Raw genomic sequence first — 53,666 nt, 5'->3', positions numbered from 1 at the left:
CGCGTAAACATGGCAGAGGTGGAGCCACAGTCCAAACGGGAGCATCTGATCAGACCCAAAGCTACACTAGTACTAGTAGTACTAGTCACTACCGTAGTCAGGCCGGTGCTTCTACACCCCATTCCTGTTCAGTATATCAGTACACTCCCGAACAACACAATCATGGAATGACATACCGGTGAAGACTTTGAGAACTAACAAGGCCGCAACAGCTAGCTATCCGGAGATTGAGGAATACATGTAAGCATATGTTACAATGATTCATGTTGTACATGTACATGTAAGTGGCTGCATTGGAGTTTGCAGGCCAAAAGAAAAGAAGAAAAAACTACAAAGCCACAAAGTCACATGGTTGCACACGGCAGGCTGGACACCAGTTTTGGACAGTTCTCAAACACGACTTCAGAGACAAAACTAAAAGACTGATCGGGCCAAGCCTGACTTGGTCTGAAGCCGTGAAGGCTCTGACTCTGAGCCAAGTGAGAGCATGGGTATCGTTCAGTAGAACTGAATCATCTGCAAGAAATAATGCCAATGCCAGTGCTACATCACTCATCAGTAGATCCACGCAGCTGGTAGTGGTAGATGTCTACAATGCAGCAAGTGAGCAAGCTGGATCTGGGTCGAGTTGCTACAATCATGACTGTAGACCAGGGACTCCCTGCTGTAGACCATTGGTAGACTGTAGTCTTGTAAGTAACTTAGTTGTAGATCTACACTAGACTACAGTACATCCAGACCATACTACCCATGTACTGTGATGTAGGATAAAACACGGTCAGTTTCACCAAGACTAAGGCGAGACTGGCAAGCCACGACTCTGACAGTGACACCATAATTTTGCCACTGTACTTTGGCTTGCGCGGACGGAGCTGCGCCGGAGGTCCATGGCATATTATGCCATGGACCTCCGGCGCAGCTCCGTCCGCGCAAGCCAAAGTACAGTGGCAAAGGGGTGCTGGCTAGTACTACAGTAGTAGCACGAGGTCCCTATGAAAAGCGCGAAATCGACGGGTCAAAGGTTGTAACTGGTAGCAACCGGGGGGTAACTCTGGGTACAGCAGTACACTGTACAAAGCGCAGCCACAGAACTGCTCCGTCGTCCTCGGATCGGACCGTCGGGTGTGAAGATGCTGGGCAAAATGCTCGTTTGAGGACGCCACATTTTCTCGGCATAGGCAGTAGGCATGTCCCCTGCTTTGGTTTGGGAGCAATGTCGATAGTTCCGACAATTCGCTATCACGGACGTTGGCGGTCGCTGGTTGTCACTCACATCTGTAGTGTGTGTAGGTGCGCACGAAGGTTGCTATCTCAGAGGTAACTGGTTCGTGTGCTGCTGTATCCGAAGTCAGCATAATTAATTATAATTTTATCAGTATCTCGATCAGAGCACTCAGTCGATACGTCTTTGTATTCGAAGCGATAGTAGGCTTGCTACTTTTCTTCAATTCGCCGGATTGTATCTTGGCAAATGGCCTCAACGGTTGCGCGCACAGGCACACGGCATCAGCGCGGTGAAGTGACGGCAGGCATGCGACCATCTCGCAGTAGTACTAGCTTGACTGGTAAGCGACGAATACGCGTCATCCCCGAGCCGGACTTCCAGAACCCGTATCGCCATGAGTTACACTGGACAGAGAACAAACGAGTAAAGGTAAGCAGATCAGGCAGCATATCAGTTTTATTTTGTATGATTCAGTTAGCCGCGGACTCATGCACTACAAGTAAATAGTTTGGAGTACATGTACAATGTTTCATGCTTTCTCATCAGGCAAAGTACAAGCAATCAGAACCAAGAAAACCGTTGAAATTTATCATCACAAACAGTGAAAACCATTACAAGTTACAACTAAGTGATACATAGTTACATACTATAGAGGCATTTTCTTCGTTCCATTCCAATTTTCAGTGTATTTGCCATTATTTCGTGCGTTGCCCAATCGCTTTGACCACTTCGTGGTGGGTCTGATCTACTCACCTCCCACCGCTTAGGAGCTGCATCTGCGCCTTGATCCAAGAGGGTGGTGGCATTCCTACGAATGCGGAAAACTGGGCCTCTGGCCGAGTCTCACGCCAACCATGATTTTTTTGCCCAATCGCCAAAACATTTCACATAATTCCGTCAGAATCGTGCTAACTTCTAGTATGCACGAAGAACTGGTCGACACCATAAAAAGTCGGGCACATGGGATATGAAAGAGATGTACTTACAGTTTGAATTTGGACCGTCTACTGCAGCCGGCTGTGTTTATGAATGAGCAATATGGTGGTAAAGACATGCTTATGGTTTGTATCTACCCCCCCCCCCTCCCTCCTCTCTCTCTCTCTCTCTCTCTCTCTCTCTCTCTCTCTCTCTCTATCTCTCTCTCCTGCACTCGTTCATCCTTCTGTCTTTCCTTCCTTCTGCCCATCTGTCTGGGCTGTGAACGTTCTCTGTAATCCAGTTGATACTTGGTGCCATCTTCCTCTTCCCATTACGCCTTATGACACTACTGTTCCTAACGTTCTGGGTGTACGTGGTGTGTGTACCGGCTACATGGGGGCTCGGCTCCTCTCCCACCAGTCATCTCAAGCCATTGCAGCAGTGAGTACTGTGTCATACATGTCTACATGATGACTGTTCAGATACATGGGCATATCACACATGCATGACTCCAGTCGATGTTGACAGTACAATGTACATAGTACATTGTGGATTGTACCGGGTATAAGTCGGTCCCCCATACTTGTGGCCTCAATTATGTCCTAGTTCAGTGGTAGTTAAACCACGGTTGTAAGTCAACTATCACATACCTGCCAAGTACAGACAGTGCTTTTCCGGGATCGTCAATGCAAAATCACGGGATTTGCCTCATTTTTTGGGGATACCGGTAACCTCCCCCATTCCCTCAACTAGTGAACATGACTACTAAAAGTTGACCTTTAATGACCTTGAAACCAAACTAAAAAAAGTGATAGCATACCTGCCAAGTATCCCGCATTTTTAGATGACCTCCCGAAATCCCAAAATTCTTCTCAAATATCCCGAAAAGTTGAAAAAATGAGATGAACTGCAGTCTTGACGATTTCCTGGCATACTGCATGCAGTCAGGCATGGATCTCGGCCACAACACTGAAAAGGAATGGTTACGCACAGTTTGTCCTGGTGCAGTGGTGACGATATGTAAGTTCTCATCTCTGAAAGGCTTTATGGTACATATATAATATACATGTTTACATCACAAGTTATTTAATCAATGACGTCACCATAGAAAGTTGAAAATGAATGAATCATGAAAAAAGTTGACATACCGGTATACTAGTAACAGTTAGCTACATTGGTACTGAGCAGTGGTGAATAGCAGCATGGTTGAGTGTTAGGCTTAGCTTCATTGACATGTCTAGTATATATGCACTCCTTACTCTTTGCCTTTGTGGATGCAGGATTCTGGTGAGGAATGTCCTTCGCGGTATCATCGGGAGGCTGATTGCCCCCGTCCTGGGGTTCTACCACCCGAAGATAACCGGGACACGGGCATCGCACAGAGATGCCCCGTTCACTGTCATTGCTCCGCACACGTCGCTATTCGACGTGATCATGTCTGGCGTATACACTCCTGGATCGTACGTGTCACTGCTGCATATGCGTGGCCTGCCGCTCGTGGGCAGTAAGTTCATTGGATGAGTTCAGGCGTTTTGGTCTTCCCAGTCTGATGTGACTGTATCGTGTGATGATGATCAGTAGACCAACCGTAACATAATTACTTTTCGCTCTGCAATCTCCATTGCTATAAAAGCATCAATTGTGTCATAGCTAAATGTGCTTGTAGATGCCTATTGCAGTCTCGGCTACTGACATTCAAAAGGTCACGCACCTCAGTTCTCTGTTTCATTTTACAGCTCTGATGTCTGTTGCTGAGATGGTCTGGGTGGAGCGAGATGCAGAACGAGGGGTGGATGCTAGCAGCACGTCTTCTCGCCAGGCAATTGAGGAGAGGCTAAACTCGCCGAAGCGATGGCAGTCCATTGTCGTGTTTCCGGAAGGTAAGGCACCTCCTGGCGTTCTTGCGCTGTTGCTGATAGATACAATGTACATTTACTTCTGCATTGTGACCCTTTACTAGGCACCCGACATGCGTGTTCTTGATAACTATTAACGTTTTCCTACACCATGCAACACACTTGTACTATTATTCAGGTAGCCTCGGAGACACAGACAGAGAGTAAGAGGGGGGGGGGGGGGGGGGAGACAGAGAGAAACAGAGACCGATATAAAGATACAAAGAGAGACAGACAAAGATGGAGACAAGAGACAGAGACAGACAGAGGGAGACGGGGGCTCAGTGGAGAGGAGAGAGACAGAAACAGAGACAGAGGGAGTCAGAGAGTCAGAGAGAGAGAGAGAGAGAGAGAGAGAGAGAGAGAGAGAGAGACGGGGGGGGGGGGGGAGACAGAGAGAAACAGAGACCGATATAAAGATACAAAGAGAGACAGACAAAGATGGAGACAAGAGACAGAGACAGACAGAGGGAGACGGGGGCTCAGTGGAGAGGAGAGAGACAGAAACAGAGACAGAGGGAGTCAGAGAGTCAGAGAGAGAGAGAGAGAGAGAGAGAGAGAGAGAGAGAGAGAGAGAGAGAGAGAGAGAGAGAGAGAGAGAGAGAGAGAGAGAGAGAGAGAGAGAGAGAGAGAGCCGGTTGCACTCGTTCCTACGTAAAAACGTACAGCACGTTTCAATGAATCTGTGTTCAGTGACCTCCGCATAGCGCACATGAACTTGAGTGAAGTAAACTGGTCTTTGAGAACAGGTGACCGTATAACCAGGTAAACATGCGGCATCATGGCGTGGGTCTGGTTGGTCCGGTTAGGTTCTACACCAGTGCTTTAATAATACCGCTCTGCACTGTACTTGTTGCCTGACTGCCCAGACATGGGGGTGCTTTCCTTTATCATCTTAACATGTATGTGCTGCAGGCACTGTTCATGCACCGGGAGTGCTCATCAACTTCAGGCCAGGTTAGTATTATGTCCATCATAATCCTGTTCTACTTTGCAATAGCCTTAGGAATGATGTTCTGCTTGCATATCAGTTCTGAACACATTCGAAACTTAAGTGTACGTGCCTACGTCATTCATGCTTTGTGTGTGTGTGTGGGGGGGGGGGGGGGGGGTACTCGAGGGCTTATGTCAGAAAGGGAACGATGTAAAAAGCCGGACTAGTCTGCACACAGACACGGCTTGTTGGAGACCGGCGGCCTGGGATAAAGTCCTGCGCCATTGTTGTCTCCTTCGACTACATGCCAGGGTGGACATTCCTGTTACTTGAACTACTACTTCAAAATCGAAGTATCATCATTACCCTATTTGATCTCTATTCCATTCTCGGATGGTGAGCCAATTAAATTATGGTGACTCGCTGACTGTATAAGATCTAGTTACGTTGGTGGACAGTTAGTCAGAACTCGTAACATTTTGTCCTTCTCCTTTTTCTCTATTCCATTCTACACCGCAGGTCTTTTCCTTCATGGTGTACCAGTACAGCCAGTCGTCTTCCGCTTTAAATCCAGTGCAGTGAGTTGAGTTCCGTGGCCCGCTACAAGTGCATCACTGCGTGTCAAACTAAACGGGTGCCTTGATGCTTTTCAGTGCTCGTTCCTATTACGTGCATATGGGAAAGATAGCTGAGTTACAGAGTGAGGGTTGCGCTGGGCAGTGGTGATTGTGATGGGCAAGTACATGTACATTGGATTCCGCCGTTCCCATTTCTTGATAAAGAGGAAGCTTCTAGCTTCTGAAGCGGTTCTTTTCGACATTATCCACATGATTGTGCCGGTGAAAGTTATGCAAGTTTGGGAGCAGTTTTAAAGAAAGGACAGTAGTTATATTGACAATAAAGTTCACCATAAAGTTGACTATGCCCAAACAACTGCGGAACATGACTGAAAAAACCATGTACTGTATCATGTTTCTACTTGTGTGCTCGTGTTACCATTGCAACAGGAATGGACAACTTGGACAGACCCTGATCACAGCCTGTAAGCTGATGAGACAACACACACACACTGGGGATCTTTTCGTATTCGGCTAAAAACAAGTACAATTCGAACTCCCCTCGGAGCACACATAGTAGAGGCACACACTCATATAAACAAGGTCTCCTACAGAGATTTTACGATGATCCTTGAAACCAATTCATATAGTGTGGTGCATGATGCAGTAAGAACTATGCTGTCTGCGTTGTGTAAAGGTCCTAATAAATGTTGTATGACCTTGACAGTGCCGGTCCTGGTTGACCCATGCCATGCCACTGCCCTGCTGCCTGCATTGCTTCATGACCGTGAATCTGCTCTGAACCCTCAGGGTGCAGTTACATGCTGCGGTATCAAAACAGAACTTACCCGTGTTCTGGCTTCATACTTGATAGTGTCTGAGGATTTGCCAATTGATGTACGGTATTTCCTCGATTAATAGACCCGGTCTATTGTTTTTTGAAGAGGGTTGGACCCCGGTCTCTTATTTGGGCATGGTCCATTATTTGAGCGCGGTCCATTATTTGAGCACGGTCCACTATATTTTCATCGGCCCATCGCTGGAAATGGTGGATTTTTAACACGTCATAATATAGAACTTCTATATTATGACGTGTTAAAAATCCACCATTTCCAGCGATGTGCCGATGAAAATATAGTGGACCATGCTCAAATAATGAAAGAAAGCACTAGCCACTACAAAAATTGTAGTTGCGCAACCGAAAATCGCGTCCTTTTTTGATCCACCACGTGCTTTCTTAGTGCGCATGCGCAAAGCGATGAACTCAAATAAGAGACCGGGTCTCTTATTCGGGCATGGTCTACTATTTTTCCGTGAGGCCTCTAGGAGGGTCTACTATTTGAGCATGGTCTATTATTCGAGCATGGTCCATTAATCGAGGAAATACGGTACTTGCATAACCAATGAAGCTTGCCTATCCAGGGGCGTCGCACACGGTACGGCCACTACGGTATTGACCGTACCACTATTTGCCCCAAGTACCCCGTGAATCAAACAAAATGCACTGATTTGGGCTCTAAATTTCCAACATTTTCGGCTCAGCCCCCCCCCCACGAGTAAATTGTACTTCAGGTGGCTGACCGTACCACACTAAAATACCTTCCGACGCTTCTGCTATCAGTTATATTGCATGCCCAAATCTAGTTGCCGGTATGTAGGCATGGATAGTGGTGGCGAGTGAAAATTTAGCCCCATGCACAGCACAATACCGTGGCTGAATACCCCTCCCCCCCCCCCCCCCCCCGCACCATGAACACCAGACTGTACAGTGAATGTGGCTGATCGTGAGCCGGTAGTATCTCACTCGCCATCGCAGTATCTGGAATCAGCCAACGTAGTAACTCGGGTAACACCAACTAGTCTTGTGCCACCAGTTCAGTTTGCAAGTGCAACCATTGCCAGATAGCTTCCGCTTTGCTTGCAAAAGGCTACACTGCGATAGTACAAACAGTTGAAAAGTTGAGATCAAATTTGAGTCTTGCAGGACAGCAATTAAAACCATTTGCCAAAAAACCTCCACCGTGAAAAAAGCAAACTTTCCCCACTCGAAGGTTTCCAGGTTCACAGCATTTGTACTGGGGTATTCAGTGTTATTTACATCATATTCGGTATGCTTCCAATATTGTGCGCAGTAAAACTACCCTAATCCGGGCACTCTGGAACCGAGCCGCACCGTCCGTAACTAGGAATTGACCGTAACTCGAACATACCGGCGTACTTACTGCATGCAAACAACATTATTTTATACCAATCGATAGGTTTTGGGTACGCTTTTTTGTAGAAAAGACAATTTTTGTGACTCTAGATGGGTCAGAAAAGTGCCCGGTAGACGAACGTGCCCGTATTATTGTTGTCCGGATCAAGGGAGTTTTACTGTACATCCCAAATTACATGATCCAATCCATTTCCCGATAGGTACGAGAGCACAAAACGTCACCTCCATGCTCTACTGTTTTGCGCTCTATTTTGATGCAGGTGGATGTCGGTGTTCCACACGTTGTGCCAGTTTGAGAATGAATTTGAAGTTGAGGTACGTCTATTGGCAATATGTGATCGGCAACATGTGCTTGTTCTCTTAGTCAAGCACCGAGGCCTTTGTATCACTAGCGAGTCGTTGACATCAGAAGCTTTGAAAACTCATTGGGTTTGCTGGCCATATGTACCTGTCCTGTTCACAATGACTGGAGGAGTGCAGCCGTCGATGGTATATGGCAGGCCGACCACTAAGGGTATTGGTTTTAAGACTCCACTTGCATAATATCTACATAGTCTATAAACACTATTAAATAGCATGCTATCCGCAGATTGGCTATAATTATAGTCTCTATACAATAATAGCGAGAGTTCCCAGATTGCCTATAGTGCTCAACACCACACGGATGGAGCATTACCACAAAGGCAGAAGAGAACAGAGACAGCCGGCTAGGTCATTGTTGTAACGATGCAATTCATGCACATAGCAAAGTTAAGGAAATCCTCAGACAACTGATAACCTGTACATCATCTGGGTCCAAATTTATACCCAGGCAGGTAGCAGGCCCTGCCCGCCACCACTGTAACTTGACTGTCACCCCTCTTTCTCTCCCTCCTTTTCTCACCTCCCATATAATAACCGACACCATCCGCACCATGTCTCACTAACTAACGTATCACTTGAAATGTCACACTACAGTGCCGCAAAACTATAGACGCGTAGGGTTTTTGAAATATTTCAAATTTGGCTGGAACTTTTTGAGAATAGTTTTCGGAATATTGCTCAGGATCGCTCCACAATTACTCTCATATAGTTTCTAAAGGATTGGATAACAGACGCCCAATTTGGAAATTTTTATGCACAAAGTGATCACAGATTTTATGTGGTATAGATGCTGGCATAACGGTTTTTGCCTAGGTACGCGTCTATAGTTTTGAAATGGACTGTAATGTCGCGCTTTTGCCACCTTTGCGCGCTTTGCCACCTGCTTTTGCGCGCTTTACTCACTTTGCGCGCCCTGTTTTAGCTACCTGCCTGGGTATAAATTTTGACCCAGATGATGTACAGGCTATCAGTTGTCTGAGGATTGCCTTAGCTTTGCTATGTGCATGAAATACAGCGTTACAACAATGACCTAGCCGGCTGTCTCTGTTCTCTTCTGCCTTTGTAGTCTCTATACTATAGTGTATAGCGTGTGTTGACCCCCATTGTATAGACTACCACCAATAATCACGGTGGAAGCTTTACTGGAGATGCAAAACGACTTCAAGTTGTACCTGCACCTGTGTGTGTGTGTGTGTGTGTGTGTGTGTGTGTGTGTGTGTGTATGTGTATGTGTGTATGTGTGTGTGTGTGTGTATGTGTGTGTGTGTCTGTGTGTGTCTGTGTGTGTCTGTGTGCACATGTGTACGTTTGTGTGTGTGTGTGTGTGTGTGTGTGTGTGTGTGTGTGTGTGTGTGTGTGTGTGTGTGTGTGTGTGTGCATTTTCTGACATGCTACAGTACTTGCCAGTATACACACCGAATATGGAGGTAAGGACAGTGTGTGGTAGAGTACAGGGACATGATTACTTTCTGAACTCTATATACCGTATTATCTCTAATATAAAGCACAGTCCTTTATTTTTTCAATGTACCTCCGACCCATGCTATAAATGGAGACGTTCCTTTATTGGAGACTGTTCCATTATTATTTCAACCTCATTTCAGAGGCATGTTGCCATGCCAAATTCATGTGGGACACACACATTTCAGGGGGTTTTCGCCGGTACAGATAATGAATTTACACAGTGTGCTTATAATGGAGACTGAGCACTTTATTTTTTGAATGCCATCCCAAGGTGTTCTATTATTGGAGACGTGCTATTATTGGAGACGTGCTATTATTAGAGATAATACGGTACTGTGGGGCAGGTGACATACCTATTGGAGTGGTTATGTCATCATCAGATGTGAAGAGATCCTCCCTAAAAACCTCATGCGTACTGATCAAAACATTTTAATGTGGTGGATAGGCATCTGAACTGGATATGCAATGCATGCTTCCAATTGCAATTGGTTTCCAGCCGGTTGGAGAGGGTGATGTTAAACATGACCGTTTTCAGGAGGTGCAAGTGCAACATTGCATATTGGTATTATGACCACTGACCAGTATGGATTGCATGCTGGGTGACGGCCTACTTGAGTACGGCTAGGAAAACCAGTGCATAATGTACTGTTCGATCATAGGACCAGTGCCGGTGGCTCATCAAATACATGATGACAAGTAGGGGCTGTCTGCACTCTTCACAATGATCTGCTACAACAGCTGGCCATGCCCTCTTTATTGGCGCGAACAAGTTCAGAGCACTTTGCACGCGTGAGAGTGAAAGGCTCACCTGCACGTTGAAGCTGCTCGTTGGTACTACAGAAATCAGCAGCGAGCTGCTGGTCATTCTACCGCTGTTCTGGCACTGCTGCGATATGTAAGGTACTCAGCACATAGACTACTTGACCAGCATGCATGGTGATCACCAATTGTGACCTGTGCATCATGAAAGTGGACTGGTCTAAAAGTGTTGCCAACTTCTGTTCAACGCATTCTCCATGCTGGGGCGAAATCGATGACAGGTTTGGAGAACGTACTGCACAGAGTTCAGTGACCGAGTGTAATGTGCATGCTTGAGCCTTGCATACACCAACCTGTCTCCAGAAATCTATACTATAGTCCATTCATAAAAAAAGATGACATTCTTGCTTTTTGCCATAAATGGATCCATCTTTGAGAGAAGAATTTTTGCAACCCCCTGTGGGATGCTCTTCCGATTATGTTTCTGAAGTCTCAGTGATTTCTCCATCGGAAAGCAAGCCATATCAAGAATAGAACTACGGCCAGATTTGGTCCCCAAAGCACTGAACTGGGAAAAAACATGTAAAATCTAGGCCCTTTGACTCAACTTGCAACATTTTGCGCCGGGTTCGGACCCCAGTTCAGGTACCATTTTTGGCTCTTTTTCAAAATTCTTATTTATGCGGCACTGCACCATGTACGAATAAAACCACCAACATCACCAAATACGGGACAGGGCGGATCCAGGGGGGGGGGGGGGGGGGGGGGGGGGGTTCGAACGAACCCCCCTGATTTTTTCCCACCATAGTTCGGGTGTGATCACTAACCCATGCTCGTGCATGCGACGTGCGCGCCCCATGCTATGGCCTAGTCGGCCCAGGCCAGAGCGGTCCGCTAGCTATGCACCTAAGCCCTTGGTAGATCTACAATGACGTTGTACATTGTTGTCTTGAACATAGCCAGCAATCGCATGTCATCACGTACATTCAAAATCAACATAATTTTGCGAATCGACCTTTTTTTCAGGATCACTTTTCAACGAAGACGAAGCAAAGTCGGCCGAACGAAGCCTAGAGGAAGAAAATCATCCTCTCCACTTCACCATCACGATACTGACATAGATACGAGATGAAACAACTAAAAAATCCACAAGAAAACTGTACGGCCATCATCGCGCTGACTTTGGTCTGACTTTGGTCTGAGAATTTCTATCACGATCAAAAATGTACGAGGAGCACTCAAAAATAAGCCACAGACGTACCTTTATCGCTCTCTACTCCTCAAGTTTTCAAGGCACAAAAGTCGACTCTCCACTTTCAAACCAGGAACTAGACATACCAGTGGTCCTTTTCAGCTGCTCCACGAGCGCAGGAAATGTTCACCAAGGGGCGCAGAGCAGCATCCATTCCAGAAAAAGAGCTAAAATACGAGTGAGACTGCATACCTGAGTACATGAGTACATGTATGAGTACATGCAGAAAATAGTCAATTTCAGCGTTTCTGCTCCAAACAGCAACTAGCTGCGACTAGAAACAAAGATTACACCAAAGGATCAAACAACAACCATTTTCTGCATTTTTTTGCAGATGGCTTCCTTGTGCTTGGCCCAGCACGCCAAAAATCACACCTCGAAGGAGTACAAAAATTACAACTCTCAGATGTCCTCGATTGCTGGCCATGATGTAGAAAAGTAAAGTAGATCTGCACAGAATGTACAGCTACGCGTTCGCTTCGGAGAAAGAGGTGCATGCATTTGTTGAGCTGCTGCGGAAACTTCGGAAGTAAGTATTAGTTTCAAATACTAGTTTCTGAATTGTGGCCGTGCAGTGCTGTATTGTCGTCGCGGCTCGTGCTTTTTGAGCTGTCTTAGAGTTCGTCGAAGCGTCTAAAAGAGGCAGGCTCAAGACCAGCTGCCATTGAATTTTGGTGACACTCCAAAGAAAAGTGTAGCCACTAGTGTCGAAGGTAAAACAAAGAGCGAAACTTTGAAAATCACCTTCAAGTTCAACGTCCCATCATCCAATAACCAAAATTTCTCCGAACTGGGGACAATTATGACTGAGACACGAAAGATGCAGGACGCCTGCCTTATGGAACCTACTGTACAATGGAGTCAACATCGGGCGGCTCGGAGTACAATACTACGGACAATTATTACAGACGAGCTGCTGGAGAAAGTACCAATCAGCTACCGTAAAAGTCTGTAAACGAGAGAGCTTGGAAGCTCAGGGCCCTACGCTATGCTTTGTTGCCTAGCTCATCGTGCATGTTGTTAGAACTGATGGAAATGCTTTTTCCTTTGATTAGCTACATCATTGTATTGCAAAAACGTTTCAATGAGATACTGAAGTACAAGTAACGTCTTTTGCATAGCTATGGGACCGGCGCTGACTTTGCCGATCACGAGCGTTCTGGAGTGGACGGGATGTCTGTCCTGACGTTTCCTGGGACCGGCGCTGACTCTGCCGATCACGGGCGTTCTTCTTCTTCTTCTTCTTCTTCTTCTTATTATTATTATACTGACGGCAACTAACATCCATTCTGATTGCATTTACTCGTCTCCCTACTTCGTTTTTTTCTTCAGAAAATCTCCCCATACAGCAGGGAGTTTACATAATATGACTCCCTGCTATAGATCTAAATGACTGTATATACGTTATAATTATGATGCTATCGGCCTACATGCGATTCCCGGGCTGGTCGACAGGCGGCCCAGCCAGCCTGCTAGTGGGATCTCGGCCTCGCACACAAACCCACAGAAAATGTTACTGCACGGAATGCATTCCCCCGATACACTTCGCATATATACTCATTCTCTTGATGGTACCGTACTCTTGATGGTACGGGACAGGTACGGGATAGCGCTAGGCATATCGATGGCACAAACAAACAAAAATATTGTGGCCAGCTGTCTTTGCTGGTACGGTACAGTACGGGACAGATACGGGATAACGCGAGGCGTGACACAAACAAACAAACAAACAAATAAACAAACAAACAAACAAACAAACAAACAAACACCAAATTAAAACTGTGTGGACCCTGGCTAGCGCCAGACGTTACTGAAGTAACGTCTTCTGCATAGCTACGGGAATAAGTACGTATTTACTTTCGAATTTATAAAAGTCCGTAAATAAGTACGTATTTACTTTCGAATTTAGTGACCACACCCGTACTAACTTTCGGGCACGAACAACTTTCGGACCTGACTTGTGTGTAGTGGAGAAGTCATTTTCATGTCGATGTACATGCTACGTGCTGCATGTGCGCACCGTGCCGGTACTTATTTCGGGCAGTATGTTTATCGGGCTTGACTTGACTTCAGCAGACAGAGCCAAAAGAATGAAGGGGGTATTTCTTTCGGGCAGGTACTTATTTGCGGACTTTTACGGTTTTCTGCGGCAAAGAAATTGAAATTTTCTTCCTTGTGCTGCGTGTCTTCAATAATGTTTAAGCCGCAGAATGTTGAAAATAGGGGTTCAGTCGTCCCTCTCTAATCCGGCACTTGTTTATCCAGCACCCTTGCAAACCAGCACACTTTCTGGCAAAACGGATTTTTTCAGTTCATTTTCTACGCTTTAATCTGGCACTTGAATTCCGCCTCCAGCAGCGATTTTCTGCAACAAATCACTCAAACTGTGCATAATTCGATTTTCTAATCCGGCAGTTGTACATCACATACTGTCAAGGAGCATTGTAACATACACAACACATGTCAAGGGCGTCGGAACCGCACCGGCCGGGGCGGCTATGCCGCCCCACTTTTTCGGCGTTTTATTTTATTTTTATTTTTTTAAGCACACTGCAACAAAGCGCGATGATCTCAGCGCAAACGTGGCAAATCCTTGTCCCCGATCGTGGTTTGTTGCAGAATCAAAAGTCCATGTACACTGAAATGGCACCAAATGCCTGGGAATGCTTGCAATTGGCTTCAATTTTTGAATTTTTTTCCCGGGGAGGGTAATGTTTGTCCCCAATCGTAGCATCTTCTTGGTTTTTTGCAGAATCAAAAAGTCTTTCATTGTAGTTACCGTACACTGAAATGGCACCAAATGCCCGGAAATGCTTGCAATTGGCTTTAATTTTTGAAATTTTTTCCCGCGGGAGGACCCCCCGGACCCCCCTTCCACGGCCGCCCCACTTCAAAAGTCGTTCCGACGCGCCTGCATGTAACATACACTTGGGAATATCCTATGCTAGTGCATAGGATATTCCCAAGTGTATGTTATAGACATGCATTCCACAAAGTACTTGGATTGACACAGAAAATTGGTACGTTTTGACGTACGACACAAACATGTATGTTTTAATAGGTGGGCCGGGTTGGAGGGCAGGATTTGATAATCCAGCACCCTTGTTTATCCAGCAGAAAATTCCGTTGCAAAAGGTGACGGATTAGAGAGGGACGACTGTACTGAAGTTACATTTTTAATTAGTGCTGTACCGATAACGCGAACGCGTGAACTTGTTAAACATTGTGTATGTCATCATTTCGTCATTGTGAGTAGGGTGGGAAAAAATTGAACCCCCCTTGGACAAATCCTGGATCCGCCCCTGCGGGAGCCTAGCAGAGCCAGAGCTAGCCTTTTCATGAATGTACGTACTGTATATAGAAGTATTACATTAATTAAGCAGTCCACAACTCCACATGAATGAAATAGTGACCTCATCATATTACTCTATAGTTTAAAACTTGAAGTCATCGGGATACGAATGTGGTTACTCCAAATATGGGAACAGTGTGATAGAAATTGGTCCCCTGATATTAGGAACCGTGAAAAGAAAGCACAGGAATATTTTAGAAATACTATCTGCAACATCCATGGACCTGCGTCCCCGTCGACTTCTCTTCTCACCGCATTCATCAGGGCTCCTCCGGCTCCTATGGCTCTTCAGGCTCCTCTTCCTCCTCCTCCTCCTCCTCCTCCGGCTCCTCAGGCTCTTCCCACTCTTCGGGCCCCTCCCATTCACCCTCCGTCACCTGCGGCCAGGTCCCCTTTGTCGGGATTTGCTGTGGAAACAGTCCACCTCCTCCTCCGACTTCCGGTTCCTCGGTTTCTTCCGGTTCCTCGGTTTCGGCGGGCTCGGTTGGTTCTGGCGCCTCCGTCTCCTCCACTTCGACGGGCTCCGTTGGCTCAACAAGGTTAATGCGTTCGACTGGCTGGGCAGCCTGTGGTCCCAGACCAGTTGACTGAGCCGTATCAGCAGCACGGCACTGTGACACACTTCTGAGCACGCGTCCGAGCATGTTGACTAGTCCAAAGCCGCAGCGACACCGTCTCCCCCACTTTCCAGCAGCGCTCCTCCTGCACGCACAGCACAGCAGTACAGCAAACAGAATGTTGTGTTTGGTTGTACCAGTCTCTGTGGTGCCAGTCTGCAGTGCTGTTAAGCATACTGCCTTTTAAATAGCATTCACACATATCATAATGGATCATTAAGGATTATCCACGGCCAATCTGAACACATTCTACACGGCGGTACATATGTTGACTCTATGACTTAACCCCCTGCCCGAAATCCATACAATGACTTCAAAACTGACAGAATGCACATGCCACGCGACGCATGTGTACACGTAAACACACAACCACTTTGCCAGGTACACATACACACACGCACACGCGCGCCCATGTCATCTTACACATTCTGGCATCTGCAGTTGCTGTTAGACTGCTCGGATGTCGATGTGGGTGTGCGGCAGCTGAAGTAGTATGCCAACCTCTTGTTCTCAGTGCATTCCGAATCTTGTTCTGCCGGACAGCAGAAATGGCCGAGGCGATTGGCCATGCAGACTTCGTCTTCAAGACACGTGAATTGGGTACCACATTCTCCTGCAGTGTCGCGGAGATGAGGAAAGGAAAAAACAGGGGGCGTTCAAAATCGAATTTATCGTGTGGTTGCCATGAAGTTACTGAAAATGTCTTCCGCTTCCCAAAGCACTTACCCAAGCTCAACGCCACTTGTGTCACAGTGTGTGTGTGTGTGTGTGCGTGCATGCGTGCGTGCACGCGTGTGTGTGTGTGTGTGTATGCGTGTTTGTGTGTGCGTGTGTGTTAACACATTCAACAGACAGGGAGAGAGAGATAGAGCACACATTCTTCTTCTTTCACAGTTGTTTTTCAATCGCCCTTCTCACAAAAGCTACTGTACTCAGCATGCAGGCCGCGTCAGCCTTTCAAATTCACACCATATCTGCTCATCGTCGACAGGTGTGTGAAGTCCAAGTACATCAAAGTTGATACACCGTATTGTTACCAGTCGGTTATAAAATATAATACTTCAAGTAATTATATTCTGGCCGAGAGGGAAGCTGCGATCCACTAACTCCGAGGCCAGTCACTGCTCATCTTTGTCACCCTGAACGATGTGGGTGGCACTCATGGAAAGTTCCCACTACAGTCTGTATCGGCTATAGCGTACCCTTTTGATTTCCGTGATTTTATCACTATAACCGATGCATCACTATATGCGATACGATCGATTTTTTCGATCGACACATGAAAGGCAAGGAAATACTTCCAGCATGGCGTTTTGACAAATGAGCATGCTGCATAGTTAACAGTGCCCGCATTTCCATAAAAAAATTCTGTTATGTACTTGTACATGTATCACTATCAAAATAAGCAACGTGAAGAAAGTAACAAAATAGGGCCTTTGATATTATTGCAACATGTATTTTAAAGTTATCACTATAGCCGATAATAATGCAGTGTGTTGTGCATGTTTTGATTCTTTATTGCCATCATAATATCCGATATATCATTACATCCGATAATATTGGTTATAGTGATATTTGTACTGGATAAAATACGTTTTGCTTTTGATATTTCGTACCAATATCACTGTAGCCGATATATTCTTATATCCGGTCACTCTATAGCCGATACAGACTGTACTTGTACATAGAAAGAAAAGAAAAAATCGCGGTTCGCGCGAGACTCGGCTGGAGACCGAATTTCCCGCACCCACTGGGACGCCACCACCCTCTTGGATCAAGGCGCAGGTTCAGCTCCTTAGCGATGGGAGGTGAGGAGATCGGACCCACCACCAAAGTGGTCAAAGACCGAAAATACCATTCAATGCATCCATACGTAGCACACTGTGAAATAGAGGTACTGCAGTGCATCCATGCTTGCGGAGGCTTTCACCACCAGAAGCAATATACTCCGACTGGGATAGCAGGCTATTTCTAATTCTCTTGAAGTGAAGTCCTCGATATCTCCGCGAAGCTAAAGAGCCTTTTCCCGGTGGTTTTTGTGTGACAATGCCAAGAGTTGTCAGGTGTACATTGTACAGGCATATTGTCGAGATATCACCACTGCAGGTCTACAGGTCTACAGGTCTACAGGCGCCTGTTAGTAGACAAACCCGTGGGTTTCAACATTTTGTCTTACAAAAATGAGTTCAATATCTACAGTAAAACCTGGTTTAAGCGACCACCCCACGGTGCAAGCAAAAGCGGTCGTTAAAGCCAGGTGGTCTTTCGAACCAGGTCCCGCAGTGCGTGTGTAGAACTGCCGGTGCATGGAAAAACGGTCGTTAAGAGCAGGTGGTCGCTAAACCCAGAGGTCGCTTACACCAGCTAGGTTTTACTGTACTTTTAAATTAAAAAAGAGGTTTACATAAGTTTACTTTTTAAGTACAAGTTACTAGTATCCGTTTTGTGCAACACTAACGGTTATAAGCAGAGTACTGGTGAGTCAAAATGTGCAACAACTCTACTTTTTGAAACTCGGGTATTGAGCCAATAATAAATGTAGGAAAGAGAAAGGACATTATGGAAACTCTGTCAGTTTTGTGCCTAGTTGTTGCACTTTCTGACTGTATAATTATAGTATCTAGTTACAGTGGTGGAGAGTTACTCTAAACTCGTTTCCATATGTCCTTTTTCTTTTCTACAACTCTACTTTTATCTAGGTTTATGTACTGTCCAGACTAGCACATTTTCTGTTGTTTTACATTATTCATATTGTATCCGCTTCAGAAATGATGTTTCCTCATTATAAGACAATCTGTTTCCTGGACCCCTGTACAAGAAAACCCGTTATTAGACAATTTGTCCATTGGACCCCGATACAAGACCAAGTGAAACATCGATCTAGCTATCCATGGCCATTTGCTTTGCCTTGTAATACAGGAATCAAACCTATGGGACTGCCGAAGGTGACATTATAACAAATTTTGTCTACAAACAAACTTTCTCTAATCCGGACCTGCATGTACGACTGCTAAATGCATTTCTTCGGGGGATTTTGGATTGCTGTCTACTAATATTGTTTGTCTTGTTGAATTATTTAGTCTTGTAACCAATGTTGTGCTAAGGAGGGTAGTAGACAGGCGCGTGCTCGGCAATAGGCAAGGGGGGCACGTGCACCCCCCCCCCAAAATTTTCAATCTGGGTAATTGCAATTGTAATGTATGCAAATATGCTCTAAAATTCAAGAAAGGTTGCAAACAAATTGCAGAAAATTGCCGGGGGGGGGGCTCCCCTCGGCTCCCGTGTAGTTGGGGGCCGAGCACGCCCCTGGTAGACCTGTACCACGGTTTGCAAGTGCCTCAGTACCTCGATTGACACCAGCACGCTCCGGGCACTCTGGCTCTTCGATTTGACGCCGACCACGCACCATAAACCTTCTGCAGCAGACTGCCATTCCGTTCTGCTCCGTGCAAACCTCTTCTGGACCGCATCTCACCGTGTCGCAGACATCTGAAGAGCACATAAACGCGTGCCCATGCACACACACAAACACACACACACACACACACACACACACACACACACATACACACATCCATATGTCCTGTCTGTGTCGACCCGCTGTGTTCTGTAAAGATGTTGTGGTCCCAGTGGTGCCACTACAACAACCAACAACAGCAAACGCGACTCTAGAAAATTTTAGCAGAACCGTAAATACGACGGGGCAGCAGAGCTGTCACATTCAGAAGAAAGCCTGCGGATGGAACAGCAAGCTTGAATTAGTTCACCCAAACACAAACTTAACGCCAGCAAGTATGGTATATAGAAAACCATGAACAGTAGTAAATTGTACCGGTATTGTACATACCAGATATCATGGGACAGACGGGGCAAGTGCGACACCTGCCTGAAACAAATACGGCTGGTCTGGAACAGGACTGGATGACTGTCGGGCCACACTCCAGGGTAGGGCATGCTGTGGGAAACAACCGTGTTAGAACATAAACACACACACATACGCGCACACACACACATACACACACAGATACCGACGTATTCATGTACACGCCATACACCTTGACCTTTGACGCCCATCGCCGGAGGCGATGATAGCAATGCTACGGCAGAAGCCATAGCAACTTGTGCTGGGATTGCACCATTCAACAGCTTGCAAGGCTGAAGAATTGACCGTCACTATTCAGCCTGGTCTACACCATACAGCTATTTTGAAGTGACTTTCTCTGGCCAGTGAATCCCTATTTTTGGTCTTTTCAATTTTTTTCCCGCACACACATCACACCACATACTCCGGCATGCACTGGCTGTTGGTAACCACCCAGGAGAATGAAAGGAAAGTCAGGAAGAGTCTGAGAAGAGAAGAAAGACGTGTGTGACCATAATCGTCGGGAATCGAACCCGCAATCTATCGATTGGAAATCGCTGCACATACCACTGCACCATATGTGTGACCATAATCGTCGGGAATCGAACCCGCAATCTATCGATTGGAAATCGCTGCACATACCACTGCACCATATGGGACACACACACGCACACACACATGCAGGCACAGATATACTGACGCATTCATGTATATTCCATGCACACCCGTACACACACACACACACACACACACACACACACACACACACACACACACACACACACACACATGCACACGCATATGCATATGCACACAGCCATGCACGTACACACGCATGACACATGCAACATGCTGTTCTGAATGTCTGTTGCCAGAGAACTAAGCATGTCCGTTTCTGTAGTGTAGTGGTTATCACGTGTGCTTCACACGCACAAGGTCCTCGGTTCGAACCCGAGCAGAAACATTTTTTTCAACTTTCAGACCTCAAACCTCAAGCATACTATACCATGCTGTATTCTTGGGAGACCCACTCCCCTTGCCCATCACTACCATGGCAAGGACTACTGTTGCAATACTAATGCCACACTCTTCGGAGAAATAATTTGTTGCATGTGTGCTCATCCGCTGGTATGCCTGTCACTCTCTGCAGGAAAAGGCCAATCCAATCCTCTATGCGCATAATGTGCGCCAGGTGTTTGCAAAGTAAGTGCATACTGCCATGGGCATACTGGTCTAGAGGTAGTGTTGTCTGCACAAGAAAAAACCTGCGTAGACCCAGGTGTCAACTAACGTTATACCCATATGCACATTGCAACAGCATGATCGAACTTCTTTGGGGTTGGAGGGCATGAGGTTAGCATTGCCATGACAATCAGTCTCTTCTCCCTTGATTTCCAAATGAATTTTTCTACGTATATAGTGGAACCAATTACCAAGGGTACGTAAACCAGAGCGGGAAACTCAGCAAGACAGCGTCAATTCGTAGTTCATATGTAGATAATGTTGGTATCAGTGTTGTAAGAACACAAGTCACAGGCCCTAGCAGCAAGTTCCTCAGCCCTAAACTTGAATGTGGCATTACACACTCCGATGCTCTTTGCTTTACCTAGCATCACTTGTCCATGTCAAGCCAACACAACATGAAACGTGCGAGTGTCATGGGATATTTTATAAAGCACTGGGTCTGCCGTGGTTGAACTGGTACTAGTGGCTCGGCGGTTGGATGTATCGTATTTCATATCCATTTGGTGTTCTGTGCCTGCGGTTGTGTCAGTGCACTGAAGGTTCCCTGCACGGAGCACTCCTGCGAGGACACACTGCTAACGGAGTATGCCACCAAGCTGGGTCTGCCCCTGTCGGCCGGCTGCATAGAATTCCGGCGTCTGAGAGAAGACTTTGGGTGAGTTGGAAAACAACAAGTGTGCACCTGGTCACGTTGGAACATGTTTCAGTGGATGCTGAACTCCTAAAACACCGTCTTGGGACAGGAGGGCAGCTGCCGGAATCCCCAAAATCCGGTAATGCCGAAGGAGTGCAGCCGTGACTATGACTTTTCATACCCTGAATCACAAGGGAAATCAAGGCTGGTTTGCCGCTGCTCTGAGTCTCATGCTTACGCAATCACCACCGGGCAACATAGGCAGGCATAACAGCATAAGCATGAAACTCGGAGTACAGCGACAAATTGGCCTTTCCCGTGTTGTTCCGTGTATTACGCTCTGCCTCCGCGGTGTTGAGCACTGTCAGCACACTGCGTCCAACCTCCGGTGACTTTTCATATCCGAATGGCATTGGGTGGCATCTGTTTTTGTTTTCTGTTTTTCAGCATGCTATCTTACAGATTAGTGAAAAGGTTGCTGAAGCACTTCTCAAAGCTGGACTCGGACAAAGATGGCTTTGTCACAGAGCGTGACATGTGCGTGGGAGTTCCCTGGCCCTTTCCGGCGGACGTCAAAAAATGGTTTGCTGATTTCGACACGGCAAGTGCTTGTTTATGGTCGGTGGTTACTTGCTAGGAAGTGAGGACAACCCAGTTTGTTGCTTGTGACACTGTGATATGTGTCTTTTTCTGCAGTGTGCAACATTATCGGTAGTACCAGGGTATTGCAAGCATTTATGGGTATGGAATGATGTGAGGACATGTGAAGCTGTGGTCTTTCCTTGCTTCAGGGGCTGTTACCACCTCAGAAGCAAAGGTTTGGGGAGGGAGTGTTTCCTGTGAGTACACATCGCACATGTACTACTTCAATGACAAATTCGGTTTGTATCGGTATTCACTGACGCTGCTCACTGATCTGTAGAGTGGACGGGGACGTGCATCTTTCCGCGAGTACGTCATTGCATATGCTGAAGTTGTCCATCACCTGGCCCTGGACACGGAACTTCTTCAGCGTGCATTCGAGGTACTTGTAGGACAAACACCTTAGTTGCATACACATGAACATTTAAGTTTTCCGAATCTAAACCATCTCGATGGGGCTAATGGAGCAGTGTTCTTATTGAGCAAAGTTGTTGTCCAACAAAGGAGGAGGTAACCATTGATAGACCTGTTCTGGTGGTAACTGTCATTCTGTTCTTCAAACCTTTCTCTTTTCATTCCCTCAAAATTTTGAATGTCCATTACGATAAAGGACAGTGATTTTGCTGGAGTCCTCACTGGAAAGCAGATTGTACTGTGATCAGTATACAAATCCGAAATCCACCTAGGCTTGCTGGTGCACCTGTAGATAGTTCTTCCGAGTATCCACTGCACTTTCTCTTCCTATGTCTTTTCTCCTCTTTTCCACGCTACCGAAAGGCCCTGAGTGAAGATCCAAGCAGGGCATTGCATCAGACTTCGCCGCGGTGCATCACACTCGTCAGCGTCAAGAGCTTCTTCAGCCGGCAGGGCGGCTACGTTCCCGGCACGCATATAGGATTCCACGGCACACTCTGCCCTGACAGGCAGCCATGCGGACTAGGTAAGTTCTGAGCGTGCGCCGATGATGGCAGCATAGTTCTAGGCAGGAGGGGCAGCGCGATACCCCTACATCACCTTTACTGCATTTTCGGCAATACTAGCCGTTTCGCTTAGTAGCTTGCGAGCGCTAATTTTTCACCCAATTTGAAAAAAAACATCCACACAAGAGCCCTGAAGTGATGTGGCGCGTATTTCACAGACAGGCATTAATAAAGGCTGGCGCTAATTTCCAAAATTCGCCGTGTTACTGAGGAGTACTATTCACGTAAATCTGACAAGCAGATGGAGCCCCGTGCCCGTTCGTAACTTAGTGTCCTCAAACCTGCAACTCAACAACTCTGAACCCTGAGTTTAAAGACTGGACACTACAGTGTTGTTTGCTAGCCTGTACCGGGATGAAGGCAACATTACCGTCCACCCTGCTCTGTGGTGTGCGCAGAGACGTTCTGCAACCGACTGTCCAGATGTCCAGATCTGTACGTGATGCTGGACACACTGATGCACCGTGCTACTGCCGGTGATCTCAACACAGTGCAGTGATGGAAACAGTGCAACTTGAGTCGTCCATCACTAGCGTACTCTTGTCAGTGCTGTCCCCGTTGACCAGAACTGCTAATCAAGAGCTGGACATTGCAGCACGTTGGCACATAGGAACAGAAGCCACCTGGCCTCGGCAGCAAACTTCTATTAGTATCTGGCTGCCATGCTAGATACCTGTGTAATGTGTGAGAGTAGTCATGTGGTTTGCGTGTGTGACTGCTGTGAGTATACATGTAGCTTGCGTGTGTGACTTCTGTGCCATGTTAGTGGATTTATAGAGCCACTGCACCTCTCCTGCATCCCAGCAGCTTATACTTGTAGCATGTTCTGAGACTGATAACTTTACCTAGACGATTATCGTGCACTTTTGTTGTTTGTTGAATTCTCCCTCCGTGATCGAACACTTGAAAAGTACAATTTTGAGTTTATTATTCCAGATATTGTGAATAACGTTAGATGAACAGACCTTTAGGACCACTAGTTTGAAGGCGTTTAGCCGCAAGAACGCATATTCAGCACCGTCATACTGGATCAGACTTCACGAAGGAAAGTGTATTGTACGCATAATAGGGCCACGGTCTTGTGGTATTCGTGTCTTCAACTTTTTTGGTGACTCAGCAGCGTGACCGGTGTTTGTGCTTTGCCTAATTGAACTATAAAAACGGAGAACCCGTTTAAATGTGACGGCCGTGAGAGTGTGCTGCACAGTAGTGTAGGAGGTGGCGAGTGGGAGACGTCCAGACACAGTTGTGATCTACAGCCGCGATGATGACGTCCGGCATTTACTATGAAGATGCATGTAGGATGGCCTTGTGAAGGCCAGTTATTCCAATCAGGCAGGTAGGAGATAGTTTCTCATGTAGGATGATGGAGTGGTATGAACAGCCTCAGCCAGCATGCTGCATTTGCTTCCAAAGCACTAGACATACCACTCCACCCCCAAACCCTACAGCTGCAATGTTTTTGATATCAGATTGATATCAGAGTAATCAGACTGATATCAAGAAAACTACATGACTGTAGTACATACTCTAGTACATCTGAAGGGTTAATGGTAGAATTATTCTATCATTGTTTACAGTTGGCAAATCTCAGATCTCTGTCAGTCAAAGTATGGATTACCCCAGGCCATGTACCTTACTACTGCCTGTTCAAAAAGAGATGGATATTGGAGATTTGAAAACCAGGTTTGGGCTGAATTAGACCTGAAAAGCAGTGAAAACCACAGGTTTCGAATTCAGATGCGGGTTTGGGATATGGCAGACTGTGCATTGGGATTTGTAGCCCCCACGGAGACTACGTGTATGTAAATCTGGCTGGAAAGGTAGCTCCCTTATGGTTGATTTTTGTGACCTCGACTTGAACCAGAAGAGCAACAGGGTCATTCTGAATAATAGCATTGAAAATCCCATACATATTTACTGTGGTTATCACTAGCCGCTGTGGTCTGTGGAAGCAGCATGCTGCTGCTACACTTCAATGCGGGAATGCTCATACTTCAGTAATATGGTAAAAAAGGAGAAGGACAACATGTTACGAGTTATGACTACCTACGTACCTGGCCACCAACGTAACCAGATCTTATTAATTTTTTTGTTGTTCTCCAGGCTTTTTACCATAATTAAATTGGTCCACCATCCGACTTCAACTTCAGCAATATAATAAAAATATTAATACCAGTAATAGCTAGCCGCTTATCTATCTTACCAAGTTGTGCCGGCGGTTTGGTTGGTGCCGGCGGACGTGTCCCGGGAGGTCGGGGTGGCAGGCCCGGTGGCGGTGGCTGGCCAAGCACACCTGCTACAGCTAGAGAGGCCAGAAGGGTTATCACAAAACCCCACTTCATGGTCGCTTATTATAGCTCCGGTTGGCGTTGGTGGATGATCACTGTCGATTCACTGGTAGAGAGATGAAACGACTAACCGTCAGGGAAGCCCACGAGAGTTGCTCTGCGGATGGAGACGGTGTGTTGTTGCTTTTGTCTGTAACAACCCGTAGCCTAGGCATGTTGCTTTCTCCATCGTGATAATAATAAAATTACGAGGCTCCAAGGGGGAATTCCGTGCAACGTGATCCGACATGCGCAAGACCTGTCCATGACGAGGTCGACAGTCATGAAGGCAGGGACATCTTACCCTCAGGGCAGATCTAGAACAGACTGATGGGTTCATAGATGTCGTGAGGTAACGAGTGTTCGAGCCGACACCACGCTCCGCAGCATGCACGGACCAATAAAACATTCGCTGATAGCATGTAACGTTACGCTGTGTCGCTCCGGTGGCCGAAAATGGAGTTGCATCAGCCGATTCTCCGTCCGAGCTAGCTCCGATCCGAGCACCTGTCTGTACTACCAAGAGATGCTATTGAGTCCAAACTGATGACAGTTAGCGGTTAGGGTCTAGAGGACAGAGTTTGTCAGAGTCGTGCTGACAACAATAGGGGACCGCCAGAAAACAATAATATAAACGACACGTGAAATGACATTGTCCACCGTGCGGCACCATGCACGGAGCACATCATTGCGAAAAGGCGCTGACCAATTGCTGGTTTTGAGAGACCGTACTGTGACAACTAGCCATAGGAAATAGCCATTCATCTCGACTGTCAGCAATTAATTTGCTGCTCATCTTTCTGCACGGAATACGAAAGGGGAATTTCCGAAACATTGAACGCAACTTTGCAGTAAGCATGCACCTACTACTAGTACTTCTTTAGTAGGTAGATCTATCTGCAAGCTTAGTACGCGTGGTAGATGTAGCTAGGCTGGAGTATCAGAGTTGATGTCAATGATGATGAAATAAAGCAACTGATTACCAATGGCTGTGGGATTGTGCATGGGGCTTGCAGTGTAGTGGCTCCGGACGAATAGGTAAGGGTTGTACTAAAAGAAGTAAGGTTCGCACGTCCGCGTTACCACCGGCTATGCAATTGCGTTTTAAAGAAACACAACCAGCGTAGAAAGTTTCGCTCATGCCAGGCCACCGCTCTGTCTGTAATACCAGGTGGCAGTTGTACTACTGCCCATGATAAACTCAAACTAGGTTTGTTGAATGTTATCAACGCCGGGCTCCAGATCAGTCTACAGAGGGAGTACATAATCTTATTCCTATAAGTTCTATTTCAAGTGAAGTCTCGCACAATAGCGGCACATGCATGACCCTCCAAAGCCAGTTAGATGGGCGGCTGATTGATTCAGACTGCATACAGCAACCACCACTTAAATTAGCCATTACCGTGGGTTGTTTTGCAAGGTGGCTTGTTCAAGCTGGTGACAAACGTATGCATGAGCACCTACACTACAGAGTTGGTGTTGGCACATTAGAGCATGAATGCAAGGCCAAGCTGAAGGTTAGTTACGGTATCATTGTTATCAGCGATTGTATCAATACCTGCCTCTGATCTGCCCAGTGCTCCGAGGGAGGAGTAAACGCACAATACCAAGTACATAAGCTTTTTACTCTTGATGATACATGACACAAGTAGCAGTAGATCCGAAGATGCACCGTCCCGTGGGGGAAAAGGAACGTGTGCTTAGTGTCCTAGGTATACATGTATGTACATGTACACAATAGCGAGAGTTCCCAGATTGCCTAGAGTGCTCAACACCACAAGGATGGAGCATTACCACAAAGGCAGAAGAGAACAGAGACAGCCGGCTAGTTCATTGTTGTAACGCTGCGTTTCATGCACATAGCAAAGCTAAGGCAATCCTCAGACAACCAGTGACTCGGTTTATGTACATGTACATGTATGTTTGAAAGTTCTCACCCAAACCTATTACATGTATGTACAGTGAAACCTCGTTAGGAAGAACACTGATAAGACAAATGTTTGCCTAAGAAGAACTATTATTCGTAACTGTATTGGATAAAACCCTGTGTATTCACTGGGTTAAACATATGGATAAGAAGAACTCCCGTTATTGCGAACAAATATCATCGGTCCCTTGATGTTCGTCCTAAAGAGGTTTGACTGTACTTCATTATTGGGCAATACGAGCACCCGTTCCCCGGACAATGTCCATGCTAGGAAATGTTTGTCCGAGTACGTAATTCATTCATCTTGGGCACCCTGTAAGAAGACCTTAGGGTCTGTTGGGAATGCCCACGTAAAAATAATAAAATACAATACAAATACAGTACGTGCTATGTGAGTTGTACTGTAGTGGTGGTATTACCAGACCTATCCACCCAGTCCCCTTGCGAGTTGGGTAGGCTAGAGTCGATCACAATAGTATTACGTGTACCAAGCCACGCAAGACCTTGGCTTACATTACATGAAGGTTTCATGCAGCCACGGGCCTCGCTACCTTTAACAGCTGGATGCCTTGGAGGTTTGTCAAGATGACAGGATCTGGATCTTCACACCTGCCTGGTGTGCTGATAGGGATCGTGCACACGTGCACTCCGTTGACATTGACATTGATCTATTGTCGTATTGACTACCTTGTGACAGCTGCTACATAATAACTCCAATACACAGCAGTCAGCATAAACATAGCAGACGATTAGCGTGATTGTCCTTTGCTAATTAGCACAACAACAACAGCGGTATCATAGCATAGCAGTCATTGAAGAAAAATCAGAAAAGTTCCCAATGCAAAATGCACTGAATCATATTATTATTATTATTATTTATTCATATTTTACTAGGGCAGTCCCCACAGACCTATGGTCTTCTTACAGGGTGCCCTAGCCACGTGAAGATAGCGGAGCGAAATGCAGCAGGTAGGGATATGGTGCGAATCGCGGCAGGGAGGGCGTTCCATCGGTCAGCTCCAAGATAAGATACAGAGTGATAGCCAAAATACAATCTGGCATGGGGCAGTACCAGGCCGAGCAATTCCTGAGAACGGGTAATTCTAGCAGTGCGGGATAATGAGACAGCACGAGGAGTGAAAAGTCGGCAAAGTAGGGGACTAGCACGAGCATTTATGCATCTATGTAGAAACACATAGAGGTTGGCAGCATAGCGAATATTTAACGGTGTTAGGTGCTGTCTAGCTAAGATGGGTTGGATGGAGGCAGAGGGAGGGAAGCCAAAGACAGTGCGGATCGCCCGATTCGCGATGCTAATAAGAGCGTTATAGGTGGTCTGTCGCAGGCAGTGCACGTACGCATTGCTCGCGTACTCCAGGGTAGATTGGACAAATGCAAGATAGAAAGTTCGCTTGGCTCTAGCACTGAGAAGGTGGCGACAACGGCGAAATGCATTGACCTTGGCATTAACTTTACTTCTAATGTGACTTACTTGCTGTTGAAACGACAGATGCTCATCTATGATGATGCCCAGGTACTTGGCTTGCTGCGATTGCTGTATACGGCTGTTGCAAAACTGTAGGGCACAGTCTGCATGTACATTGGGTTTCCGTAGCAGCAGGAATTGCGTCTTGGATGGGTTCAGCTGTAGTCCATGGGCCTCCAGAAAGCTGCTCACACGGGTCAGATCATGTTCCAAGGTCTGTGTGGCAGTGGAAGGGGACGGGTCGGCAGCGTAGATGTTGGTGTCATCTGCATACAGGAGGCAGAGGAATGACTGTAGGCAGGCTGGTAGGCGCCTGGTGTACACCGTGAACAGTGCCGGTCCCAGGACAGAGCCCTGAGGGACACCGCGATTGGCCGTGTACGGGGTTCCAGGTGGTTGACGGAGGCATTTCACTTGCTGTGGTCGGCTGGACAGATAGCTGGAGAACCATTGCAGAACAGTGCCTCCTACTCCACAGCGCTGCAGCTCCAGAAGGAGCTCGCCATGCAGGACACAGTCAAAGGCTTTGCTGAGGTCGAGGAATGCTACAGCAACCACGTTGCCAGAGTCCAGGGACCGCTGCCAACTGTCAATGCATAGCGCCAGTGCGTCACCGCATGAATGACAGGAGCGATAGGCGAACTGTTCGTCAGGTATAACATCACCTGCAGAGACCATGAACTGCCGGAACTGGTCGTAGACGATTCTTTCTAGGACTTTGGAAACGATGGGAAGAAGGGAGATTGGTCTATAGTTTGTGGGAGCGTTTTTATCACCTTTCTTGAAGACTGGACATATTTGGGCAAGCTTGTATTGTTCGGGGAATACGCCAGTGGCAAGGGAGTTGTTATAGATTTCCGCCAAGGATGCAGCTAGATACTTGGAGGACGCACGCAGAAGTGAAGCAGCAATGTCGTCAGAGCCGGTGGCTTTCCATTCGTCTAGCTTGCATAACCGTCGTTCCACGTCAGTCGGGGACACTGGCCGAAATGTAGTGAATCCAGTTGCTTTGCTGGGGCCTAGGGGTAACTGTGACCCAGTGTTCAGTGTAGGATCGCTCACTTGAGCCGCAAATACTGCACTTAGGGCCGGAACGTCTACAGGTAGAGTCGTCGGTTGTTGCTTCCGACCTAAGAGGTGGTTCAGTACCTGCCACTGAGCTCGAGGGTTGAACCGACTCAAGAAAAATCTGTTGGTGAAGTACTCAGTTTGCAGTCTGCGCTGTAGAATTTGACACTCTCGTCGGGCAGCTCGGAAACATTGGCGAGCACTGTCACTGTCGCGATCCCGGAGCCACCGTCTGTGTAAGTACGCTTTCCGCTGATATAAACTTTGGAGGCCAGGCGTGACCCAGGGTTGTGGTGGTGGATGAGATGACAAGGTGACGCTACGTCGAGGGCAGTGCTGATCCACAGTTTGTAGAACAGCATCGCTCCATACAGTGCTAAGTTGGTCTACTGACATGTCACTGCAGTCCGTGGCTCTGAGAGATTGAAGGAAGTCCGGGCCAAACTCCTCAGCAGTAAGTTGTCTGACCGGCGGCGAGCGAATCTTGCGGTGATTGAGCAAGACACGGTGCGGTTGACTGCCAGCGAGTGCAAGGATGAGCGACACCAGGAAATGATCTGAAACGCCGTCTAGTGACTGGACAGCTACTGGTTTGAGTGTTACCTCACTAGGCAGAGTTTGAGAGACAAGGATTAGGTCCAGACAAGTGTTGCTTGGGGATCTAGTGGGTTCTAGCACTACATTGTGGAGGCTGAGTGTGTCACAGAGTTCACTAAGGTGGCGGTGTTGAGGGTGCCGCTCAGGAGCCAAAATGTTTACATTAAGATCACCAAGGAGGAACAGGGTCGCGTTACTACTACTGGTGGCGTGATCAGCCGAGTCTGCTAGGTTCTGCCAGAAGGATACAGGGGCAGTAGGTGGGCGGTAGACGCAACCAATGCACAATGAAGTATCAGTGTTTCCTGCGACCGTTAAGAACAGGGCCTCGACAGTTGTGCTGGGTATGCAGGATGAGACAGGTATGGTTTCACGAACGAAGAAACAAACTCCGCCGCCTCTTGTGCCTTGCCTGTCATGACGGTACAGTATGTAGCCAGGTATATTTAACAGGGTGTCTGAAATGCTACTGTCCAGCCAAGTTTCACTAACAGCAAGAACATCAACTGTACGGACGTTGGGTGCATGGAGAATGCTAGTAACATCTGGTAGCTTGTTTCTTATACTACAGATATTGATATGAGCAATACAAAAGGGATGGGTGGTGGAGCATGGGAGATTGGTGATAAATGTTGCATCAGGTAACTCACGTGGGGTTCGTAACTTCTTGAGTGACTGTGGAGATTGTGCCCGATCCTATTGCTGCTGCTGCTGTTCACGTTCAAGCAACCTGGTGATTTCACTGTCTGCCATGGCTGTGCCCTCGGGGTCCAGGATGGTGTCATACGGTAGGGAACAGCGTACGTGGAGCGCCCGGAGTCGTTTGTACACTGGGACGACTTTGGTGCGTGCTTGCTGCTGTGAGCGGGTCAGGTCATGGCTCACATACAAATTCCTTGAGCCCACCTTCAAGTCGAGGCGCCTACCGTACACGGCGGCCTTCGTGGCTCGCGTGGCAAGCTGTACGCGAACTGGTCTTGGTTTGTCAGGCTGCGCTGTTTGGTGGGCTCGAGTATCAGGTCAGCTTTGTCCTGTGTGGGCTGTATCAGATTGCTGTTCACTTCTCTATCTGTTGGATCTTTCTGCAAGTTCCTGGTGTAGTTGAATTATTTTTGTTTCACAACTGACTTCCTCAAGTACGGTGGCCACTGCTTTGCATGGCATTATATATGAAGAATTTCCTGTTTGTGTCGTGTGCATGTGCGTGGCCACGTGTGTGTGCCGTGTGCATACGCATGTTTGTGTATCTGTGTGCGGGGTAACGAGGCGGGGAGGGCTGGTATGTATCAGTGTGTTATTGCAGTATCATGGCTACATACAGTACATCGCCCGTGTGGTCATCATGTTTACCTTCGGGGTTGGGGTGGGGAGGGAACGGAAAAAGAACTGAAATTATCCATATAAAAACCGCTCTGTGAGCGGTTCTGAAAAACCTTCACTGGTACTGCCCCGTCGTAAAAGTAAGAAATTAGAACTGGCCCATTGTCCCCCCAAATGCGAACTGATCCACCTAAATCGCGAATGACCGGACCCGAACGCACCAGTAGCACGAGGTTCCTACCTGTGGATGCAGATGGGGACGTTGGTCCGGACTATAGGCCATGTACTGTACTAGCGTTAGGTGGTGTTACCATTTGATAATTGCTGTCCTGTGCCCTCCCGACCCGGCTCGTGCTACTGGTGCGTTCGGGTCCCGTCATTCGCGATTTAGGTGGATCAGTTCGCATTTGGGGGGACAATGGGCCAGTTCTAATTTCTTACTTTTACGACGGGGCAGTACCAGTGAAGGTTTTTCAGAACCGCTCACAGAGCGGTTTTTATATGGATAATTATTGTGTGGCCAAAAAAATTTCAAAATAAATTCTACTGTTTTCAAGTGTTTCGAGTCTGACTTCAATTTTGCCCAGATTTAACTGCTGGGATCGAAATTTCACCTTGTATTTACTTCAAGTGCCACCGATTACTACAATATACTGGGTGGAGCAACACTTACATTTCGCATGCTGCTACAGTTTCCGATCATCTCTGTACGGTAATAACAGTGGGCGCTATGACTTTATGATGCACACTCACTCACACGAGCACACACACGTCCACACACACACACACTCGCGCACACACACATGCACACACACACACACACACACCTTGAACCTTGAACCTTGAACGCCCATTGCCGTAGCAATGATAGCGATGGCTTCCTCACGCTGAGGCTCTTAACTCGAAATCTGCAGTATTGCGCATGCCGCTTGAGGTCACCAGGACGACGGAACACTCTGTCACAGCGGTAGTTGGGGCATGGGATGTCTGGGGCTTCCTTCTCGACCCTCTGTCGACAACACTGAAACCAGCTGGATCTCTCCTGCGCTGTGTCATACCAGTCCGCTTCAGGCAAACCGATGACAGCAAAGTCCGAGGACACAACATCCCGCCAGCGCTTCTTGGGACCATGTCGCGGGCGTCTGCAGGGCAGTTTGCCGAACAGCATCTGCTTGGGCAGCCGGGCCTCCTTCATCCGTGCAACATGACCAAGCCACCGCAAGTGGTGCTTCCTGATCACATCGGCGATTTCTAATTTAAAATTTCCCGGCATTTTCAGGTCACTATGGATACATTGACGCGTGCAACGTTTTCCCAGCACATTGTGAACTGGATCACGGTTTGCAAGTGATATCTTGGTCACACGCGTGCAAGTGTTTGCACATCATGCGAATAGCCTATACATCAGTAATAATAGAATGCTTTGCCTTACCGTGGACTTTTTCTGTGGGGTGATAGGCAATCTTTGTTCGCCAGTGTCGGAATCCATCAGTGTCCAACCAGGACACCGAGCAGGTGACGTTACGCGAGAGCGCCAGGAGCACGTTGAGCTGTGTGGTGGACATGAACAGCGTGCTGGACCAGCGCAGGCCTGCACTCACCACCTCACTGGCCGTGCTCCTCCAGCGCCACTGCACGTCACCGCTGTCTGCTGCGGGTAGTCGTGCATCCAAGTAGCACTGCATGACGAGACCATCGTCAGTGTGGTTCAGCCGCACGCCTAGAGTGATGTTTGGATCCGACGAAGGCTCTGCAGGAATGTGCGTAACACCAGCAAGGCACAGTCACTCAGCTACTGTGAGAGAGCGTCAGGGGATTACTGTATTGCCCCGATTGTAAGTCGCACCCCCATTATTGTTTTGATACATTCACTTCAGTAGTGATCATGCTCGATTGTAAGTCACACCCCCTTTGTTGGCCCTGAAGATAAGGGTAAAACGGTGTACTCACCCTCCTCTGAAGGTACAAAAGCCACGGCCTCAGCGTCTCTCATTCTGCCATTCCAGTCTCTCCACTGAGATCGGCACAGCACGCTGCCCTGGGCCTCGCGAAGGTCGTGTACTTGTTTGTGCGAGAGCTGGAGCAGTGACGACAACCCGTGGCTGGTCAGGAGGGGTTGCTCGCTAGCCGGTTCTTCAAGTGCACTGCTTCCATTCGTGAACCATTTCCAAGTGACTGGCCAGTAGACTTCATGACTCAACTCACATCGAATCGCTCTGCTCGATAGCCGCTCAACATCAATCGAAACGTTCTCGTGAACTATGAAGGTTTCTGCACAGCAAAAAACAAACAAACAAACAAACAGAGAGGTTGAACACAGCTGCTAATATGCCGGAGAAGCACCAATCGACTTGGATCATTTTCCAAACAATTTCAAGAATTCATTTTCCCAACTCGACCGTATTGTATATATGTCAACAACTAACAAGTAACAACTAACTTACTTTCATGAATGCAATATCAACTGTGTCGGTGTAGAGTGTAAGGGGAGGGGTTGAAAGTGTTGTTGTTGATTTTTAATTTTTGATTTTACTTCGCAAGGCCACACGGGCAATGGTGCTCAATTCTATTGAAGCGAATTCCAAACTGCGGCGATAGAGAGCGAGCGAGGGATAGAGAAAGAAAGAGAGAGAGAGAGAGAGAGAGAGAGAGAGAGAGAGAGAGAGAGAGAGAGAGACCGTGGACAGTGATTGCAGCAGCAGAGACACCGCTTACTTTCAATCAAATTGAAACACGTTATGACAAAACGAGAGAGAGCGAGCGAGGGATAGAGAGAGAGAGAGGGGGGGGGGGGTGATGACGTAGCAGTCCACAACAGTAACAATTTCTGGGTAAAATTGGATCTAAGTATAATGTAATGTGACCATGACGAAGTAGAGCACTTGGTGCCGTGGGTAGGCTCCTCCTGTCGATTGCAGGTGTGATCTGTTTATTTCTGTACCAGGAGTTGGTCGTTGATGACCTGGAGGACCCAGTCCAGTCACTATACCCGCGGATGTGCCACCTACTGTGAACGAAAACCACCCAATTAAACAACTGCTGCATGTATTATCAAGAGCACATGCGCTCCCAGGAGCTTATTTACTCTTAATAATATGTGTTTATTCCTCCCTCGTAGCACTGGACAGTGGCAGGTGTTGATACAATCGCTGATAACCATTATAACTAGCCATGGAGATGCCACAGTACCTTTCATTTGCCGCGTATCGCTTGGCTTAGTGACGACAGCGTAGTATGGTGATTGGTTTAGTTGAGCTTGGTCTTGTTCTTCATTATTATCAATTCGTTCCCTCAAAAGTACAAAGCACAGCATTTGTGCTTTGTACTTTTGAGGGTAACATCAAGAGGCGCGAGCGAGAAGAGAAAATAGAACAGATCGGCGGAAAGGAAATACTGTGCTCGAGCGAATAGAGCCCTTTTTTGAATACCGTATTTTTCGGAGTATAGTGCGCACCTTTGTATAACGCGCACCCCCAATCTTCATTGGGGGTGCGCACTTCAATCTTCATTGAAGTACATGCATTTCATATTCGGAGCATAGTGCGCACCTGCGATTTAGGGCCTAAAATGATCTAAGGTGTATATACGACTCCCTGCTACGGACAAGTCTGCCCGAGGTTACCACGTACATGTCACTGAGTGGAGTGTTGTACACAAATACTGGTTCGGAGACGGCAAACTGTTCTTTCGTTCAGGTACATGTAACTTCAAGTAAATTGGTTTCACACGCTGTATGGGCGATCATGATCATCAGACAGTCTGATGTCTGCCTGATGATCGCCCAGTCGGTGTGTGGAGCTTTTGTGTGCAGTAAGTAGAGCGGTGTGCTTCATGTAGCAAGAGTACATTATGTATCCAGGCCATGAGGTTAAAAATAGTTGCATGTTGCAGGAAGAAGAAGAGGTCAATTGTAGCGACTTCGGCGATACTTCAGCCTCAGTTCAGGAATTATGTGCTGCTCCCTACGTGGGAGCTGGCGCTTTTCCTGCCGACTGAATCTCACTTGACTGACTCACGACTGCCATCCAGACTGAGAGCACACGAGAAGTCCATCATAATGATCGGCGAACCTTCCACTCAGCAACTAATCTTGACTCGTGACCTGCAAGAAAGCCGCCGCATCACTCCTTGCCGGAGTGTGTATGAGGGAATTCACCCCCCGCCCCCTCACCGCGTACCGGTTGAGTTTGATTTGAGCTTGAGTGAGAAAGTTGAGTCGTCATTTTTACGATCACGCGCCTGGCTCCTCTGACGTAATCAGTACACACCTGTGCTGCATGCATGCATGATTGATTATCCAATCAATCCAAAAATAATTGTTTGCTGTTTTCTCTCTTCGATAGGCGACTTATGGTTACCTTCCGCGCTCCAGTGGACCCATTTTTGTACTGATTGCCGGAGAAATAGAATTTTGAAGGTGCCGTAGTCCGTCTTATCTCCGGATCGATGGCGGCGTGTGCTTGGCGGATCACTTCACTTCGGAGAACTCCGCTCTGGTGTCGACAAATTCTGCGGAGCAAATCCGACCATTCGCCCAGCTGGGTAAGTGAAAGTGAGCAACGCATCACTTCACAGTTTGGCACTTTCGTGTGAGTCTGATCATTCACAACTACAGTCTAAAAGCTGCGCAGGCTATTCACCGTAGTCAATGATTTGAGGTATACATTATGAAATGTCGTAAAGTCCTGGTCTACTGTACATAGAAGTTATTTGAAATTTGAAATATCTTGGTCTCCTTTGAGTACGAACACTGTAGAATAGCAGCGCCGGTTACCACATGTGAGAACACACAATCTCAGACTGTAGGGTCGGGTTCTGTACACCACAAGAATTGGTGATATGACCGATCACCTTGCCTTTGCATGAGAATGCATATTACCGAAAGCACAAACAAGAGCGTGCAGCTACACAGCTGGTCTGGTCCAAGGCGGAATTTGTTGTTGTTGACGTCACCTTTTTTTTTTTAAATGTATGGCACATGTCATGCAAAACATGCCCTAGGTGATGGATGACCTTCATCGCAAGTCTATGTATGTATTTACCATTTTCAAGACGAAATCTTTTTCGCCCGCTGCTGTAGCATTTTATCGTACTTGTAGTGCAAGTTTAATGAAACCTGGCCAAGTTCGAACCCGGACTCGTAGTACATACCTCGTACAGTATGACTCGTGATCTCCAGAAAAAATGACGTCAACAAGAAATTCCGCCTTGGGCCAACTCCAGCAGAGCTCCAGACTCTTCTTATTTGTGTACTCTTTGATCTCACTGATGTTGCATGCCAGGGCAAATTGATACTGGGGGAAACGCAGCAGTACATTGAACAGATCTTGCTGCAGCTTTGACCGTTCGTGAACTGCACCGCTTGGGGAGAAACCGTGACATTGCCTTTGAAAGCCCTAGCTCCGCTGCTACATCGCCATTCAAGCGGATGACCGAGTGCTACCTTCGTCAAGAAGAGCGTTGACTTGAGCTTGCTTATGGCTGCCAGCCAAATAGAACTGCTGGTTGAAGCGACGCACAAACTCATTGATTTCCTCGAATGGCGCGCGGAAGACGTCGCCGACCAAACTCATAATATGTGCAAGGCAGGTGACGTGAGCAGCATTCGGAAATAGCGATGCCAAAACGTCCCAGAACGCCTTTTTTCATGTAGGCTGCATTATCCATGTCAAACGGCAAAGACTTGCTCAAACTAATACTTGATGTTTGAACGAGTGCCTGTGACACTGTCGAGTGGTCTGTCTTTTCCAAGAAGACGAGGTCGGCGAATTTCATGATCAGCTTGCCATCGCTGTCCTTCTCCATGGTACTGAACAAGATACTGAGGACGTAATGGCCAGCATCGTCACTCATCTTGTCTGAACTGACGGCAATGTTCTGGCCGACTGGGTAGTCCATCAGCTGCTGGCGCTGGGCGTCGTGAACGAGCAGCGAATAGTGTTGTTGCAGCTGTTACCTCCGGCAGCAGCTCCACCGTTCCTGACGCACTTTATACCTTGTGGTGGAGGTGCTGGCGGACGGACGTACGTTTCTCTCCTCCTCTCCGGTGATGTTATATACCATAGTTGAGGGATCCCGAAACTTACGGGCCCTCGGAACTTTTGCACGCATTCCCGAACTTTCGGATGATCCATTTTGTACAAAGGATTATTTGCGGTGACGAGCGTTTCTACTCAATCCGACACGACGTTCGGCCCTTCTTTTTCTGCAGTGGTCGTGGCATTCAATGTTGAAGGGAGCACTTTCTGGCGTTTGCAAGAGGCCCGTCAACCTCCACGTCCACAGCCAGTTTGTACTGGGAAGACTTCAAGTGCTGATTGATTGTTGACGCCCTAGTCGAGTCGACAACTCAATTGCAGATCTTACAAAACAACTTCCCACTCCTCCTACATGCAGATATGGTTGCGAGCAGGATCTTTCTCCGTGACGAACTTCGCTGTCTTGGCCAACCTTCGATGGCATGGTTGATGATGGATCCGATATCTTTCGACGATGGGTTGCTGAAAATACCAGCTGTGAACAGATGCCATGTGTTTGCTAGCTTCTAAGATATCAATAAGCCGGGCCAAAGCGTTCAGTAATTTTCCCACAAGAGTCTAGTGGTGTAGAGGGTAGGCTTGTGTACCCATGCATGCACGTGAGCCACTTCAGAGTCTCATGCTGCATGCGCAGTACCTACTGCATGTACTGTACTTACTGCATGCGCAGTATCTACTGCATGTACTGTACTTACTGCATGTACTGTACTTACTGCCTGTACTGTACTTACTGCATGCACTGTACTTACTGCATGTACTGTACTTACTGCATGCACTGTACTTACTGCATGTACTGTACTTACTGCATGTACTGTACTTACTGCATGTACTGTACTTACTGCATGTACTGTACTTACTGCATGTACTGTACTTACTGCATGTACTGTACTTACTGCATGTACTGTACTTACTGCATGCACTGTACTTACTGCATGTACTGTACTTACTGCATGCACTGTACTTACTGCATGTACTGTACTTACTGCATGTACTGTAGTGCCAGCGCACACATGCACACTGCACTTTGCACTACATAGGCAGTCAATTGGATGCAATTGGATGCTGGCTCAGCCGGCCTGAGTGGTCGGTTGTAATGTTTGGCAGCTGCATGTAGAATGTTGTCTAAAACTCATCTGTCCGAACAAGTACAGTATTTCCCCTAGTGTACGTCGCACCTTTTTCTACTAAACGTCAAGGAAAAGGAAGAGGGTGCGACTGACAATCAAGTGTGATTTCCTACTTGATCAGTTGATGTGAATGTATTGAACCAGTGTGGCTCACAGCTGAAAACGAGGGTGCGACTTATAATCGGGGAAATACGGGTAGTTGCACCCATTCTAATCTACCATTAGTGACCTCTGCCTTGTGCGACCAATGATCGCATTTTCTTGCAGAGAGCCTGCATACCGTATTATCTCTAATATAAGCACGATCCTTTATTTTGTCAATGTACCTCTGCCCCGTGCTATTACCGTAAAGTACCGCCAGAGCGCCCCACCATCTCGTCCTTTCGTGGTCGTCTTGTGGAGGTGGTTTCCTGTCTGTAGGTCATACGACACGGACCTTGTACACACATTGCACGTTATGCAGTCAATCCATACCCAGTTTATCTTTGAGCGGATGCGAGCTCCACATAAAAACATGCCCAGTGTGACCTTAGTACAAAAAGGTTTTCACACAGTACAAACTTAGTAGCATTCGGCCATACGATTTTCTTCCCTTGGCTGTAAAATCAAGGTGGGGCGCTCTCGCGAGACGGGGCGCTCTGGCGATACTTTACGGTAATGGAGACTGTTCCATTATTATTTCAACCTCATTTCAGAGGCATGTTGCCATGCCAAGATCATGTCAGACACACATTTCAGGGGTTTTCGTACTGCATTTTACCAGGTACCGATAGAAATGCACACATTTCAATTTTTTTTAAATTGCGGTACTGCATTTTGCCAGGTACAGATAGTGAATTTACACAAGCCAGACATGGAAGCAATTAGAGCAAGCAATACAGCGATTTAGGAAAGTAGAGATACCGTATCAATCTCCATACTGTACAGTGGGAAACATACCGGTAATACACCTACAGTGACAGGTTGGTGATCACGCAACACACAACAATCGCAATCACACAACCGCATGTATACCGTAACCAGTACCGGTAAGTAAAAAGAAACCCAACGACAGGAAGAACAGCAAGCCGAACATGTCCGACACCGTCGACACGCAAACACACTACCGGTAGTCTTCTTCCGAGCTGCTCGAGTCGTCCGATTCGTCCTCATCTGGAACCACCACCACCACCTCAGCTTCAGCGTCGTCCACGTGGTCTTCCTCCTCGATCACCTCAGGCTGCTGAGTAACAATCTCGGCTGATTTGGCCTTCAGCTGCGGCAGGCCTTCTGGAATTTGACCGTGTGATTTGAAGCAATGTATCAGGTCATCTTCGGACCCGTCGGCAGCAATCGTAATGCCGCACGCCTTGAAGGAGCTCGTGATTATGGCACTGGACAAGCTGGCCCAGGCATCCACGACCCATTGCAGGTAGACGTGCATTGGCGGTGGGTGAGGGTTGCCGCCACGGGTCAGCTCCTTCTCACCATGCAGCATCCAGTCTTCGTGGTACTTGCGAATCGCGGCTTTGAACGGCTGTTTCCACGAAACGTCCGGTGCCTGGACGTACTTTGTACACCCCTCTGGTACAATAGCTTGGTGGAGCTTCAGCTCAGACATCACTGCCTTGGTATTCTTGCTGAGGTGGCACCGGAACGCATCCCAGACAAGGAGACGCTTGCCGAAAGCAAAGCTAGTGGCCCGATGGCACGGCGCAGGAAATCTTCAGTTAATGAGTTATCCATCCAGACTTTTCCGGCCAATTTCAGGATCAACGTCCCTCCGAACTTTTGCACGATTGCAGGAACAGGGCGCTTTCTTGGTAGGAGAACATAGGGCTTCACCTTCGTTCCGTTCGCTCTTGCACACAGCATGACCGTGACATGCACCTTCTCGTGCCCAAGAGTTTGCACGATAACATCCTTCGCTCCCTTGGTGGTGATGCAGTTCTTCCCAATGGGATCGAGCCAAACTGCTGTTTCATCGCAAGCGAGGATGTTTGCATCTGTGTAATTGTGCTGCTGGCGTTGCGTTCGCAGGAACAGCACAAAGTCGATGATTTTTGGAACGTAATCGGCAGGTGGCTTTTGACACGTAGTCGTTGTAGCACGAAGACTAAAATTGTTGCGACGTAATAACTTCTCTAGCCAGCCCAAATTCGCTGTGAACTTGTTTGCCTCCAGTTTGCCAGCTTCAACAAGCTCGGAAGCTATTTTCATTGCCTCCAAGCGAATAAGACGGTGAGAAACACATTTGCGACGTTCTCGCATGTTCAGCACCCATTGTCGAACACGGTCATTCACCGCAGCGGCTAGCTGCGTGCGCCCACCGCCAGAGAGACGTTGACTCTTCGAACTCTTCTTGCCGCCAGACAACTCAGCCTTCATTTTCGCTTCATTTTTCCGCCAAAGTACGATCTGGTTCCTGCCGACCTTGAACTTCTGGGCAGCGGCAGAATTGTTTACACGCTTAGAATATTCTACAGCTTCCAACTTTAGCTAGAGAGAAAGAGTTCTCCGTTTCTTCGATGAGTTCTCTGCCATCTTTACACAAGCTTACAGGAAAGAACGATCTTACCGCGTGGGTGAAAGGAAAAACCATGCCATGCGCCACGTGCTTACAGTGCACAGCACGTGTACCTTTCTACGCCTACGGTACGGTAAGTTGTTTTTGGTGCACGCGACTGACCATGGTAACATGTACATGCAATGTGTGTGCATATAATACCGTACCGTGTCCTTTATTGGAGACCCAGGTGGTTTTCAGGGCACTTCACAGTGTGCTTATAATGGAGACTGTGCACTCTATTTTTTGAATGCTGCCCCAAGGTGTTCTATTATTGGAGACGTGCTATTATTGGAGACTGTGCTTATAGATAATACGGTATCAATGTGCTGTTACCTAGCCTGTAGGCGACCGCGACGTAGCTTCGGTTAGGCGCAAACCATGTGAGCTTGCATGCAAGCTGTGTGGCAAGGTGTTAAAAATGCACCGTTGCTTGGGATAGATTTGACAGTGTTTATCTAATATTTGTTTGTAGCAGTAGGTTTAATCCAGGACATTTTTCAGATATTGGGTTGTGGATGTTTCCCTGTTTTTTGTTGTTGTTTCTATCAGAATAAAGTCTTCTCGGACAGTTCGCATCGTGAGTGCTGGAAATGCATGTGTGTGTGTGTGTGTGTGTGTGTGTGTGTGTGTGTGTGTGTGTGTGTGTGTGTGTGTGTGTGTGTGTGTGTGTGTGTGTGTCTGTCTTTTTTCTGTATCTTGCCCTCACCCACTTACTGATGTGTGGTGAGCCCATAAGTGGGATCATTTCCAAGTCCACCCAGAGTTTGGGGATTTCAGGGGGTATCGGCCGTTGGGCAGTTCAATTGCCTATTGAGTCATCTTTCCAAGATTCCTTTTTGAGTAGCTCTCCCCTTTCCCAAGGGAAGACTCACGTGACCAGTTATGGCAGTGAACAAGTACAAGTGTGGGTGTGTGTGTGGGTGTGTGAATGTGTGGGTGTGAGTGCATGGTTGCGCGTGCGCGTTTGTGCGCATGTGTGTGTGTGGGGGGGGGGGGGGGGGGGGCGGGCATGTGGGTCAGGTGTGTAGGTGGGTGCGCACACATGTGTGCACCCGGCGTGGGAGTTTGTAAACTTTGTCCTCCAAACTTTGGTCCTAGCTTGGGGAAAGTTAGTCAGTTCGTCTGGTTTGGGTTCAACAATCCCGTAGTGTACTGCCGTACAGAACAGATCTTATACTCTGGTAATTCTGGTTATAGTACATGTAGTGATAGTCCTGGGATCATGGCTAAGAGACCATAAGCCCTTGCACAATGACGTAATTTGTACCGTAAACACCCCACACAGCCACCTGGGTATGGTCGTCTAGGGTGTTGAACAGTGCATTCCTGATCCCATTGTACTCACATGCATTACTCATATCTTCCATATTTGGCAATGTGCAATGGGCTTATTGGGTGGGTGGATGTGAGAGTATAAGTGAGGTTTACTGATGTCCTTCTCTTCCTCCTGTCTGCAGTGTACTTGTCATGGGTACGGAATGGCTTACTAATGACAGTGTTGGGTGTCAGCACACGTAGCCCAGCCGCTGATGGAGATGCTAGCCTAGCCGTGCGCATGGAAGAGAACTCCGTCTCCATAGGTCAGTAGTACACTGTATTGCTATTTGTGTGTGTGTGTGTGTGTGTGTGTGTGTGTGTGTGTGCGTGCGTGCGTGCGTGCGTGTTTGTGTGTACGTGCATGCATGTGCACGTGTGTGAGTGTGTGTGTGTGTGTGTGTGTGTGTGTATGTGTGTGTGTCGAAACGTAGCAGCTATGACACTTGCTTCAAGCTGAGTGTCATTGTACCTGCCGAGGAAGTAGGCAATTGATTCAAATTACAGATGCAGCTTACACACCGAATACAGGGTAGATGCCTATACTAGTATTTCGGGACGAAAACATGGGGTGCGGCTGATACTCCGGAAAATACTGTACGTAACGTTATACCCAGAAGTGAAGCACTTCTGGCATACATGCCCGGTATGGCACTCTTGTGTGGACTGGGTGGGCGAGCATTGCACACCTGTTCTTTATGGCAGCCTGGACTAGGCTATGCTGACTTCATGAGAGCCTGGACATACCTATGAAGGGGGATGAGCCATTCAAACCCACATTTGTCTCATTGTGTTCCTAGGCTCATATAATTATGTGTGTTTTTTTCTCTTCAATTTGTGTGTGTGTGTACACTTTTGAAATTGTCCGGTCTGCTATAGGTTTCCTGTCCCTGGCAGCTGGCTGCTTGACGTTTGGCTCAGCGCAGCACGTTGCAGTGGCATTGCGCTTGCACCGTGCCTACGCTCAGCAGATGGGCAAGCTGAAGCTGCTGCGCGTCGCCAGTTACACCAGTGCTACCGTGGCCGTGTGGGGCACAACGGTCGCGTGCTTGCTCAAGCGAGATCTCCGTATCACTCTCCCCGGCCTCACTGCGCCCACGCAAAACCAGGCCCCAGCTAAGCAGGAAGGCGGCAGCAGTTGATTTTGAGTGTGGTGAGCCAACGTGGCTCCACTTGATTTTTGTTGAGTTCTATGATTTCGTCCGTGCTGGAATGATCTCAGGGCAATACTCCTTCTTTCTACTCCAGTAGTCCGCTGTTCGGGACATCAATCTACTGTCTGTTTAACCAATCAGCTTCACATTCCATCCTTTGCAACGCGCCAGTCATTGATGGGTTCAGGAGCTGGGCCAAAGTCAACTGCCGTGCCGCGCCGCATCAGAGTGAGCCCAGCCCCGTGTTGGCCCTGGCCTCTGAACTGAGGTACGCCAGTAAGCATGGACGCAGCACCAGCAGCAGCACAGGCCTGTCTGAAACCCTGTGAGATGTACACGGGTCCCTGTCTTGATCGCGAGGTGACTGCCTGGCCCCTGCCTGTAAGCGCAGCCACATGCTCTGCCCCCCAGCTGCCGGGGTGGGCTTATCCATGCCGTCCGCTCAGCTCTGCATGGGCAAGACCGATTTCCTTTCAGTGTAGTTCGTACTAATACTAGGCTCCGAGATTGCCGTGCTGCAGCTAAGTTGTAATTTAGCAACACTGGCTTGTATTACCCTGACACAGACACAGGCACTCAATGTGCCTGGTTTATTCTATTGCTCAGTTTCATCATGCTTCAGCATGGTTTTTATCATGAAGTTCTACCTCAGTTTCTGGCCAGTTTTTCTCTGGACTTTGATTTTATTCGCGTTGTCCCGCTCTGGCTAAGCGGGCTGCTCCTGCTCCATCGCCAGGGCCTTCGCTGGCTGTTTGTGCTTCTGACGCACGGCGCAAGCTTATTTTGTTACAGCTTCAAAAGCCTTCAATATCCTTCTACCTCTCATTTGGGAGCATTGATGAATCAGTTAATTTAATTACCGTATGTCCGCACCTTTAAAGCCATGGCGGTATATTCGATTATAAAGCCAGTCTCAGTTATAATATAAAGCCATGGGCTTAAAAACGAAATGACATTTGAAGTATGTTTTGTAAAAATGAAGGAGTAAGTACTATGCTAACTAACTTACAGGCCAGCAGGAAGGCCTTAAGGGTGAACAAGTGGATTTAGATTGAAATTTCTGTGTGGACATTGACTTTCATGGCGTGGCGTAATGGGTGAGTCAGTTTGCATCTAAAATATCTAGGAAAGCAGCGGTGTTTCGAATATAAGGCCATGGCTTTAAAGGCGCTGACATACGGCAAGTACAAGCTGCTTGACTTTGTTATACCAAAAGTGGCTAGCACTCTGTTCCCGTAAAACTGTGCGCGCGCATGTGGGTGCATGCGTGGGTGTATGTTCCCCCTGATTGATATTAAATTTGTGAAGGCGACTGCCATGTGCCGCCACGTACGAGTATCGCCATGACACGTGTCAACACTGGGCTTGCAATATGAATTGCCTGGTTAGAAGAAATAGCCAGTATAAAATTGAAGAATAAATAGAGAGCAGATCTGTTCAATTCTTGTCATGCAGCAAATCAATTGAATACTGATACTAAGCCTGTGGTTTGCCACGATGATGATAACGTTTGTTCAGAAGAGTAAGCCAAGTTTGACTTGTGTATCAATCCCAATAATAGCAGCTGAGTACTGAAGTAGTATTCCGTTCCATTGCATCCTGTTTAGAACAGTGTGTGCACTCAGTGTGGTTAAAATTTTAATTATCAAAGAGGTCTCTAGATTCTGGTCGTCAAGGATGATTACTTTAGTCTCCATTGACAGCAGGGCAGGAATCATGCACGGTAGAAGAACTTGATTGGGTATCTTCTACCACGTGTGTTTCATAAGGCTGTGTTGGTGCTTGCTCGTTCATGATAGGCGACCTAGGGCCCACACCAATGCCTTTCGCACGGGGCCGTCGCTCTTTCACGGACGATGCACAGCTCTCGCTATCGTTGATTGGCCCGATTTTTCTCCGACGTTGCTGCTTCTCCATGTAGGCTTTCCACGTGTTCAGAGTGTCCAGCATAACATCCACTTCACCGACAAGCTTGGCGTTCTGAACATCGTCCTCTTGGTTATCGCCGGAGGCCGGCTCAGTAAGGGGCTCTAGCATGGCAGCCTTGGTGTCCCGCGCTTCTTCGTGTGCCTTGCTGATAATGGACACGATCAGTGTGAGGAGAACGAACGATGACAGAAAGGTGAAGACCAAGAAGATGGCTACGGTGACTATGCCGCTGCGCCAAAGTTCAGGTGTGATGTTCAGCTCTCCGATCATGCCCAGCCAGAGAGTAGTCACGCTGCGTACAATAGTGCGGACATCGCTCGCCTCGATGCTGTATATGCAGAAGAACATGGCCACAAAGCCGGCAAAGAGGATTAAGAAGGAGAAAGAGAACGAGAGCAGCTCGACAACGGCGAAGCGGAGTGTGCGCACCAGAACGCCCAGCGCCTTCAGGTGGAGAAGGAACTTCAAGAAGTTGAACGTGTGTATTAGAATGGCAATGCCCAGCAGCAGCCTGACACGGGTCCAGGCCGCAGCGAGCTGTAGAACCTCAAAGCGCACTGCATACCTCACAGTAGCGCTCTCCCACGTTCCCAGCGGCACGGCGGCCGTGAACAGTGTTTGATCAAACACACTATTGCCGCAGTCGGCGTATCGGATGGACTTCATCTTCAGGCCAATGGCAACTGCCATGAACACAGCCCAGGCAATCTCGGGGACGATGAACGGCTTGTTGATCAGTCGACGGTAGTTCTGTATGACATCAAAGACGAGAGCGACCACCGTATACGTTACAAAGGGCAGTGTCCCCAGGTAGAGGGGCTGCAGGGCAGACTTAAATTTAACGATTGTGCAGTTGTCCAGCGTATTCAAGTTGGCCTCATTCACCAGCCTGGAAATGTACTCATCGTATTCGTTTTCGGGACTGCGCGTGTCAAGATCGTCCTCCTGGAAGTAGTAGTTGATATCAACTCTCGGCTGCATAGCCACATATCTCCCTGCACGGTTCTTTTCAATCAGGAAATCCAGGTTAGTCCAGATGGGATTGTCAACGAAATCCAGCAACGCTATTCCCACGTCCAGACCAATCGCTCTAGTTTGATCGTCAATCCATTTCCCATCGCGCATCAGCTGCAGTAAATGCAGCGAGCGGTTGTAGTAGACCGGCGGCGAGAACCACACCCAGAAGCCTGCCAGCGGATACTCGCCGAAGTCGCCGGCTATCTGGTAGTCTTCCATGCTGATCTCGTAGCCGGTCGTGCTGTTCACTGGGTTCTTGTAGTACTTGAATTGAAGATCCTCCTTTGCGCCGTACGTGCTGCGATCCTCCGTATCCATGCTGAAGCTTGGGTAGCATTGGCCAGAGCCCGCGACGGCCAGGCTAGTGTACAGTGCACTGCAGTTGATCGGCTTGACCCGGTTCTGGCGCAGTCGTATCGACGTTACCATGGCCATGCGCCCGGACAGGCGTCTCGATATGACCGTGGTGGAGTCCACGTCTCGGTCGTACACGTACTTCATGACACTGCGCAGCCAGCTCCACACATCGTCTTCGCTGGAGATTTGAGTGAACTGCTCACTGTTGAAGTCCTTACGTAGGAATGCGTTCGACTGGTAGATATCGTTACCGGTTATAATGGTTGCCTTGAGAGCCAAGACGAAGCCCACCGTCTGCAGGACGTACACGAGCAGATCCAGTTTCCCCCTGTGCTTTGGCCACGGCCAGCACCAGCGCACCAGAATGAGAGGCGCAGCGATCCAGCCGGCCAGAGCGAAGTGCAGCAGGTGATATCCCGGCCGACGGCCTGGCTTGTAGATGGCCGCCTCGGCAGCCAGGCCGATCAAAGCCAGTAGAGCCGGTATGGCCACCACTGAGACGCAGATCTTCAACGCCAAACCGAAGCGCCAGCGCTTCCGATCCGTCATTTTTCCCGCTCGCGTCGTTGTGCACTGGATTGGAGGAACCGCGAAGGCAGTCGCGAGCCTCGAGGGCCTCTGGCCCGCCGCGATGTACCTACTCCTCCCCGCCCGGTGTTCATCAGGCTCGTTTTGCTGGTAACGAGCGAGCAAGTACAGTCGATCATGTAAGTAACATTAGTTGCACTGAATCGTAAACGCAAGAAGTTTTGAACAGAGAAAAAATTAATGTAGTTGTTTCGTGACATGTGCACGAAATCTTCATTGCCATGCCATTGACTCAGGCCTTGCTAAAAAATGCAATGCAACGACGTAATCATCATGATCATGTGTGGTGGTTGCATTAGGTTGTCTTGTTGTCATGACTGACCATGGCATAGGCCAGGGCCTGCGCCTGTCACCCTGGTCACAGACTAGACTGCGTCGATCAACTGAGCCGCTAGCCGTTCGAAGCAACTACCGCCAGTACCGGAACACACACATGGTATTATTGTGCTATCCACCATTTAATATTTAGCAATAATCATGGTAGTTTAGTTTTTAGTTTTTTTTAAGTTTCGTTCCAAGCAATACATGGCTGGGGTAGCCAATGACCACACTTTGCGTGGCGATTGCAGGGTTTTTATAGCCAGCCATGCTACACGACTACATACCTGCCAATCTTTGCAAACCTGAGATTGGGACAATGAGTCATACCTAGGTACATGTATGAGAATGTATACAAATGTAGCTGTGTCAACAATAAGAAAGTGATACACTGTAGATTGGAATACGAGGGGCTACATTCCATGTATATGTACATGCACAGACTCAGCACCAAGATTTCATCACCACAACTGACCAGGATCACAGCAGGAGTTACATGGATGTACATTGTACTCTTGACAGAGTACATTATTGTGTGGCCAAAAAATTTCAAAATAAATTATACTGTTTTCAAGTGTTTCGAGTCTGACTTCAATTTTGCCCAGATTTAACTGCTGGGATCGAAATTTCACCTTGTATTTACTTCAAGTGCCGTCGATTACTACAATATACTGGGTGGAGCAACACTTACATTTCGCATGCTGCTACAGTTTCCTATCATCTCTGTACGGTAATAACAGTGGGCGCTATGACTTTATGATGCACACTCACTCACATGAGCACACACACACATCCACATACACACACATACACACGCACACACACACACACACACACACACACACACACACACACACACACACACACACACCATTGGACCATTGGACGCCCATCGCCGGAGGCGATGATAGCGATGCTACAGCAGAAGCCATAGCAGCTTGTGCTGGGATTGCACCATTCAACAGATTGCAAGGCTGAAGAATTGACCGCCACTATTCAGCCTGGTCTACACCACACAGCTATGAAGTGGCTTTTTCTGGCCAGTGAATCCCTACTTTTGGTCTTTTTCATTTTTTTCCCGCACACACATCACACCACATACTCCGGCATGCACTGGCTGTTGGTAACCATCCAGGAGAATGAAAGAAAAGTCAGGATGAGTCTGAGAAAGAGAAGAAAGACGTGTGTGACCATACTCGTTGGGAATCGAACCCACAACCTATCGATTGGAAATCGCTGCACATACCACTGCACGATATGGGACACACACACACACACACACACACACACACACACACAAACACACACACACACACACACACACACACACACACCTTGAACCTTGAACGCCCATTGCCGTCCCAATGATAGCGATGGATTCCTCACGCTGAGGCTCTAAACTCGAAATCTGCAGTATGGCGCATGCCGCTTGAGGTCACCAGGACGACGGAACACTCTGTCACAGCGGTAGTTGGGGCACGGGATGTCTGGGGCTTCCTTCTCGACCCTCTGTCGACAACATTGAAACCAGGTGGATCTCTCCTGCGCTGTGTCATACCAGTCCGCTTCAGGCAAACCGATGACAGCAAAGTCCGAGGACACAACATCCCGCCTGCGCTTCTTGGGACCATGTTGCGGGCATCTGCAGGGCAGTTCGCCGAACAGCATCTGCTTGGGCAGCCGGGCCTCCTTCATCCGTGCAACATCACCAAGCCACCGCAAGCGGTGCTTCCTGATCACATCGGCCATGTCGACGTCCACTCCTGCCAGCTCACTCAGCGATGCTGACGACAATCTCTCCTCCCATTGCTCACGACGAGAGATACCGAGAATTGTGCAAATACACTGATGGTGAAAGGTGTTGAGTCGGCGAATATGACCCGCTTTGATGGGCCATGTCTCCGCACCGTAGAGAAGAGCAGGAAGGACGATAGCACGATACACCAGTCGCTTGGTGTGGACCGAGAGATGTACGCACTGAAATATCGGAGACCTGAGCACGTCGAACAACCGGGACGCCTGCGCCAAACGAGCAGCGAGGTCCGCATCCACCGTTCCGTCAGTAGAGAGCGCGCTGCCAAGGTACCGGAACCCGTCCACCATGTCAATCCTGCTATCACCACCGAGTTGAACGGGATCAACTGATATTGGTTGACCCACCGCGCGCACACACACACACACACACACACACACACACACACACACACACACACACACCTGTCCTGTCCTGTAGAGCCACTGCTACAGGGGTCACGTGGGCCCCGGAGGGGCATCAGAGAGGAAGATGGAGCACGCAGCCTGATGACGCTGGAGATGGTGGGGCAAACGGAACCGGCGAGAACACACGCATACATGGCTGAACGAATTACGCTGCTGGGCAGTAGCGCGCGGGCCAGTCCTCGAGCACCGGTGACGACTGCGGCCTTGCACAGACCGAAAGCAGCGGGCACACACAGCACAGTGCGCAGCACAGCAGGCATCCTGCACATAGACTTGCCGGGGCTCGGGAGGCTGAGGCTGAGGTGCGGAACAGCGGTGAACAGCTAGACCACCCTTGCTTCGAAACCAACGCCCACAATCTCCACAGTGGCAAGCCCCTCGCTGCTCAGCAATCGGCTTTGCCCGCTCAACCACACATTTGTGGCGAGCACGATCTCCAGGGCGCGAGAATGACCGATTGCAATCCGCACATACCAGCATACCACTGGGTCAGGCTGAGGCATATTCTCCACTGGCTCGGCGTACATAGTCCGCCAGTCAACGCGGGACTCACAGGCGATAGGGTACCATTCCTTGGCGAGGCCACGAACTCTTAGCTCGGAGACAACGCAATCCTTCCAGCGCTTGCGAGGGCCATGTGTTGGGCGGCGTGTGGGAAGTGAGCCAAACAGGATCTGTCTCGGCATCCGGCTACTGTCCATCCGGGCAACATGGCCCAGCCACTCTAGGCCACGCTGTGCGACCTTCACGCAGATGGTATCAGTGTCACCCCACATCTCCAACAGTTGGGCTTTGGTCGTGTGATTATTCCAGCAATCTCTGCGGGACACACCCAAGATGGAACGGATGCACTGCATAAGAAAGACTGAAAACGTTGGAGATCGTGTTGCAATGGTGTCCAACACTCTGACCCATAGAGGAGGAGCGACAGCACACATGCACTAAACACACACCTCTCGATATGCAAATCAAGGTTAGAATTGGTGAAGATGGTTCCTTGCAAGGCACCACAAGCACGAGAGGCATGCGCAATCCGAGCAGTGATGTCCTGTGTCGACCGGCCACCGCGATGAATGAGAGATCCAAGATACCGGAACTCCGAAACACACTCGATGACCGTGCCAGCTAGCTCGATTGGAGCGCAGTCCCCAGGCGAAACATCCCTACACACACACACACACACACACGCACGCACCCACACCCATACGCACACACGCACCACACTTCTACCAGTGTTTGACAGTTGAATGACAGAAACTGTCTGTCCCAATAAGCATGATGAACTGATAGAGCAATTAATGAATGACCAGTTGATATAGCCGTTTTCGTATAGCGCAGGTGTGAATTATTCTACAGTGGCCATGGTGGGCATCGGATAGGGCAAGGGGAGGATGTTCTTTGGGGCTGGGCAACAGGAGTACAGAGTCTACCAGGTTTCGGAGAGAGCCATCTTGTCGAAGAAGGTTTTAGCAAAGTGCTTGCAGTTTTCCTGGAAGAGGTTATAGCGCTTCACATCATTCGTCAGATCCAGCAATTGTGCAACCCGGCCTATCGTACAACCAGGGTAAGCATGATCCTGCTTCATCATATCTGCGCTTTTGCCGTCGCTTGTACGCGCTTTTCCACCCACGTGTCCCAGAAGGTAAGCTTGTGACTTGCTCCGCTGCAACACTATGCCATGCGTGTGCTTCTCCACCGACCACCAGTACTCATCACCCGTTGTGAATACTACAAGGGCGTGATATACCATTGGCAAGAGCCGTCCTGTCAGGTTGAGCGGAGTGGCGTACACACCCAACCAGGTGATTGCTCCCTGCGTTATCTCAGCGCCCAGCCTCGAGCGCATATACTCCGTCACGCCGCCATGACTAATCTCCACAGCCTCCAGCTCGGCATTCACATAGAAATATACTTGCAGCTCCTGTTGATCATCCTTGCTGCAGTCGTCAGTCGCACTTCTCCTGGATGTGACCCGCAAACCAAACTTCGAAGCCATCGCCGCCAACCTGAACTGAAGTCTTCACTTTCTACCTTGGGGGTTCTGGAAACGCGAATAATGGTGAATGCTGCAGCCATCCCCACGCGCTCGTTGTAGCCACGCAGTCTTCTCACAAAGACGATGATGCTGAATAAAGGTGCACACGGCAGCTGTCGTGCAAGCAAGCTACAGCACAACGAACTCAGTATTGCTAACGAATTTCTTTGCCTTCGGAAGTACAAGATAACACACCAAAACTGTGTTACTTAGCGAAAGTTTATTGGTTTTTTTTCATTAATAATTAATAAATTTCATTTCGCACAGCCACTTCACCGAAAGTTTCGTAGCGTTTTGCGGCCACTTTTCAGTCTCTTGCCGTTACAAGAGAGGCAGATGAGCCGACTTTCGGAAGTTTCGCGACTGTACTCCAGGCGCTGGGTAGGTCTACTACTCGGAGTGAGGGTAACATGGATGCAGCTAACGAGGTTAGACCCCTTGTCGGGCATTGGTTGTGAGACGTAGACGTCTACCACCTCACCCTCGCCGTTAGGCGCTGCATCTGCCACCCTGGTATCACAGGCATGGTGGTGGCCTGGCACATGCGAAACTTCCTAAGCTGGTTGTGTTTCTATAGCCGGTGGTAACGCGGACGTGCAAACTTTACTTTTTTTTACTCCAGGCGCTACTCCGCTAGGCTAGCAGCACAGGGCCTAGGGCTCGCAGGGCCTTTTTGCCACGCTTCGCGTTTTCATGGTTCTTGAGCGAGGGAAAGTCCCTTCGTCCAAGTAAACATTGCTCGTGTGTCGAAGCGCTATAGTGAGTGCGTTCGATTACACACTTGAATCGATTCATGAATCCATTCGCATGCATTCAAGTCGTTCGATTTTCATGTCATGAGCCCTAGAATCGATTCGGACTCACTCTATTCATATGGGGTGATGTGAATAGCGCGAATCGATTCATGAATCGATTCGCGAATCGATTCGCGTGCTCGAACGCACTCAGTGGCTGCGTTCGATTACACACTTGAATCGATTCGTGAATCGATTCAAGTGCATTCAAGTCGTTCGATTTTCATGTCATGAGCCCTGGAATCGATTCGGAATCCATTCACTCGATTCACATGGGGTGATGTGAATAGCGCGAATCGATTCATGAATCGATTCGTGAATCGATTCGCATGCATAATCGAACGCACTCAGTGGAACCTCGTTAGGAAGAACACTGATAAGACAAACTTTCGGTTTAGAAGAACAAGCATTCATAACTCTATTGGATAAATCACTGCGTATTCTCTGGGTATAAAATATGGATAAGAAGAACTCCCGTTATTGCAAACAAAATACTATCGGTCCCTTGATGTTCGTCCTAAGAGGTTTGACTGTACCGTAAGTTACATTTTAATAACATGGTCCGTGCAGTGCGATAACCAACAG

The 53,666-nt window shown here is 48.1% G+C and overlaps 3 protein-coding genes, 1 long non-coding RNA gene and 1 other non-coding gene across 5 annotated transcripts; 3 read left to right on the top strand and 2 right to left on the bottom strand.

The window, feature by feature from the left end:
- Positions 1-1,154: 1,154 nt before the first annotated feature.
- LOC135817455 (lysophosphatidylcholine acyltransferase 1-like) lies at positions 1,155-24,097 on the top strand. Its single transcript, XM_065330645.1, has 15 exons — positions 1,155-1,654; positions 2,445-2,584; positions 3,424-3,647; positions 3,880-4,023; positions 4,954-4,995; positions 5,492-5,550; positions 5,980-6,014; positions 8,005-8,059; positions 9,505-9,534; positions 20,564-20,616; positions 21,188-21,313; positions 21,740-21,893; positions 22,215-22,316; positions 22,712-22,874; positions 23,313-24,097. Exons 1-15 carry the CDS (start codon positions 1,472-1,474, stop codon positions 23,411-23,413), a joined length of 1,611 nt encoding a protein of 536 aa, XP_065186717.1. The 5' UTR covers positions 1,155-1,471; the 3' UTR covers positions 23,414-24,097.
- LOC135817457 (uncharacterized) lies at positions 14,984-25,368 on the bottom strand. The gene is made up of 5 exons (XM_065330649.1): positions 25,121-25,368; positions 19,399-19,506; positions 18,897-19,040; positions 15,975-16,164; positions 14,984-15,636 (listed from the first exon to the last, which is right to left on the bottom strand). Exons 1-5 carry the CDS (start codon positions 25,257-25,259, stop codon positions 15,213-15,215), a joined length of 1,005 nt encoding a protein of 334 aa, XP_065186721.1. The 5' UTR covers positions 25,260-25,368; the 3' UTR covers positions 14,984-15,212.
- On the top strand, positions 20,305-20,377 carry Trnav-cac (transfer RNA valine (anticodon CAC)). Its single transcript has one exon. It is a non-coding gene; the product is annotated as a tRNA-Val (tRNA).
- Positions 25,369-33,091: 7,723 nt separating the features above from the next.
- LOC135817452 (uncharacterized) lies at positions 33,092-33,910 on the bottom strand. Its single transcript, XR_010553548.1, has 2 exons — positions 33,593-33,910; positions 33,092-33,392 (listed from the first exon to the last, which is right to left on the bottom strand). It is a non-coding gene; the product is annotated as an uncharacterized LOC135817452 (long non-coding RNA).
- A 1,186-nt stretch (positions 33,911-35,096) lies between these two features.
- LOC135817451 (uncharacterized) lies at positions 35,097-44,692 on the top strand. The gene is made up of 5 exons (XM_065330642.1): positions 35,097-35,337; positions 35,986-36,184; positions 41,905-41,932; positions 42,813-42,935; positions 43,549-44,692. The coding sequence occupies exons 2-5, from the start codon at positions 36,089-36,091 to the stop codon at positions 43,809-43,811; spliced, it is 510 nt and encodes a 169-aa protein (XP_065186714.1). The 5' UTR covers positions 35,097-35,337; positions 35,986-36,088; the 3' UTR covers positions 43,812-44,692.
- The last annotated feature ends 8,974 nt before the right edge of the window (positions 44,693-53,666 follow it).

Source organism: Sycon ciliatum, chromosome 5 (assembly GCF_964019385.1).
Source record: "Sycon ciliatum chromosome 5, ocSycCili1.1, whole genome shotgun sequence".
Classification (NCBI taxonomy): Eukaryota; Metazoa; Porifera; class Calcarea; order Leucosolenida; family Sycettidae; genus Sycon; species Sycon ciliatum.
Note: the sequence above shows the minus strand (reverse complement) of the source record. Positions and strands in the feature narration are given on the sequence as shown.

What these genes read in the sequence shown, in the direction of transcription:
- LOC135817451 (XM_065330642.1), top strand. Translation starts at nt 36,089, where the DNA reads ATGGCGGCGTGTGCTTGGCGGATCACTTCACTTCGGAGAACTCCGCTC. An exon ending in CCGACCATTCGCCCAGCTGG is followed by an intron (nt 36,185 to 41,904) that starts GTAAGTGAAAGT and finishes TGTTTCTATCAG; the next exon opens with AATAAAGTCTTCTCGGACAG. An exon ending in AGAGAACTCCGTCTCCATAG is followed by an intron (nt 42,936 to 43,548) that starts GTCAGTAGTACA and finishes GGTCTGCTATAG; the next exon opens with GTTTCCTGTCCCTGGCAGCT.
- LOC135817455 (XM_065330645.1), top strand. Translation starts at nt 1,472, where the DNA reads ATGGCCTCAACGGTTGCGCGCACAGGCACACGGCATCAGCGCGGTGAA. An exon ending in CAGAGAACAAACGAGTAAAG is followed by an intron (nt 1,655 to 2,444) that starts GTAAGCAGATCA and finishes TCTGTAATCCAG; the next exon opens with TTGATACTTGGTGCCATCTT. An exon ending in CATCTCAAGCCATTGCAGCA is followed by an intron (nt 2,585 to 3,423) that starts GTGAGTACTGTG and finishes TTGTGGATGCAG; the next exon opens with GATTCTGGTGAGGAATGTCC.
- LOC135817457 (XM_065330649.1), bottom strand. Translation starts at nt 25,259, where the DNA reads ATGAAGTGGGGTTTTGTGATAACCCTTCTGGCCTCTCTAGCTGTAGCA. An exon ending in GCGTGCTGGTGTCAATCGAG is followed by an intron (nt 16,165 to 18,896) that starts GTACTGAGGCAC and finishes GCGACACTGCAG; the next exon opens with GAGAATGTGGTACCCAATTC. An exon ending in AACTGCAGATGCCAGAATGT is followed by an intron (nt 15,637 to 15,974) that starts GTAAGATGACAT and finishes CTGTGCGTGCAG; the next exon opens with GAGGAGCGCTGCTGGAAAGT.